At 42.5% G+C, this 72,089-nt stretch overlaps 2 protein-coding genes across 6 annotated transcripts in view; one reads left to right on the forward strand and one right to left on the reverse strand.

Annotated features, from left to right (window-relative positions):
* The first annotated feature begins 34,978 nt into the window (after window positions 1-34,978).
* On the forward strand, window positions 34,979-40,796 carry Vgll2 (vestigial like family member 2). 5 transcript variants are annotated; one of them, XM_040728306.1, is made up of 4 exons: window positions 35,231-35,296; window positions 35,720-36,038; window positions 37,664-37,973; window positions 39,787-40,796. In XM_040728306.1, exons 3-4 carry the CDS (start codon window positions 37,685-37,687, stop codon window positions 40,371-40,373), a joined length of 876 nt encoding a protein of 291 aa, XP_040584240.1. In that variant the 5' UTR covers window positions 35,231-35,296; window positions 35,720-36,038; window positions 37,664-37,684; the 3' UTR covers window positions 40,374-40,796. The 5 variants fall into 5 exon arrangements, with proteins under 5 accessions (XP_040584238.1, XP_005073346.1, XP_040584240.1 ...); XM_040728304.1 differs by lacking the exon at window positions 35,720-36,038 and having other exon boundaries at window positions 34,979-35,296; XM_005073289.4 differs by lacking the exon at window positions 35,720-36,038 and having other exon boundaries at window positions 34,985-35,296; window positions 39,790-40,796.
* Window positions 40,797-57,167: 16,371 nt separating this feature from the next.
* The window catches only part of Ros1 (ROS proto-oncogene 1, receptor tyrosine kinase), a 114,659-nt gene continuing 99,737 nt past the window's right edge, over window positions 57,168-72,089 (reverse strand). Inside the window, exons 40-44 of the mRNA XM_040728281.1 lie at window positions 71,451-71,548; window positions 70,655-70,855; window positions 69,491-69,625; window positions 62,557-62,720; window positions 57,168-57,844 (exon numbers count right to left, since the gene is read on the reverse strand). Coding sequence (XP_040584215.1) covers window positions 57,534-57,844; window positions 62,557-62,720; window positions 69,491-69,625; window positions 70,655-70,855; window positions 71,451-71,548 — 909 coding nt within the window. The 3' untranslated portion in view covers window positions 57,168-57,533. The remainder of the gene's footprint in view (window positions 57,845-62,556; window positions 62,721-69,490; window positions 69,626-70,654; window positions 70,856-71,450; window positions 71,549-72,089) is intronic.

The following is a 72,089-nucleotide window of genomic DNA, read 5'->3' on the forward strand; positions in this document are numbered from 1 at the left end:
CGCTGGGTCAGCCTCCTGGGTCAGCCTCCTTACAATGCACACCATTTCTTCCCAAGTCACAGGAAACAGAACATGATGAGTGACCTATGAAAAGCTTGAAGGGGAGAAAAGGAGCTGGGGGAGGAAGAGAGAAGAAAGGATGGAAGGGGAGGGGAAAGAGAGAAGTAGCAACGTAGGTAAGGTGACAAATATGTTATTAGTTTTAATATTTTCACAATGCATATTAATATCAAAACAAAGCACACATGTTAAGTATAAGCAGTTTTCCAATTATAGCTCAGCAAAGCTTAGGGTAAAGACTCAATGTGACACAGAGAAGGGCAGACTCTAGAAAAGGGGACACTAAGAAATTCTTCCATGTCACACCAACAAGTCCCGGTCTCGCAGTGCTCAAAACGATTCCATTAGTTCAGTTTTCTTTTCCTTTTTGCCTCCAGAGCTCCCTACCTACTCATCACCACCACTACCACCAATTGCAATGATTTAAATTTTCCCAAAAGTCCATGGGAAGCCTGTATATTTCCAGGCTGTAGAGACGTTGCCCTCATTCGGTTCAGAAATAGCCTGTTTGGGAGGCATGATTGAGAGAAGTGAAAGATAGGGATGTAAATGAGTGAGGTGATTAGCACTCAGGCAGCATCCAATAAATGTCAGCAGCCCGTCAGCCACAAGAGAAAGTCAGAGGGCTCTTCTGTTACCTTCCACGGGAAGTTGAGACTTTTTCTACCGTGCCCATCCTCCTGCTGCAGAGTTTCAGTGTTCCTTCTAAAACTCACTATGCATTCATTATTCAACAAAACATACTGAATGTCTACAACACCATCCACTCTGGTGAATATTGTGCTTGGCACAATGGTGAACATTAAAACTTGGGTCTTTCCGATTTATTTTAGCACTGAGATTTTGGAAACTGACTCTTACCTTTGATCATACATATAAAACTTTAGAAGAATGAGACTTTCTGGATTCTTCTATTAGGTCTTAGACAAGCTCTCCAATTGAGGAAGTCAGAAATTGTTTAAGGAGAGCTCCAAGTTACTGTGTTTCCCACTGTACAGATCCTTAAGATACTCCTTCAGAAACGTTAACGGCAGCCATTTTTCAGATTAAAATAAAGTCCAGCAACTGAATCCTATGTAATGGAAATTTATTGGAAGGAGAGAGTCACAGACTTACTGAGAAATGGATGAGTTTGGTCTGCACACCCAGAAGCCCCTTTACATATGTGTTCTCATTACATTCACAATAACTGCCTCACCTTCATTCCACAGAGGCAGAGCTCAAAACTTGAGAGTAAAGCAAATGAAGCCATGTCTGACACCAGTGCAAGGTAAAGCCAGAATTTGACATCTCTCTATTTGATTTCAAATAACCTCTGTATTTCAAAATTCAGAGCTTCTATAGGCATACACATTTGATTTGTGGTCACTTAATTAAATAGGACAAAACTTAATACACAAGGACACCCCTGCTCCAATCCAAACACGTGGCCATATGAAGATGGTGTCAATGCTATTTCTATTGTGACCTCTCTAACCCAGAAAACTGAATGCCTCTTCTGCAAGACAAATAAGTAAACAAATAAATAAATGACAGAATAAAGGTTTGCCTTTTCAGATTTGAGTAACATTAAAGTCACAGGGCTACCATGTTCTTAACAAGTCCTGAAGGTGTGTCAGCGTCTGCGGTAAACTGGGAAATCATTGCTTCCCCACTCATAATCCATGCAAACTGAGAAATACCAGGCATGATCTTGAGTTAGACAGTTGGCTACAGTTGTGCCCTGTATACTCTGCTTAGCAACAACTGTCTGCTCTCCTAATGATGAAAGAGCACTGGGAGCTGGGTACTGACCCCGTGGAATGTGTGGAGCGCTGGGTGTGCAGAGCTCAGGGAGGGAGGCAGGGATTAAAGGAGGGTTGGCAAGTATGTGCTGGACAGGCTCAACAGCACTGAAAGATGTGTCTGTGTCAGTGTCTGTGGAGGGAGGAGAGCTGGGCCACATGGAGGACCCTGAAGGACAAAGAGGAGGCCAAGGGTACCTGGCTGATGTTTGGAAAGACAACTAGAAGCTGTGGAAGACATTCCGTCTCTTAAACTATGCCTCTAGATGCATGCTTTTTAATTCACACACACACACCAGCTTCTCTTTTCTTACCACACCCTGTGAAACCTCTGCAGAGATGGTGTCCCGGCATTTTTGTATCCCACATCTTATTGCATCACAATCATTGCTGCCAATGTGCTGCACCTTGAAGAAGACCAGCCATAAGATCTCCCTCCTTACTCCTTTCTCCCCATCTCTCATCTGTTTCCCTCTGTTTCCCAATATGACTCTGGAAGGAATAGAGGTGCTCACAAGTGGTGAGGTGTGAGGCTTTACCTCAGCACCTGTTTTCATTCAATGAGAGCCTGAAAATGACTCCCTTCTCATATTGGGGAAAGAGCCCAGTAAATAAGACAGGGAAAAGCCACCTGTAATCTAATCACCAATAATAAGTAATTAATTAAATGATGTTGTCTCAGAGCTACTCCTTGATCACTTGGATATTTAAAAGTGGTAAATAATCTTGTTATTTTTACAATATCACACAAATACCAGTTTTAATGAACCCTGTTAGTCAGAAGTTTCACAAGTGTTTGCACAGTCCATTTATATATTATGGAACTGAGATTGTTCCTTGTCCTCCACTATGATGGGGGTGGTTCATCCTGATGATTTTCCTCTACTTGTATCGGATTCACCTTGGACCCTCTGTTCAAACTGTGCATAGCTCTTTTTGTTCGGTGTGTGGTTACATAAGCAAATACACATAGGTCTCTTTTAAGACAGACTGAGAAACTGCTTGTTCTAACGCTGCATTGTTTTCCTCTTGGAGAACTGACCTTCCTTTTAGCTACTGAATCCCAATCTGAAACCTGACTCATAGCCAGATAATGAGCAAAATACATTGATTTGTTTTTATTACAGCAGTTTCTTTGCCTTCTGTTGATTTGTTTTCTTTGCATGAACTGAGTGGTATCTTTGGTGGCTGCCCAAATATCTTGCTCTCAGGAACATTGTGTTTCATTAATTGTCTTCATACCTTTCTGCCAGGCAGCCCCACCAGAGGCCAATCTCATCTTTTCATTGAAACGAGTGAACCCTCCTTGTTTCTTGTGGCTAAGGACTCCCACCTGGGCTTTTATTACTGTAGTATCTGTGATAATTACTTTTCTCCTTCCTGGAAACATCTTGAGATGACAGACTTATATTGGCTTATGAAAACAGAAGATACAGAAATAGAGGGTACAGCCCATTGTGGTGAGGAGGCAAGCAGGTAGAGTGGTTTTCTATTTATTGCCAAGGAGCAGGGAAGGATGAAGAGACGGATCAGCAGTCGAGAGCACTGGCTGATCATCCAGAGGATCTGGGTTCAGTTTCCAGCGCCCACATGGCAGCTCACAACCATCTGGAACTCCTGTCCCAGGTGATCTGACACCCTCTCCTGACCTCTGTGAGCACCAGGAATGCCTGTAGCACATGTGCATACATGCAAGCAAAACATTTATATACATAAAATAAATAAATCTAAAATATTTCCTGCTCACATTGTGGTGGATCAGGACACAGAGACAGATAAACTAGAGCTGGGATTGAATCATCACTTTAAAAGCACACCCCAGCAACTGGTCTCTACCATCTAGGCCCTAACTCCCAATGACTCCACAAAATAGTGCCACCACCTGCGGACCAGGTGTTCAAAACATGAGCCTGAGGACCTTCCAGTTTTACACCACAACAGTATGTTGTGACATCCTGCCAATAAAGATGATCGATAAAGGAGTATAGACGATGTAGCTCATTTTCCAAACCTTCTGGAACTGTGAAGGGATATCCTCATTTCAGATCTCCTCTTGGGTTCAGTGAGGTCTTCATGACCTGCGTCATCCGTCCTTGCCTGTGCCTTCACTGTCCTCCTGCTTTCTGCACTCCTCTGAAGGCACTGAGCCTCCAAATCATACCCTAGTAACATCCTGAATACAGGGCAGAGGAATCTTGCCAGTAACTGTAAAAGCAGATATTGGAGCTGGGCTCCTAAGTGACTGAATATCAAAGATGACTCCATCATTACCCAATTCTTTTATGTTTAGACAAGGTTTGAAAAAGATCTCATCTGATAGCTATTGGCTGCAAATGTTCACAAAAGGTGAATCAATTACTGCTTCAATTCTAGAAGTAGAAATCCATGTGGTACACCAGTATGATCTCCTACATGGTTATTCTCTGATTATTCTTCCTCTATAATAGTTATTCTAGTTTTATAAATATGCTGGCTTCTCATAGGTTATTGATGAACATGTTATATATACACCCACATGCATACATATATGCATACACACACACATATATATATGTATATATACATATATATATATATATATATATATAGTTGTTCCTTAAATTGGTCGCTTTAAAGACAGTGAGTATTATATCACATGTTATTTGTGATTCGGCAGTTATATTTCTGGCTTTCTTCAACACCAAACTCCTTGGTTAAGATGAAAAGTGTGTTGATTAGTGTGGAAGTTGCCCTTCCACAGGTTTGTCTCCCCAGAGTGCTGCTCCATCAATGGACGTATTCAACCTCAAACAAGTGGTGATATTACATGGTAGATTCCACAGTGGGATAATGTAAGTGTCCATGAAAGTGGTCTACCCACTTCATTCTAAATGTCAAAACAAGGGTCAGTTTACTTTGGACCACTAATTTCCACTGAAAACACTATTTTCAAGAAGCTTTCTTTAAAGAAAAGCGTGGGGAAATCGGAAAATGGTAGAGGAGAATAATACATATTTTTAAGTTTGATACTTGCTGCTTTGTGAACTCTTCCCACTATTTTATCACACTCTTGAAGGCACAAAATACTACTGCTTGAAACTGTTTCCTGGGATTTCCAACCACTGCCCCTTTCCTTCTAGTCTTTCCTTCCAACCCATCTCCACTCCCTTGTGATTCCCACAGACCCACACAAACACTCTCTACCACAGCTGCTACACTAGTCTGGGACTCAGTTAGCCAGCCTTTTTGTTCCTCTTTGTCTTCCATTCTGGTCTTTCCAGACTTCCTCTTAGCCCTGCTACAGCCTGCCTGCAAAAACCCTTCCTCCCAACATGTCTCCATCCTCTAGGAACTGGCCACTTGGTGTAGACCTAGAGTCTCCCTAGTTTTTTCCCACTACCCCTTTTATCTTCCCTACTAACCCATCTTCATGACTCCTGCCAACCTACAGCCACTCTCTACCAGGACCCTATAGCCACCATGTTAGTTAGGACCTAGAGTGGACAACAGCAACTGAGGAACAGAACACCCACCCAACAAAGACCAGACCAGATATGGACAAGAAGAAATGCTTCAAACATCATAACTCCAGATGCCTAGATCCTAGCATAAAACACAAACATGAACAACCAAGACAATGTGCCTCCCTCTGAAGACAGCAAATCCACTATAATAGGCTCTAAGAAAAACAACTTAGCAGAAGCACAAGGCAAGAACTTCAAGCAGTAATTATGAATATGTTCAAAGACCTTAAAGACCTTAAGACACATAAATGCCTTCATGAAGACTGTGAACATATGCACAGTTGAGTAAAATAATGAAAACAACCCAAAGCATTAAAGTAAAAGTTGACAAATAAATAGAACTACTAAAGAAAATCCAAAGTGAAATAAAACTGTAAATTAAAAATTCAGGATGTCAAACAAACAAACAAAAAAACTAAAAACTCAAAGATAAGCCTCAACAATAGTTTGAAAGATATATAGAGCCAGGCCTAAGCTTGATCAGTGAAGGATACAAATGGCTCCCCCTACATGTTATGGTGGGGGGAACAGGGAGCTGAGCACAACCAACCATGAACCTGCCCAGCTCTGGGCAGTCAGGCACTATCAAACCAAGTTCGAGCCATTGTTTCTGGACCAGGACATATGAACAAAGAAGAGGGATGGCTCTGTACCATGCCTGCAGCTGGGGTGGCCAGTGAGCGAGTGCAGAGTGGGGAAACGGAGGCGAGAGAGAAGGGGCCGTTTGTGGGCTGGAGAGAGGCAGTTCTGGGGAAGTGAGGGTGGTAAAGAATGGGCTTGTGTGAATGTCCTGCTGCCCACCTGTGGTGGTTTGAAAGAAAATGACCCCAAAGAGAGTGGCACCATTAAGAAGTGTGGCCTTGTTGGAGTAAATGTGGTCTTGTTGGAGGAAATATGTCACTGTGGAGTCAGGTTTGAGGTCTCATATATGTTCAAGATACCACCCAGTATCTGAGTCCACTTCCTTTTGCCTGCAAGAGGTAGGACTCTCAGCTCCTTCTCCAGCACCATTTCTGCCTGCATGCTGCCATGTCCCATCATGATGATAATGGGTTGAACCTCTGTGTAGCTGGGTTTTTTTTCTCTTTGCTCTTTGAGGGTCTGCCACCCAGCTCCCAAATAAATATACAGAGACTTAGTCTTATTTATGAATGCCCAGCCTTAGCTTGGCTTATTTCTATCCTTCTTTTCTTAACTTAAATTATTCCATCTACCTTTTGATTCTGGACTTTTACCTTTCTCTATTAGATATACCTTTCTTTCCCTCTTACTCCATAGCTGTCTATGTGACTGGGTGTCAAGCCCCTGGCCTACTCCTCTCCATCTCCTTTTCTCACTCCTCCCTCTTCTCTTTTTCTCATTTTATTTATTCTGTCTGTCTGGAAGCCTCACCTATCCCTCTCCTGCTTCGTTATTTGCCACTCAGCCCTTTATTAGACCAATTAGGTATTTGAGGCAGGTAAAGTAACACAGCTTTACACAGCTAAACAAATGCAACATAAAAGAATTCAACACATCTTTACATTATTAAACAAATATTCCACAATATAAATGAATGTAATACATCTTCAACTAATATTCCACAACACCTCTATACTTTAAGTGAGCCACCCCAACTAAATGTTTTCCTTTACGAGAGTTGCCATGGTCATGGTGTCTCTTCACAGCAGTAGAAACACTAAGATAGAAGTTAGTACCAAGAGTGGGGTACTGCTGTGATAGGCCTCACCATGTTTTTCTTTGGAGAAATTTGGACTTAAGTTCTTTGGGTTAGGAAAGTACTACTTAATGAGCCATTCTAGTAGAAGCATAGAAGATAGTGGTGCTAAGAGTTATTTGAACTGTGGATGGCTGGCTCAAATGGTTTCAAAGGAAAATTTTAGTTTGTGCCTAGAGATAGTTCTTGTGATATTTTGGTGAAGTACATGGCCACTATTTTTCCCTTGTCCAAAGAATCTGTCTGAGGATAAATGAATAATTTTGGATTAATTCTGTTGGCAGAGGAAATCTCAACACAACCTAGTATAGATTCTGTTGTGTGGTTATTAGTAGTAAGTCTAATGGAGACTTATAATGACAAGGAGCAAGCTGGGCTAACAAAAATACAAAATGTACAGATTGAGGAAAGGGGCACCAGGAAGTTGAATATAGCTAAATCCTGGGTTTAAGGAGATAAGTAGATTAAGAAATTGAACAAAGGGAGTAGTGACCTCTGGGCAAGATTCCACCCAACTAAGTTTCCAACTTGTGAAAAGTAATTAAAGAAAAGCTTAGAGCCAGGTATGGTGGTACACGTCTTTAATCCCAGCACTCAGAAATCAGAGGCAGGTGGATCTCTGAGTTTGAGGGCAGCCTGGTCTACAGAACAAGGTCAAGGACAGCCAAACTTAAGCAATAAAGGTAACAATCAAAAACAGAAAGCTGGTGAAGATGTAATTGAACTAGGGGGCCATGTTCCAGTCACAGCAAGGAGAACTTGGCAGCTTCAGTCATGTGCTTCTGGTTTTAGAGTTAAAGATAGAAGAAATTGGTTATGGAATTTACCTCCCCACCTAAGGAAAGTCACTGAAGTCAGACATCTGTCAGGGGTGTACCTGAATGAAGGTCTAAAGAGGACATTCCATGAAACTAAAGTTGAAGCCTGGATCGCCTTGAAGACCCCAAGATTTTAGACATACAGAATTGTGGGATAGCTGCCAAGAAAAGCTGCAAATGGGGTGGAACCAGCCCAAGAGAAAGGAGTGTGTTGCAGTCAACAAAGCTGAATGGAGCTGGAGACTGAGGAGGATTTTGACATCAGACATGAAGATGCAGAGTTTGGAGTTTGCCCAGCTGGTTTTCAGTCTTGCTTTGGTCCAATATTTCCTCACTATGCTCCCTTCCCTGTGCTTGGGAATGGTAATGTATTTCCTGTGTCATTATATGTTGGAAATATATTATCTGATTTTTTTCTTTTTGTTTTACAAGTAATTATAGTTAAGAGAGTACATGAATCTCAGAAGAGACTCTGAACTTTAGACTTTTAAATATGTCAGGGACTGTTATAGACTATGGGGACTTTTGAAATTGAACTGAATGCATTTTTGCCTTATGATATGGCTACAAGCGTTTGGGGGCCAGAGAGTAGAGTGTGGTTGTTTAAAAGAAAATAGCCCTCAAAGGGAGTGGCACTGTTAGGATGTGTACCCTTGTTGGAGTAGATTTGTTCTTGTTGGAGGAAGTGTATCACTATGGAGGCAAATTTTGAGGTCTCATATAAGCTCAATATATCTACTTCCTGTTGCCTACACAAGACATAAGACTCTTAGCCACTTATCTAGCACCATATCACTGCACACTGGTCCACCATGATGATGATGGACTGAACCTCAGAACTGTAAGTGAGCCACCCCAAACTTTATAAGAGTTTGCTGTAGTCATGGCATCCATTCACCGCCATAGAAACCCTAACTAAGGCACAGCTCATCATTGTAAGTCAAAATGTTTGTAGCTTGGCTGGTAATCACCTTTCTCCACTGGTAGTGTACACAACCAGCACCACTGACTAGGAGGATTAGACAGTAGGGTTGAAAATTCTAGGTAGGCACCAGCTTGACCTCTCCATGTTCAATGAGTTGTGTAGGTGTTGTCTTCAGCACTGGGGCTTTACTGTCAGATTTTAGAGAGCAACCAATAGACTTGTCAATAACCTGGGTTGTTTGTGGCTCCAGTGGGGACCCCAATAACTTGGTTGTTGTTGGACAACTTGGTTAGATGCAACCCTTTCCCAATTTTGAAAGCTTCATTTTGTGATACTCAAATGTTTTCCTTTATAAGAGTTGCTGGGGTCATGGTGTCTCTTCACAGCCATAGAAACCCTAACTGAGATACTACCCAAATCTAAGGTGATCTCCAGGCTTGGGCTAATGCCAAAGGCCAGTTCTTGGTCTGAGACCCTGAAGCAGCCAAGTGGGCCTGTGTTGATGTCTATGGTTCCTGTCACCAGTGAGGGCTGTGCAAGGGCCTGTAGTCTGGGGCCATGTTGCTGTCTGAGGGATATGCTGTCACAGGGGACATGCCAATCCAGGTGGCCTGAACTGCCAGCTGGAACCATGGTGACATCCAGGCCAGGGCTGCTGCCTAGGGCCATGTCTGGGTCCATGGTCCTGCACCAGCCAGGATCTGGGGTGGTGTCCACAACTCCTATTACCACCAAGGGCCTTGCAGATGCAAGGGGTTTGGTCTGTCACCTGACACCATGTTGGTGTCCAAGGGTCATGGTGCCACAGGGCCACACTGATCTGGGCGATCTGTGCTGCCACCTGGGCCATTGTGGCATCTAGGCCTGAGCTGCTGCTGAGGGCCATGTCTGGATCCATGATCCTCCTGCAACTGGGATCTGTGAAGATGTCCATGGCCAGAGTTAGCACAGGGGGTCATTGGAACCTTGTTGTGCTGAGGCAGCCCCACCCTTCGCTAGCTGTGGGATAGCTGGCTCTGCCTCTCACTGGATACTGCAGCAGGAGATCTGGCCCCACCCTCAGGGGAGAGCTGACTCCCCTATGCTAGGAAAAGATGGCCCTACCCCTCACCGCAGTTGTGCACTTCACCTGGGCAGCACGTCAGAGGTGACCCTATGGTTAGGGACACAGGTGAGCCAACCCTGAGGATGTAAGAGCAGGAGAGCTGACCCGTCCCACTCATCTACCATGTGGTGGCACTGGTGAAAGGAAGATGCCCCCCCTTCACTTAGAGTCACCTGTGGCAGGTGAGAGAGCTGGCTCCAGGGTCACAAGAGTGGAAGAGCTAGCCCTGACCCTCACCAGCTGCAACACACTAGAACTGACCCTGTTGTTGGGGGCACAGGGGAGTCAACCCTGAGGGAGTGAGAGCAGGAGAGCTGACCGCCCATCCCATGTCTCCTACAGCAATCAGGAGTGAGAGCCCTGCACCTCACCAGGGCAGAGCAGCAGAGCTGGCCTTGCTGGTGTGAGTGTGAGTGTGAGAGTGAGTGTGAGTGAGCTGGATCTGAGGACCTGAGAGCAGGAAAATTGACTCCACTCCTTGCTGCAGGGTACATTGAGTGAGCTAGCCGAGGCAAGGCAGTGTTGGAGAGCTCGCCCCAATAGTGACAGTGAGGAAAAGCTGGCAGATAGACCAGCCCACAACAAGGACTATGAGTTGGACACCTCAACATCCATCCCATCTATGAACTGTTGGAGCACGTGAAGAGGATGAGACTATGGATCCAAAGCAGCAGAACTGTGCCAGCAGGCACAAGACCTGCACAGATTCAAACCAGACAAAATCCAAGCACTGAGAAGGGGAAGCTAGACAAAAAGTCCCAAAGGGAAAATCAGTTTTCCCTTCGGAGTATCACTGGGTCTATCAGCCACACTCCAAGGCAGTCCTCATGCCCAGAAATATTTAACTAACACAAAACAGAATCCATGGGAGTTTTTCGTTTGTTTCTTCCTTTTTTCTTACTGTTTTTGTTTGTTTGTTTGTTTGTCTTGATTTTGGTTTTCATTTTGGTTTTGTTTTGAGAAAGAGAAAGAAGATGAAGTTTTATGACTTAGGGCAGTGGTAAAGATCTGGAAGAAGTTGGGGGAGGGGATAGAATATGATCAAATATATTGTATGAAAATGTTTAAATAGAAATAAATTTTTGCGTGTTTGGTGAATAAAAAATGCTACATTACCATTTTATTTTGCATAAAGTGTCTAGTTTATCTACTTACAAACTGACAGTTTTATTATACTTATTTGTTGGGGGAAGTATCGTGTGGGCTTCAACATGGCATGGCCTGGGTGAGGAAGTCAGAAGACAACTACAGAGGCTGGATCTCTCCTCCAGCTATAGGGGCCGCAGGGGCTCTGTTGTCTCTGCTATTGTACACTTCGTGCTAGCTGATACATGAACTTCCAAGAGAGTCTCCTCTTGTCTCTCATCTAGTTGTAGGAGCCACAGGATTGAGTTACAGATGGACTCTACTGTGTCTGTCTTTTTTAATAGCTTCCCAGGGATGGAACTCAGGTCATCAGGACTGAGCAGCAGACATTTTTCTTCACAAAAACCTGTGCAATTTGTTCTAGTCACCTTTGCATTGCAGAGACATTGCTGTTAAAAAGAAAATGTTTTCTTGTCGTGCTACTTTAAAACATTTGCTCGGCCTCCCTAGACTCTAATAGCGGATAAGTTCATTTGTTCCAACTTTCAGCAGTCAGGGTTAGTTCAGACAATTAACGTTTCATATCTAAAATCCTCCACATTAAAGATACAGTTAGTCAGCACTCTGAGCTGTGTCAGCTCATCCAAAATAACACATTAACTGTAACCCATGCCATCATATAACAAATTAAGACATTACTATGCAGCGCCATGCTGTAAGTAAGCAAAGTATTTCTGAATCTGAAAATCATCCGATCTAACAAAAGACTGGCTTGTTCATGTGTTCCATCACGACATTGCAGTGGATTTTCTTGCACGCCTGAGTAACGATTTCCTCGTTTTCAGTTAGCAGTCAGCCCATCTCTCCCACAGGCAGATCTAACACTCTTCTCATTGGTCAGGGAAAGAATGATGGATGACAACAGCTGCTGCCTTTAGTCAGTCCCAAACTCTACCTTCTGCCTAATAAGATTTTCACTGAAATGCACCAGACACTACTCAGCTGTTCAGTAAAGAACCACATCCGGCTCTGGATTGTGCACTTACACACGAACTGGATCTGATGGTATCTGATTCACAGAAGAAACTGAAGCTGGGTCTACCCCCAGTGATGCTTGCAGGACCATGTCTTCACTTTGTGAGAGTAGCATAGTTCTCTAAGCAAACTGGTGGTTAGTAGAACAGCCTTAGTTCTTGAATCTTTCTGGACTGGAAAAAATAAACTAAATCAAAGGTTTTGTTTAACTAGACATCCTGCAGCCCTGTGACCACTGTGCTCAAACTGGCACTTACAACACTTTCCAGGCATGCACTAAGAATAGTGCAAGGGTTAAATCTATGAGACAGAGTTCAGCTGATGAGGAGAAAGTGACCAGAAAGGAGACATTGCCCCATCTCAGAAACTCCTGAGTAGGGAGATGCAGTGAGTTTTACATATCTGCGTTTCTGAGAGTGCAGGCTTTAGAGGGTATATTCAGCTTCAAGTTTCAGTGTAATAGCTAAGAGGAAATTCATATTATAGTGCAGAACTTAGGGGCAGAATGACTATATTGATCCCGGGTTCCTCTACTGAGCAGCTGACTGCCACTAATGAGTATCAATAATCTCTAGGGACTGAGCCATGGAGCCAGGCTGACAACAGCATCTGCTGCTCGTCCATCATCCCACCCAACCAATAGAAATGGGCCATGACCAATGTGGCCTGGGAAGGCCCTCACTCCTTCTCCAGTGGTGGTGCCAGATGAAGAAGTCATTACTACTTGGAGCTGAAAAAAACCACCATTGGTGTCTGGAGGGAATAAAAGAATGAGAGAACAGGATACAGTCAACCAGTTGGTCACCGAGGCACATTACATCCTCTGGGCACTGTTTCCAGATGCCTCGCATTTTTCCATGTGCAGCCACTTTCCCTACCCCTTCACTGGAGGAGTTCGGGGTTTCAGCATTCTTACACAGCACAGTCTTTGGGAAAGTGACAAGGAAGTGATGTGGCAGCCCAAGAAAAGATCTGAAGCTCATTCACTGGCTTGGGGTTAATTTTAAAGGCTTGGGGTAGCAATGGGTCTATGAGAGCCATGATATGTCACATAGGGAAACTTAAAAGTGATCAGACAAGTAGTCATCGAATGCTTCTTCAGACACTGTCAACATGAGCTCATGTCTTCCTTTGCTTAGAATGTGTGATCGTTCAGGACTGTACTTCACCATCATCCATGTCCATTATCCATATCCATTTCAAATCCCCCCTTATTCTTAAAACTTATATACTACTAATGGGCATCTCCCTTGAGAACCTTGTAAAGCACTTTATACATCTAGAGGCTTTGGACATTCACAGCTGCATCTGAAAAGTCTTAGGAAATAAGGATTAAAAAAGCATTGCAGTCTCTTTTTCAGAGAGGAAAATATGAGAAGTGAGAAAGCATGTCATCTCAAGTGTATTAGCAAAGCAGCCAACATGCCCTTGACCTGTGATGTCATGTGTCCATGTCCAGGGGCTTTTCCATACACATGATTCACATTACATATCCCTGCCCACAACTCACATATCACCAACCAGCACGATGCAGAAGTAGGGACAGGTGAAACACATAGTACCTGGGAAGTTTGTCTGGGGTGCTCCCCATGGTGTCACTTCCATGACAGAAGCCACATCCACACCACCAGTAGACTAAAATTGAAATCTTTCCACTAACCGTATCACTGTAGAATGGCTGTGACTCCATGGAGAATCTCTCTTCCTAGTTAAGAATCTGCATCAATTTTGCAAATCCTTCAGGCTGAAAATGGGCAACTCAGTGCACTGGTGCTGAGAGGTTTAGGAAGCAATGTGACTCACTTGGCTAGAACATAAAAAATTCTTGACATTTGTGCAGAGATGTGCAGAGAAGTTAGGTGTCCTGAAGTCACTGCAAACTTCAATTAGTATCTCCTTCACCTGGGATCTATACTTCTAAATATCCATCCTACCCTTCTCTTTTTACAAAATACGAAATATGAGAATAAAACATTTCTCCACACCCTCAAAAACATGCAAGAAACAAACCCGCTGTTGACATGAATCAGACACAGTCAAGAAGCTTGACCAACCAATATTGCACTATTTTGAGGACATTCTCTGTTTTGACTTTCAACTCCAATTGAGAAATTTGACACAAAAATCTAACAGACTTTCATGGACCCTCTGAGTACCTCTACCAAACTGATTCATAAACCTCAGAGTATGTGACACACTAAATAAACAACCACAAACCACTTCAGTTAAGAAAGAAGACTAATGATTATTGATCTCCTCTTTAGCTAAGTATCTGTAAGATTATGACTAGGAGACCATTAAGAGTGCATGAAAATGAGCCGGGTGATGGTGGCGCACGCCTTTAATCCCATCACTCAGGAGACAGAAACAGGTGGATCTCTATGAGTCTGAGGTCAGCCTAGTCTACAAAGCAAACTCAGGAGAGCCAGAGCTGTTGTACAGCTGTCTCAATAAAAGTGTGAAAATGAAAATGTCATTAAGATATTACTTATTCTCTTTATGCGAAGAGCAATAAACTTTGACTCTTCTAACTTGATCCCAGGACACAATTTTCCCCCAACTTCAGATCTGTTTTCTTCTCACGTTGCATAAATAGATTAAAAAAGAAAGAAAGAAAGAAGGGAGGGAGGGAGGGAAGAAAGAAAGAAGGGAGGGAGGGAAGAAAGGAAGAAGAGAAAAAGAAAGAAAGAAAGAGAGGGAGGGAGGGAGAGAGAGAAAGAAAGAAAGAAAGAAAGAAAGAAAGAAAGAAAGAAAGAAAGAAAGAGAGGAAGAAAGAGAGGAAGAAAGAGAGGAAGAAAGAAAGAGAGGAAGAGAGGAAAGAGCAGTGGGGGGAATACAAACTAGTCCTGAAAGGTAATCAACTGCTATGAGCACAAACTGCAATATTCATTGAACCATCGCTTTATCTATTCCCATAAGTAGGAGGCTGAAATCTAATTGGTTCCTGATTGCATACTCACAAGATGCTGTCATGTTTGATTTAGTCCTGGATTTGTGTATGGAGATTGAGGTGGGTGAGACAGGCAGAACTCTGTCCTTCTGCAGCTTCTGTTGTGTTGGGAGAGACACAAGCAAGTCATGTGTGCTATGAAGAAAGTAGAATAAAAGACTAGAAATAACAGCAAGGAGCTGGTAGAGATGGCATTCAGTCAGCTCCTCTGAGAGGAGCCATTTGGACAGAGGCCTGGATCACATGAGGACATGAGCTGTGCTGTAGGAGACTGAAGAAGCCCTCCAGCCTGAGCAATCACAACACTCAGTGTTGCTATTACCGTTGTGTTTCCCTTCAGCCTACAAGATCGGAATTTTCCAGCACAGCTAGTCTTGGCCTAGAAAACAGATACTCAACCGAAAGAGCCCAGAACGTTGCTGATATTTACTAAAAACCACATGGGATAATTTCTAGAACTAAAAAGATGTGGAACAAAATAAACAGCCAAACAGTGGCGATAATGAAGAAATTAGATGACTGGTGTGGCATAAAAAATGTAATTTAAAATATGTGAGCATTATTTAAGCAAATGTTGCAGCAATGGTGCTCTGCACACAAAAGACAACCCAAAGATGGATCTGGATTTAAAAGAAAGACCTTCAAAGCACAATACCAGAATGCCAACATTTAAATTAATGGGAAATAATACCAAGGCAAATGACTGCTGTCAGGTTTGGCAGTGATTATCAATTTAATGAGTAATAAAAGCTTATTATAGATAGGATTTTTAAAATAGCAAGAATTGGGGTGAGAGGTGTTGCTCAGTAGTAAAGAACTTTGTCTACTGCTTGTCAGTCCCTGGACTCAATGCCCAGTAGAACCACAAAAAGAAAAAAAAAGAATTTTTAAAAATTTCCAACTAGACTACACCAGTGATGAAAGGTATGCTGAAAATTTTGCATTGATTTCGTGTATTAAACTCCTGGAGAAGAGCTGTGTATGTGGTCCAGTAGAGTACTTGCCTAGCATACATGAAATTCTGGTTTCAGTCCTCGGCACTGAAAAAAACCTGGCATGGTGGTATATGCCTGTAATCCTTGTACTCTGGTGGTAGAGACATGAGGATTAGAAGTTCAAGGCCAAGGTAAATAGAGAAGAAAAACTGCTGTAGAAGAAAGCAAGAATATCACAGATATAATTTCTATAATTTTGACTTGTGTGTAGCATGGAAAGGTAATTCTTAACTTAGACGTTTTCCTTTAAAAAAAAAAGGGTTTCAGAAATGAGACAATAAAAATAATGTTGAAGAAAAGAGTGAGCAAGCCAGAATTTAGCTGGAAAATAGAAGCTTTCTTTCTGCCTAATACAATGTATGCTTTGAGTGTGTTACTAGGAGACACAGCCTCAACCGTGTAGAAAGTAATGGCTATAGAGAGCCAGATAACAATTGCATAAAACATTTTCTGGATTTGTTCAAAGGTAGGACATCTGATGAAATATGCCAAATGCGAGTTTAAAGAATTCTCAAACAAGTAACAGGAACTCTGGCTGAAGTGGTTAAAGCAATTAAATTTAATTCAGGCAAGAACTGATGTAAGGAAAATCAAGGCAGACCACAGAAGCCCCTGAAAAAAAAAGCATGTACATTACCAGAATAAAAAATAACACTGAACTTCTGCTAGACAGTTTATTGGTATGGCTATTGTTGTAGTACAAATACTACTGGCAAATTTTTCCAGAAAAGATATAACTTCAGTTTCCTTTTTTTTTTTTTTTAAGACTTAAAGCCAAAGGTGGGAACTCACTGGTAGAACAATTGTCTGGCATCCACAAGGTCCTAGGTTTAATTCACATCACCAAAAATATTTTTTAAGTTTTAGATGTAGAGATAATTTTTAAAATAAAAACTATAAGGACCAGAATGTTTGCTCAACAGCTAAGGATCCTTGCAGAAGAACTTCAGTTTCCAGGATTTTCACCATGCAGCTCACAACCACCTGTAACTCCAGTTCCAAGATATCCAACACACTCTTCTGGCTTCCACAGGCAACCTGAGTCCACAAGCACACACACACACACACACACACACATACACACATACACACACTCGTACACCAACACTCACACGCACACTCACACACATAAGTTTTAAAGATGCTGTATAAATGACTAACTTTCACAGTATCAGAAGGTACCATGCACATTTCCAAAGACGGGAAGTAACCCAGCTATGATCCCTATGAACCACAACAATAACCAGCACATCACCTTAACCCTAAAAGTGTCACAAATACCCTAGAAGTAACCAACAGCTCTCTAACTGAATTTAAGGCACATACGACACGAGGGAAACATGCCTAGTGATAGAAACCTGATCAACGACTCAGGGCAAATAAAGTCATGAATCTTGAAGGAGAACCTACAACCACCACTTTCCTAAACCAGCATAATCCTTAACAACACTCTAAATATCTATCCTTACACCCATAGATAAGTGTGACTCTCACTTCACATTAAGGAAACGTCTCTTTGCATGGACAAAGTTCACTGCAGAAAACTACACTGATCGAAATGGAGAGTTGTGGAGTCCAGGACCAACTAATACATGTATAACACAACTCCTGCCTAAAGCTCAGAGATCATTTCAGAATAGGTGGTAGAAATATTGAAAAAGTGTCATGGGAGTCATGCAACCTAGTCTCAGATCAGCATATGCCTACCTGTCCAATAGGGTTCCTCTGGGCAAGACACCCATGGAAACAGATTCTCACTAGGCAAGGACCAGTAGAACACGGGACAATGTAGGAATTTCAAAAATTCATGCAGCTTGCAGGTACTCTTGTCACTCATTACACTGTTGATTATTTAGGTGGCTTTTAGTTTTACTTTGTCAGTCACACATGCAACAACTGTAATTCTCCCTGGAAATCCTGTTCTTTCCTGAATACTTCCCCCTAAGATTCAGCAGGGAGCTAATGTTTCTCAGATCTCTTATCTGGAATTACTAACTATAACACCTAAGCCTGGGAACTTTTCAGATTCAATAGAGACAGGTACATATGAGAATACAACGCTTGGAACAATAACCATGTCTCACAGTTATGAAACACAGAGTAAGGCATGCATATACAGAATAGGGGGAATGCCTCAGGAATACACATAGTGACAACTGTTGCATGTAAGTTCCATGAACACCAAGCATATATCAATGACAGGATCTAGCATGACCCAATGGGAAAAATACATTGTAAAATATGGGCTGGATAGATGCATCTTTACCATCCACAGGAGCTTATATTGGTGGAAGAAGTATGGTGTAGTGGGATGGGAAAAGAGTGCCTTACCAAAGTTGCCTTCTACAAAGAGATTGAGACATGGGACCCTCTTGTAGTAAAGGGAACTGTATAAAACCAGACATGAAAGAACTGTTTGGGTTTCAATATTGTTGTCCTTACAGCATTGTAGCCTTTTCTATAACTTTTTATTTTGCAACCACAAACAGCAGCCCGCTGGCATGAGTGCTGAGAGAGCAGGGTGTGTCTGACTCAATATTTAGTTAAGCTTGCAAAAACGCTGACTTCTATGTCTAGAATAAGGTTATGCAGGGGGGAAGAAAGTGTATTTGGGGAAGCATAGAGAAGACAATGGGGGCTTTTATAATGATTATGATGTATTTCTTAAAATATGATGTATTTCTTGTAAGCCTGCTAAGTTATAAATAAAGATAGCTTGAGCTACTTGGACCACTTTAGTACACTACACCTCTTGGTGACAAATTTTCCTTGTGCCTATGCCCATTCCCCATCTCGAGACCTGATCCTGAGCTGAGGCTGGACCCAGGCATGAAAGCCAGAGGTACAGGTAACTTGCTATGATGCTTTGTCTCCTAGAAATGTCAGAAACTATACCCATAAAGTCTCACCAACGTGCAGGCTTAAACATGACCTGGACAAGGATGACACCAGTAGGCATGCTTATGTCAGGAAAGTTAACGAGGCCTCAGAGCTAACTATAGGCCACAAACAATGCTGAGAGTAGAAGAAATAGCAATCCCCCAAGAAAAGAACACAAATTGGACCCACACCTACCAGGAGAGGTGAGTACGGGCCTTCTCCTGTCCACCCCCCCTCGCTGGAATCCCCTGACCCAAGCATGTAGTCCCACCCTATCCACCAATCCCCCAGAGACCTAGAGGCAGATTAAACCATCTAGAATTTGCTGCCATCGGAGTCTTGGACCCACCTGCACCACTGGGAGGAAGACTTGGGACAGACAAAACCATCTAGAATCTGCTGCCACCAGAGTCTTGGACCCACACCCACCAGGAGAGGGAGAGACCCCACCTACACCCACTGGAAGAAGGAATGGGAAGACAGCAGTATAAGAACACATTGAACAACATAAAGACTATTATGACAACACCAGAGTCTAGTGGAGTTTTTTAAGGGAAATTAAAAACATGGGCCTGAATCCAAATACTCTTCAGCTAGTGAGTAGACAAGGAAAGAGTGAAACATTTGTTACAATGGAATATGCCTTAGAATTGAAAAGGAACAGTGTAATCTTGCAAGTTGACTGATTCTCAAACATATACCGCTAAATGAAAGAAGCCACAGAAATAAAGCTATAACAGTGTATGGTTCTCTAGAGAGGCATTCTCTTGATAGAGAGATCAAACCAGCAGGGAAGGACAGAACAGGTCTCACCAGCTGCTATTAGAGAGAGCTGATGATGGTAATGGAGTGGAAACGTTGGCTGTAAATGAGCCTGAAGAGAAGAGTTTGGGGTTTGGCTTATTTTTGGTTGGAGTCTGTGTGCAATCGAGCTGTTCTACATCCTGACTGTGATAAGTACTAGAGTCCTGACGGTAGTTGTCAAAATGTATGACTACATACTGCAAAAAGGAAGCATCGATGTATGCATATTACACCTTAATAAAAGTTGTCTTAATTTTTAAAAGGAAGGAAGAGAAAGGCATACAAAGAAATTTTTACAGTGCCATAGTTTGGTGGCAAAGTTTTCTCTGAGTTCCAGCATCTTCAAATTCTTGACAACCCACTTATGCCCTGTGATACTTAATTGGGCAGCAACTGCAAGTTAGAAATGAGTAGGTGTGAGTAAGTAGTAAATCTACAAGTTCTCCTGGAAAACTCAGCAGTTAGGCTAAAATTTTAGATGCCAGGTAGGTCACTCTGGCACTATTCAAATACATATTCTACTCCATTTAAATTCTGAATTTGACTTGAAGTCTGTCTTGTTTTTGCAGGAGTGTAATATGCGTAGCGAAATGTTTTGAAAATCCTCATTAGATGATAAGGAACGTAAATGAGAAGTTACTACAAGCAGAAACCTAATCCTCTGGCAGGTGAAAGGGGGCTGAACTTTTACAACAAACGTTTTATGGGAAAACTCCTTGGATTGGTTGGCATGATGATCCACGGGATCAAGTTGGTATGATGATCTAGTTTAACAACTCTATTTTTCAGCCATAGAAGACCTTTAAAAAGATCATGTTCTTGAATGGGATATGCTCTGTGTCCCTGGAATTTCTTATTAGGCTGTATTTTATTGCCTACTCTAAATTAGATTTCCTTAATTTTCCATCAGCTGAGGATCAAGGTATAGTCACTGTTGCTTAGCAAACCACTTTTCCAATACCTTGTAAAAAGATCCAGAAATTTAAACAAGACTTTCTCCCACAAGATGCTGAATTCTAGGATTGTAAATCAATTGAGAGATAGCAAATTAGCAATTTACTTTTTCTCTAACTCTAATTTTTATGCAATTTCCTTCACAAATATGAAGCACTCATAATAAAAGAAGGACATCACTTCCCTCCTAAAGACAAGACTAATGACAGAACCAGGAAAGGATACTGAATCAACTCTGTGTGCTCCACTGCTATAGTTTACTAAAATGCTAATCTTTCAAGATAGAAAGAATTAAATTTCATTTGAGGAGATGTATACGACGTATTTTTTAAAAGATTTCAAGAATAGGTTCATCAACTTTTGTGTCAGCCTCTGAAAGCAGTAGTGGTAAATATATTGACCACAAACAAGTATTTTTAGGAAATAAAAAAAAATCACCAGTTCTTTGAGTCTAACATAGTCTTGATAACAAAACCAACCAAAACTTTAAGAAACAAAAGTATCTCCAGATATTCTGGTGAACTAGAGAGTGTCTCTTCTGTGATTCAGAAGAGCAGAAAGCCAAAACACCATGGCTGGTACTGTAATCCAGTCAAAATGCCATGTCTGTGGAAGTTACAGGTCCTACAAGCAGGGAGGACTCACCACTATTGTTTACTTAAACTAACTAAGGATCAAACTGCCCTCTGAGTGTCTCCCTTTGTGTGCATGATAAAATTGCTTCTCAAGGTGCTGAGAATAAGTGACAATTGGAGGGTCAGCCTTAAATAAGGCACGTATACTGCCCAACCTAAAGTTAGAGGGACATTTCAGAAAGAGCTGGAGGGCACAGAGGAAGGCTGCAAAATGCCATTTTCTAGGCATAACACAGGCATTGCAATCACAAACTCCTAACACCGGCTGTCACCTTCTCTGGGCCCAGTCCTGTCAAGGATGAAGGAGGAGGAGGAAGTCAGTCATGGATGAAGGAAGAGCACACAGGGCCCTGGCCCATGAATGCTCAACTAGTGGCTGCTGACAGATTCTGGGAGAGGGAGAATCATTGTCTTCAGCTGTGTATCCACTGGTGAGCCCATCAGGCTCCAGTAGACAGTTCCAAACCCAGATTCACACAGATAGTGCTGGCCAAACTCAGTGGGTCACAAAAGAAAATCAAAACCAAGCAAACAAAAGCCTTGAGGGTGGAAAAAAGATTTGTTTAAAAGTGGGGATTAGTGGGGAAGGGAGGGAGATAAGAGGAGGTTCAGTCTAGGAGAAATCAGAACACTGTGTGGGTGAGAGAGAGAGAGAGACAGAGACAGAGACAGAGACAGAGAGACAGAGAGACAGAGAGACAGAGACAGAGACAGAGAGACAGAGACAGAGACAGAGAAAAAACTGTCAAAGAAATGTAATTAATTTTAAACATATATGTATTTTTTATTTTTAAATTTAAATTTAAATTAGAAACAACGTTGCTTCACATGTCAATCCCCCGTCCCTCTCCCTTTCCCTCCCCTCCTCTCAGGCCCTCCAACCAACCCCCCAATATCCCCTCATTTCCCAGGGAGGGTGAGGCCCTCTATGGGGGTGTCCATAGTCTGTCATTTCATCCAGGGCAGGGTCTAGACCCTCCACCAAGAGTTCAGGGTGAGAGTACACCTCTCATTGTTGGATGGCAGTCCAAAGTCCATTTGTATACCCAGGATAAATACTGATCTACTACCCAAGGCTCAATAGATTACCTAGGCCTCCTCACCGACACCCACATTCAGGGCGACTTGATCAATCCCATGCTGGATTCCCAGGCATCAGCCTGGGATTCAAGAGTTAACCCTTGTCAGGTCAGCTGTTTCTGGGGGTTAAACCAGCCCAGTCTTAACCCCTTTGCTCATGTCTTCCCTCTCTGTCACTGGGTTCCTTGAGTTCAGCTCAGTTAAACATATATTTTAAAAGTAGATGTTATCTTAACAAAAGAAACAATAAAATTTTCAGATACCCACCAAAGAAATGAAAGGATACTGGAAAAGTTCAGAAACAACGAGAAGTGAGCCAAACATAGAGAAACAGCCTCAGTGATATATATCCTTGGCAGAAAATCAGAACTCAGAACTCATTTCCAAAGGGAAACAGTCCCAGTGCAGGACATCCTATAGCCCTTACTAGCCCCTCATGCAGTTGCAGGTTAGGAGAGACAGTGTTACCTCCAGCAGATAGGTCAACAGACACACTTCCCAATTTCTCATACTATATGACTCAGAGGACAGTGACTGAGTACCACCTTGAAAACAAAGCTATTGGTAAAAACTGAGCTACCTTGTGGCCTGCAAGAACAGAATATCCCACATCACTCACACCTGAGAGCACAGAGCATCCCATGTCCTACAGTCTGTAAACACAGAACATCCCATGTCACACAGCCTGTAAACACAGAGCATCCATCCTATGTCACACAGTCTGTGAGCACAGAAGATCCCATGTCACACAGTCTGTGAACACAGAGCATCCATGTCACACAGTCTGTGAGCACAGAGCATCCATGTCACACAGTCTGTGAACACAGAGCATCCATGTCACACAGTCTGTGAGCACAGAGCATCCCGGGTCGCACGTGCCTGTCAGCACAGAACTTCCACACATCTTATCTCATGGCTTGTTTGGTCCTCTGCAGCTCTTAGGTTGGGGGAAGTCCCAGAGAAGCCTTGTGGGAGAGCAGGAGGACTACACATGAGCTGAAGGCCGGGCAGTGGAAGGCTGGCTCACACTAGGAAGTGCACAGGAGCTCCCCCTTCACCAGTGGTCTGGAAGAGGCATGTCCAACTTTCCATGACCCAGAGACGCTGTTCCAATACTTTCTCTGTCCTTCCTCATGCTTATTCTGTCACTGTTTACACGCTTGGCAGGACTTCACTTTATTCGTTTTTTATAGTTTCTGTATTTGTTAACCCTCTTCATACATTCATCCAGCTTTGTTCACATATTTTCTCACTTAGTGGGAAATATTTTCTCTTTTCCTTAGTTCCCTTTTTCCTGTTTTGCCTTAAGTAATATTTTAACTTTACCAAATTGGCTTTTATTTCTTCTTAACTGAAAATTTTTTCATATGGTATGTCCTAATCACAGCTTCCTTTCCTGGTGTCCTCCCAGGTCCTCCCCACTCCTCATCCACCCAATTCCACGCCTTCTTTCTCTCTTTCATTAGAAAATAAAGAGACCAACTAAAAATAATAATAAAAGAATGCAAATGAGAAGAAAAAAGAAAAAGAATAGATACACATGCACCCAAAATACATAGAAACATAAAATTAGAATCTATAATATATGAGTAAAAGAAAATGTTTTTAAAAAAGTCCAAAAAACTGATCCAGCCCCCCTGAATGTGGGTTTCAGTGAGGAGGCCTTGTATAGTAGATCAGTATTTATCCCTGACATGCAAATGGACTTTGGGTGCCCATTCCACAATGAGGGATCCTCTCTCAGCTTGAGGTAGGGCCTAAGCCCTGACCTGAATGAAATGACAGACCCTGGAGATCCCCCATGGAGGGCCTCACCCTCCTTGGGGAATGGAGTAGGGATTGGGTGGTGGCTGGGGGGCCTGTTGGGGACGTCAGGGGAGGAGGAGAGGGAGAGGGAGCTGGGATTGACATGTAAAGCAAGCTTATTTCTAATTTAAATTTAAAAAATTAGAAAAAAGTCCAAATAAAGCATTATGAGACAAAACATCTCCAAAAATGTCATTTTGTGTTGGCCATCTAGTGCTGGGCATGGGGTCTGCCCTTAAGTGTGGTTTCTATAACCAGTAATGCTCCATTGGAGAATGATAGGGCAATGTCCTATGTTTCTCTTATTGATTTAATAAAACAATGACTGGCCAGTAGTCAGGCAGGAAGTATAAGCATGGCTACCAGGCTAGGAAAATTCTGGGAAGAGGAAGGCAGTGAGTGAGTCTCTAGGCATATGCCATGTAGCTACCAGGAAGATAGGACTCCATGCATTCACCAGTAAGATAAGGCCATGTAGAAATACATAGACTAATAGTTATGGGTTAACAATTAAGAGAGAGCTAGCCAGTAAGAAGCCTGAGCCATGAGACAAACAATTTATGATTAATATAAGCCTTGGTGTGTTTATTTGGGACTAACTAGCTGTGGGACCAGCCGAATGACATTAGGAGTCATTTTATTGCTATGTCCCTTTAGCAGAGCAATAACATTTGGTTTTCCCCTAGGTCCATGGCCTATCTAGTCTCAAAATCTTGTCCACCCAAGCAATGTCTGGCATGGGTTCTACCTCATGAATGTATTGGCTTTTTAAAAAACACCTTTATGTCTTTTTATTCCTCTTTGTTTTCATTATTTTTAATTAATTTTTTAGGTTATCATACAAAGTAATGGACTTCACCACGGCATCCTCACACATATCTGTCCTTATACTTTCTCATTCATTCCCCTCCCCAGCTGCCCTCCCGAGGTGCCTCTTAACCACCTATACCTAGTTCCCTTTCTTCAATCAGTTAGTCTCCCCCTCCTGACTTCCTGTAACCTGTAATTCATCACCTTCTACCTCTCACCTCCTACAAGATCTCTTCCTCCCCTCTCACAATCCCTTGGTAGTTTCATGACCTACAAATACACATGTGTGTATACACACATATACAGAGAGAGGGAAGAGAGAGGAAAGACAGAGGGAGATATTTTTTTCTTCCTTTTTTATTTAAATTAGAAACAAGCTTGCTTCACATGTCAATTCCAGTTCTCTCTTCCTCCCCTTCTCCCTCGCCCCTACCCCAACAGGCCCTCCAGCTCCTCACCCAATCCCCACTCCATTCCCCAGGGAGGGTGGGGCCCTCCATAGAGGATCTCCAGAGTCTGTCATTTCATCCAGGGCAGGGCCTAGGCCCTCCCCCAAGAGTCCAGGCTGAGAGGGCATTCCTCACTGTGGGATGGGCACCCAAAGCCCATTTGTATGCCAGGGATAAATGCTGATCTACTACCCAAGGCCCCATATATTTCCCAGGCCTCCTCACTGACATCCACATTCAGGGAGTCTGGATCAGTTCCATGTTGTCCACCCAGCCATCAGTCTGTGGTCCAAGAGCTCCTCCTTGTTCAACTGTTTCTGTGGGTTAAACCAGCACTATCTTAACCCCTTTATTCATCAGTACTCCCTTCCTGTCACTGGATCCCAGGAATTAAGTTCAGTGTTTAGCTGAAGGTGTCTGCCTCTGCTTCCATCAATCGCTGGATGAAGGTTCTGTTTCCCAGACATTTTGACAGTGGGATTGTATGTTGGCACTCTCCTGATTCATGTCTGAAATCCATATATGAGTGAATACATACCATGTTTCTCTTTTTATGACTGGGTTACCTCACTCAGGATGATTTCTTCTAGTGCCAACCATTTGCCTGCAAATTTCAAGATTCCATTTTTTTCCCACATTTTCTCTATCCACTCTTCAGTTGAGGGACATCTAGGTTGCTTCCAGGTTCTGGCTATTACAAATAACGCTGCTATGAACATAGTGGAACAGATGTCCCTGTTGTATGAATGAGCATCTTTTGGGTATTTGCTTAAGAGTGGAATTGCTGGATAATGTGGTAGACTGGTTTCCATTTTCCTGAGGAATCTCCATACTGATTTCCAAAGTGGCTGTACGAGTTGGCACTTCCACCAAAGGTGGAGGAGTGTTCCCTTTTGAGGGAGAGATTTTTAAATCTATGTTCCACAGCAACAGCAACCATAGATGTGCTGACTCAGCAAGAGGAAGCGCAGGCAGGCACCCCACACTGCTTTTTCCTAGGGCCTCTTTCCATCCACGCTGCTCATCGGAAGTGGTTCAACGAGGCTGCTCATGTTGAAGACAGGCTTCATCTGCTCAGTTGATCCTCTAGAAATGCCCTCACAGTCACACCCAGAGCAGTGCTTCTTAGGAAGCTCCAAGTCCTGTCAAGTTAGCAATCAAAGCTAGCCATTGCCTGAGGTAACAGTAGGCAGAAAGGCCCACAGTTGTCTCCTATGTCGAAGTTGCAGGGCTTGAACCACATGTCCAACGGGAGAGCCAGGACACCACTGTGTCAGGACTCCACTGAGCTTTTCAGGGTGACTGTTGATGGGCTGAAGCCTTCAACTTGTCCCCGAGTGACCTGGAGAGCTCCATGCCTGTCTCTCTGTCTCTGTATCTCTCTCTCCTCTCTGTCTCTGTCTCTCTCTTCTCTGTCTCTGTCTCTCTCTCGTTCTCTCTCCCATATGTCTGTCTCTCTCTTTTCTCTCTGTCTTTGTCTCTTTATCATTCTCTCTCTCTTCCTCCCTCCCTCCCTCCAACACCACTTGCTCAGAGAGTCTCCAAACAAAGGAAAGGTGCCAAAAAGCACCTTTCTTGGTGACTACAACAGCTTCCTCTCCTGTTGCCCCCAGCAGCCCAAGTGCTCAGTTTCTTACTATCCTTGGGCACAAACCCAGCTTGTGGAGGACACATCATCACCCCTCGCCTACAACCTATAATCTCCCTGCTATAGTTCAGGGATGTGGCTTCTCCAGGCTCCATCTCTAGGACTGGAGAAATCTCTTGGGAGTTGGTTTGTTCAAATAAACCTGTTATACTTTTAAAAAAATAAACATCTAGGTTTTCACATATAGGGGGGAACCTAAGCCATTCATATTTCTGGGTCTGAATTATTTTCCTTAATGTATTGAGTCACAGTTGTACCCATTGTCCTGCAAATGTCCTGATTTCTCCTTGTGGCTGCATAAATTCTACTGTGTATATGCACCAAGGTTTCTTTATTTGTTCCTTTGTTAATAGGCATCTAGCCTTGCGCATCTCCTAGTTCATTTTGAATAGTACAGAAATAGGTTGGCAAGGATGTGCAAATATCTCTGTGGCATGCTTTATCGGATGCCTTTGGGGATGTATTTGAGAGTAATGAATCTCAGTTATATGTTACTTCTCTTCTCAGTTTCTTGAGGAACCTCCCTCCATAGTGAGATTCCAGTCTCATCAGCAGTAGTAGCCCCTTCTTACCTTTATCGAATTCTGGTTTTTGGTTTTTGTTTGTTTGTTTGTTTTTTTACTATTGGGAATTCTTTAAGAAAGTTTATTTTTTCACTTTGTCTTTTCTCCTTCACTCAATTACTTTCTTCTCTTCTCTCTTATTTTGTCATTTAGTTTATTTAACCCTGCTTCTTTATCCCACTTCCTCTGTCTCTGTCTATTTCCTTCATCTTGCTTGTCTAAATGATTTACTCTAAATCATTTTTAACTCTACAACACATTCTGCAAGAGTTTCACCATTTTCAATTCTGCAGTCTGGTCATTGGTAATGTATTCATGGGCTGTGATGTATTTAAGTTTGTAGGGTACTGTTCTTGTAAAGTTTGATCTTGTTGCTGTTGTAGAGTTTGCTCCTCAACAAATTGTACTCAGGACTGAACTGGGGCTTCCGGAATAACCTGCTCCATAAGAAAATGCACCCCAATTCAGAAAGGACATCCACACTAACAGAGGCACAAATCACAAGACTAGAAACATAACAAAGGAAAATGCCAGGTAACAGGACTCCTCCAGAAGATCATAAAACTTCAACTACTTAACTGAAAGACACTGAAACAGGTAGATTATCAGATGAAGATTTCAAAAGTTTTCAGTGACCTGAAAGAGAATACAAGCAGACTAATTCATTTCATACGCTAATGAAAAAAGTTGGCAACATGGAGGAACAGACTGTCAAAATGCATGAGGAAATCAACAATATGACTGAAAAAAGTAGCAGCATGGAGAAGATTTAAGAAAGGAAATTGAATTTTTGAAAAAAAATTTGAATGTTAGAAATAAAAACATCAATGAATAAGATAAAATATGCAATGCAGTGCATCAGCAATTGTCTCAACCTAACAGAAGGAAGAATATCAAGGATGGAGAACAGGGTTGAGCAAATACTTCAAATGTAGCTAAGGAGGAAAAAATGATATTTACTACAATGTCCAGATACTATGTAACACAACCAACCTAAGATTTCATGGACAGAAGAAGGAGCTGAGATAAACACTAAAGCCCTAAGTAACTGGATCTTCTGTTCTTGGTTTATGAGAATTCAGAAAGCTTGATGCTTTCTTTCAAAAGAAGAAGACCATTGACAACATGTTATCTGATGCTTGCAGAAAGGAAATGCAATAGCTTCCGATCACTGGTTACCAGCTATGTCAGCTTCACCCATCAGATGCTCAGAAAATCAAAGTCTTTCTTAAATTGTTCTTCCTTGGAATTCTACATGCTTTCTGGCTAGTATGGCTAAGCCTTTGAAAAAATATGCATTTCCTTGAAGAACACTGACTCACTCATTTGAAAGTTAAGTTATAATGTACTATCCTTCGAGAACGATCTTGGGACAGAAGTAATATTCACGTTGAAAATATTCATAAACACTACTTTCAAATCAAATGTGAACTTATTCCAATTTCAGACACTAATGCCATAAATGTCTTTAAACAGCAGCAGCTAGTGCAGTTTCTTCATTGTACATAAAAATAAACGGGGGACTGAAGGATCCCCATCCCATACCAAGGATGGGGTCTGGCTCCTGATCTGCAGACAATCACTCACTCCACAATACTCCCAGCCTTGTCTAAGAGTAGCTAAGCTCATTTCATCTTGTTGAGTCTGTCTTGCTTTCTCAGAGGAGGCAAAGCAACATCCCTTGAAATGAAACTAGTGGGCTCTGTTTCAAAAATATGTGACCTTTAGAGCTATGGACACCCAGGGATCAGATCTGACACTTCATGTGTTTTAAGGTGGCAACTCTCCCCCTCCCTTCCATGCCCTGGGGGTTCTGTCCAGTGTCTGGCTACTCGCCCATATAACTAGTTGACAACAAGTACTTCTACATGTCTTCTTTCTGTCACCTACTTCTGTCACCTACTATTGTGATTTTCTTTTTGCTGAGGTTAACTCCCTAGTCTTCATGATTGCCACCAAGGAAAATCAATCTCTACTTCTCTTTAACTTGTTCTGTTTGGTGCCTCAATTTAGTACTTTTTTTTATTACTTTCAATTCACAAATAAATGTTTATGTTTTGCCATAAATTCAAACATGGTGATTTGTAAAGTATATGTAACATACAAATGTTGGAGTAGGTAAATACATCTAGTTTAAAAATTATTTCATACACTTGGAATTTTGTGATAAAAACTCTTAAAATCCATTTTGTTAGAAACTTTGAAGGAGCTGGATTGCAAACCCAGAACCTTGCACATACTAAACAAGCACTCTGCCACATCCTGGTTTATCTTTTTAAGTATTGATTCCTCATTGCTAACTGTAGTCACAATGTTCCACGATAGTTCTCTGCAAATTATTCCTCCTGCTCAGCCGAAACATTGTATCCATTGACCCACATTTCACTAATCTCCCAATCCTGTGACTAGTCATTGAAGGGCACATAAACAGCCTATTTGCCCAACAGTAGTTGTTTAGGAATGGGACTATTATGTTATGTTACTGTGGGACTATTTTGCTACCTCCATTACCAAAAATAACAAAGGGCACTACCTTGCAATAGCTCTCACCCAAGGGTAAAGCCAGATACATGAATGTAGAGTAGGGCTTCAGATTCATTTTGCCACTGAGTACCTGTGGGGTAAGTGAAGGTTAAGGGCATGTAGCCCTACAGAATCACTGTCTTTAACTACTTTCAAGTGCTCACAGATCTTACCAAGGTCATGGCCATATTCAGAGTGCACATGTTTGGAAAAATAATTAGCTATGTCTAGAAGATAGACAGCAGCTATCTCAGAAGGAAAAATTGTCCTTAGTGAATGCCTACTGTGAGAGCTGTACTTTTAGTTTGATACATTACAAGGTCATGGTTAGCTAAGTTTCATTCCTAATTATATGAACAACTGGCAATTTTCTGGGTTTTGTTTGTTTTTATAGACTTCATTATTTAAAGAAACTTGCAAAAGAATAAAAGCATCACACACTAGCCAGGCAGTGGTGGTACATGCCCTTAATCCCAAAACTCTATAGGCAGAGGAAGGTGGATCCCGTTGAGTTTGAGGCCAGCCTGGTCTACAAAGTGAGTTCCAGGACAGCCAGGTCTGTTACACAGAGAAACCCTGCCTCAAAAAAAAAAGAAAGAAAGAAAGAAAGAAAGAAAGAAAGAAAGAAAGAAAGAAAGAAAGAAAAGAAAAAGAAAAAAATCACACACTAAAATAAACAGACTCTACATCTATCCAACTTAATAAATGTCTAAGTAGAATTGCCATCAAAATGGAAGTTGTGAAGCCTCACATTAAATTTTATGCTTTGGTATAAAATATATTTTATGCACTTATCCACCACCAAAACCAAAAACTGTACAAGAGAATTAGAACTAGAAAACCACCTAACTTGCCATCATCCTGATTCTTGTTGTGGAAAGACTTGCATGAGGCTTTAAAAATGGTATACTACACTCTAAAATTTACATTTAATTTGGTTAAATTCAGATAAAGTTATGGTGGAATTATTTACTCTATACTTGGTTGGCTCATGCTGCTCTTGAAAAAAATGAAAATACAGAGCCAGTGGGTGAAGTCTGGATTTCACAGTCAACAACTAACTTTCCTTTTACGATAGGATACTGAGCATTGGTAATGCATTAAGAACAAAAATGTAAGTGTAATCTGCTTTGCTGGGCCAAGACTGTACCCCAAGGATCCTGAAAAAAGCAAATTAACATTTATATATTTAAGACACAGACAAACTTGCTTTATTTATGCCACCATTAAATTTATTTTAAAACCAGTCATAATAACAAGTAACTAAAAACAGACAATACAAGTATGGTATTCATTGCTTGAAAATTCTTCCATGCACATCAAGAGAAAGTTCCTAGGAGCTCCTAAGAAGCTGTCTGGAGACCTCTTGGAACATGCAGCAGGACATCATACTCCAGGATATCCTCACTTTCTGTCTGTTGGTCCTGTGGTTTCCTTTTAATCCTTTCAGCATCCTGCTGAAGTGAAGTTTGTAAACACAAGTTTGGAAATGGATCAACACCAATACTGTCAAGCATCCAAGCCACCAGTCTGAATCCTTCAGCCAGATTCCACTTCCCAACCTTCAAATCATGCTCTGGACCCTACACCTTTAGATGAGGAGTGAAATGAATAGTCAGAAATCAAAGGTGGTTAGACTGTAAGCAAAAATGAATATAGTAACAACTTCTACCTATCAGCAAATGATTGGCACATGCTCTCTGACTTAACTCTTTGCATCCAAATAAATATTACAGAATGTAAATTTATTTCAGTTTTTCCTTTCACGAAAATATGACCATCCAAAATATTTAATATATCTACCTCAATTGTACATTTTAGTACCTGGAACTCATCATTTTTGAAGGTTTGAGTCATATATGCTAAATTTATATAATCATACCTTTTATGAAATATCTCATGAAGAGTCAATAAAAATTCATTCATAAAAGATAAATATACTTTTAACCATTCTTAATGAGTATACAAACTCAAGGGAAAATGAATTTCAGAAAATTGTAACTCTTCCATCAGATAAAATTGATTTGTAAATTATATAAAAATAATATCAAAAACATGAGGCATGCAAATTTAACACTCTTATAATAATTGTGTGTGTGCATGTGTGTGTGTGTGTGTGTGTGTTCATTCCCAAATTTCCACTTATTTATCAAGTAGTCTCAATCATTTATTTGGTCTGAACCATTAGGAACTTTTTCTGAACATTGTTAGGATGCATTCCAAATTTTAGTGAAAACAATTTTTCTTGTTTTTTCACTATAGATTTTTAATAAGGCTTCATATTTTATAAGTGTCTTTTTCCCTCATTTTATTTCTCTAAATAAAATCACCACCCAGACGTCCCACTAGTGGGCTGTCATTTGTAGGTAGCACACCACACCTGAAAACCCAGCATTGCAGAAATGTACCCACTTAATATTATTAACAGCTTGAATCCACCAAATCTAGTCAGCTGCTCTCCTAAGTCCAAACACATCTCTCTTCAGTTAAAGTGGTAAGATGGCTTTAGGGAGGGAAATCTCTGAGATTACCATTGTGTTCAACCGTCTGGTTGGCAAAATAAGGCAGCAAATGGTGCCAGCTCTTGTGATCCCAACAAACCACAGGCAACTGAGGGCCTAGCTTGACACAGTTTGCTCGTCTAGTATTATTCATATGTCCTCTTAAGAGAAAAAAATGCATCTTGGGGCTGGAGAGTTAGCTCAGCAGTTCAGAGGACATATTGCCTTTGCAGAAGGTCTGCATTTGACTCAAAGTACACACACCAGGGCTGGCAACCATTGATAACTCTAATTTCAGGACATCTGATTTTCTCTTCTGACCTCTGTGGTCAGAAGTTAGTTTACTAACTTTGGGAGGGCTGGTAGCTTCTTTTACAATTTTAGATCCAGTTAGAATTGCAGGCTATAAGTGGGGAGCATTTTCTTTGCTTAGTCTGTCTTTGGCATAGGGTCTCCTTCTGTAGCACAGGCTAGCCTTGCTTGAATCCATGGAAATTCTTCTGCATCAGCCTATCAGAGAAGTGGGATTTCAAGCATGATTCCCCATACCTTAATGAACTAGTGCTTTAAAAGAAAACCCTGGGTGTCTAGAAAGCTTTTTTCAGTGCTTTTCCAGAGGACTCAGGTTCAGTTCCCAGCACCCATACAGTTTAGGGGGTCTTGTGTCCTTTTCTGACCTCTACAGGAATAGAATACATGCATAGCGAGCGTGTGCGCGCGTGGGGTGTTCTTTCACCAGTGAACAGTGAAAAACTCCAGTGTCCACCCTCGTCCACCCCCTCACTCACCCCACCCCACCCTCCTCACCCCACCCCAGTTAAGCCACCTTGGCCTAGCCCCTACAAACTGTACTGGGAGGTTATTTGTATGGATTCATATTTATTTTGGTTTTCTGAGATGGTGACTTGTGTAGACTAGACTGTTGGAAACCTGGTGACCCTCCTTCCTCATCCTGTGAAGTGTTAGGTTATAGTTTGTACGGTCCAGCACAGTTTTGGCATTCTGATACATTACCTTGTAGTCAGTTGAGGATTCCCCCAGGATAACTTCCCATTTATAAGCTGAATTAGATCCCCTTTTCGAAAACCACAAGCCGAAAATCCAATACAGAAGCAATTTCATTTCAAATGCTCCACTTCTCGAAAAGAGGTGTGTTCAAAAGTTAACTGTTCGCAACTGAATGAGAATTTCGACTCTGGTATTTAAACTGGCGGACAAGTTTCTGTTCACTTTCATCTATCCATGATGTCCATTCCTCGGTTCTGGGTTCTCAAAAGTCACACCAGGGACCTGGGCCCTCATCTAAAGAACGTTTGCCGCTTGACCTTTCCATGAGGTAACCTTGTGTCAATTCACTCTACACTACATCCCCCTCCCCCAAGGGTTTCTGTTGGAGATTGAAGCAGACACTTGGAAACCTGCCCCCCCCCCCACAACCTGCAATAAGAGCTCACACCCCTTGGCATGGCTGGTCAAGAAAGGGAACCACTACGGGGCATGTTTCACAAGGTCTGACTTTCTTAAACGAAACAGACCTTCGCGGTTTTTAAAACCAACCAAGGAGACAACCTCTGTACCGCAGTGCCTACGTGCGACTTAGAACCAAGGAGTCCTTGCTGTAAACGTTAAGGAACTTTAAAGGACCAGGTCGAGACCAGGGATAAGAGGGCTGGGTAGGAGCTTTGGGAATCTTGGAAATTAGTTAACACAGAACCGATGCCCTAGGCGAGGATCGAGTTAGTTCATTGAGAGCAACAACGAGAATAGGATGGGATCGAACTTTAGAAGGCTTTAAAAGGAACGACCCAAGAAAAAAAGAATTAAATTTGAAGGCGGGACAGGGGCGGGGGGGGGGGGGGGTGCTGGGGACCGAAGTGACGGTTGGCGAAAGCGCACGGAAGATGGGACTGGGGAGAGGTTGCAAGTCTTAGCCACTGCCGATCACTTCCCCGCGGAGTCCCGCGACTCCTTTCTTCGCCCGTCTGTAACAACCTAGATCCTGCGAAAGTTCCAGAAAATAGCTCTGTCCCTCCCCCAAACGTCTTCTGGGAACTGCTGGCAGAGATTCTGCCAGGAGACCTGCCCGCCACTTCCCCGCTCTCGGCCCGGACCCGCACCCTAGCTTTGTCACTGTTCCTGGTCTGTCTCCGTGTTTCTGCAGTCTTTGTCCCTCGTGGAAACAAGGGAAGAGGGAAGTCGCTGCTCTGGGAGGGGAGCTTGGGGCCCCATTTTCAGGATCCACAGTCTCTGACACCGAGGCCATAAGATTCCCGCGAGGGAGTCCCGGGAAAACTCTCCTACCCCGTCGCTGTCTTTGGTCCCCGCCCCCTCGCAGCGTCAGCGCGCCAGGGGCTGCGGGGTTTAAATGCGCACAAGCGGGAGCCCGGGCGCTTCTGCCCGGGAGCGCGGCCCGGCTGGAACCGCGAAGTGGGAGGGGAGCGAGCTCGCCGCATCCCCAGCCCAGCACTGCCCCGCGACCCATGACTCTGGGGCTCCGGCACCACTGTGGCCGCTGCAGCATCCTTGAGCTCCCCCAAAACAGCGTTGATGAGAAACCACTCAGCTGCCTCCGCGGCGGGGAGCCATGAGCTGTCTGGATGTTATGTACCAGGTCTACGGTCCCCCGCAGCCTTATTTCGCAGCTGCCTACACTCCCTACCACCAGGTATGAGTCTGATCGGGTGGGGCGGGGACCCGTGGAGCACCCCAGACTGCGAAAAAACCGCTATGCCAAAGGTCGCCTGAGCCTCCTCGCGCCAGGAGCGATAGACAGGCAGGCAGCCCAAGACGCCGGGATGCCGGGACCGCAGCTAATTCTCTTTAGCTGGTCCATTTGAGAGGACACGTAAGTAGTGATAATGTGCACCCAGGCCTTCCCCAGAACAGTTAGACGAGATGGTCGCACTGAATTTTCTTCTTAGAGTCTGGTACGAGTGGACAGGGCTTCCCGCAAAGCTCACACAGGGAAATCCGAACTTTGGTCTTGACCATAAGAATAAAACCAAAACGAGAACATCAAAAGCCTGCCTCTGTCATTCTAAGATGGAGAGCCCCGAGGTCATCCCGGGAATAATCTCCTCCATTTCAGTTCTCAGGCGACTGAGTCAACTAACTCCGGAACTGGTGGATTTGTTCTTCAGGAGAAATGCGCAGAAGGCACCGGTCTTGTGATTTGTGCTTTGCCGAGTTCTAGGAAGCATTATTCCAGTGTGATTGACCCGCCCAGGGAGCTCGCCTTTCTGGCACCCAAGTGGCAGAATCCGACAACCTAAAGTCACTTTTTAGGTTATTTAACCCCGCTCCTGCAAACTGTTCAAGTTTCCTTCGATTCTGCCGATTTCTGATTTCTCTTTTCCGCGGTCTGTGTGTGTAGCCACCTACTGTTGACTTCCGTGTCCACAGCGAAGGTAACAGAACAGTATTCCAGGGACAGAGCAAAAGCACACACCTGGGGTGGTAGAATTCTAGACCAGCCTGGAAAATGAGACCTGGTCTTCTCTTTGGGGAACAGTGAAACCAACTGCAGTGTTTGAGTCAATACTTCAGTTTTGTTTTGCAAACCCCAACAATGTGTTAAGACAATGAAAATGAGTAGATTTTGCGTTAGCCCGAACACACACACACACACACACACACACACAAAATCACATACTCCCGCAAAAACTTTGCAACCTAGAATTTGTAGTCCTGATTTGTGTTAGGTTTAGGAATCACCACGGCTTCTCATTGTAAATGAAGTGGAAATGTGGCATTCAGGGTGTGGTGGTGGTGTTAAAAACTGGAATCTTTGGGCTCCGGAGATCAGGAGCCCGTTCCCAGTGTGGGACGATCTACTGCAAAAGGGATACTTAGATCTAGCTGGCCCTTTCTCCTCCTGGGCCCCAGGCCGGTCTACTACGTCAAATCTACTTTGTATGACCCTGCCCTTCCCTTCCAGGCCACCTCTGCCTTGAGAATGATTTAATTCTGCATCCAGTCGATGGTTCATTTCTAAGACAATGTTCTTAGTAGTTGCCTCTGGTCTTAAAGTTGCTCTGATACAGTGATTAACTCAGGACCCAACCTTCTTCGTGCTCCTTTTTATAACTTCTGTTTGGGGATGCTAATCAGCTGCCGACTTTTCTGTTTGGGGATGCTAGTGTGCTGTTCGCCTGCTGACTTTTCCTTACTTAAATGATGTTTTAAAACTACAAATACAGAGAATATGCCTGCTGCCCCAGCACTTGGGAGGCTGAGACAGGAAGATCTTAGTTCAAGGCCACTCTCAGCTATGTGGCAAGTTTCAGGTCAGCCTAGGCTGTATGAAACTTGCATCAAAGCCAGTCAAATGAATGCAAACAACTGACACCGACTTTGGATATTTTTGTGGGTACGCATACAAAAATCAACTTCATTTATTTTTTTTAAAAAAAGGATCCATTTATTTAAAAAAAAAAGATCCACAATTTCCCTAAGTCATGATTCTGGAACTCTTTCGTGTTTTCTGTGGCAGTTCATTCCTGATTGTGTCATGTGGAATCCTTTTTTCATTGTTGTTTTTCTATTTCTCCATGTGAATACCTAATCTCGTGGTTTGTGCTTCTGCCCTGTGTTCTCATGTAGAGAAGAGCCGCCAACTTAATTAACTTGGGTGCCCGGTATCCTTACCGTCTGATTTTAAAAATCTATTTGCCCTGAGCGCAGCTCTGAAAAAGGAACTCAGTTTACAGTCCTCACACCCTGGTTTGGTTTTTCTTATTTTGTTTGTTTTGTTTTGTTCTCTTTGATTAATCAGTTGATTTATTGTCTTCTGAGATTTCCACCCCAACATTTTAAGAGTATTTTCCTGCAGGCTAGCTGCAATTCTAGGAAGAGAGGGCATCCATCAGGGCAGTTTTTCCTTACCAAATATTGCAGACAGAGAGGCAACTCTGTGTTGTCATCTATTGCTGGGTTTTTGCAACAGGCGCAAGGCTTAGGCAGAGATGCCTGTTACCCAATTGATACCTTAGCGATGGGACTACATTGACCATCTCTTTCTCTCTCTGGACAGAAACTAGCCTACTACTCAAAAATGCAGGAAGCCCAAGAATGCAGTGCCAGCCCCAGCAGCAGCGCCAGTGGGAGCTCCTCGTTTTCCAACCAAACCCCAGCCAGTGTAAAAGAAGAGGATGACAGCCCGGAGAAAGAGCGCCCACCCGAAGCTGAGTACATCAATTCCAGATGTGTACTCTTCACCTACTTCCAGGGCGACATCAGCTCTGTGGTGGATGAACATTTCAGTAGGGCCCTGAGCCAGCCTAGCAGCTATACCCCCAGCTGTACCAGCAGCAAAGCTCACCGGAGCTCCGGGCCCTGGAGAGGTGAGTAGGACCCATCGAGAAGGCTAGGAGGTTTATCAGCCTACAGCCTACCTGCAGGGTACCAAAGTACAGCCAAAAGAGCAGCAAGCTTAAGAAGGGGGTGAAAGGCTTTGGGGGACATGAACAATTAGGAGGGAAGGGGCATGGATGTGAGCTCTTCTCTGCAGAGGAAAGCGGTGGCCTGAAGGCAGTGAAGGGAATTGGAGGTCTTAGGTGTGTGCATTGGCTCTACCAAGTCCTAGCAATATGACCTTGGGCAAGTCTTTTAACCTCTTGGAGGTCAGTATTTACTAGTCTCTAAAATTAGAATAACACTTGCCCTCCTAACCATCCCCAGAGAAGACTAAAAGAGTAAAAACTTGAAATGTCTGTTGATGTCCTATGGAAACCTGAGGTTTCCACAACCAACCTAGCAGAACCTTCACCAACAATCTACAAGGCTCCTTCTTCGACCTCCCTGAAAGCAAAGTCTGCTTGAGATTACTTCCTAACACTTGTCTGGCTTCCAATAGTCGAGAAATCTTAAAGCAGAAATTCTTGACAATTCAAGCCAGTGACAAAGCAAAGAAACAAAATACTTTTAACGGAGAAATGTTTTTCTACACTCCCTACTGAGAACCAGTCACCTGAATCATCCTTAGCTGCAATTCCCCTCTATTACCGACAAGAAGGTTAAGAAAGTCATCCATAAACACTTTCAGGCAGTTTAGTCTTTGATGTGTAACTAAGTTGAGAAGTGAAGACTATGTTGTTAAAAAAAGAAAATGAATTTTCATTTGTGCAGTAATCGCAACCGTTATTACCTGTTTCCATAGCAATATGTGGTATTTTGCACAAACCTTCAAGATTTCAAAGCATTCGTTTTAGACGCAAAACTTAGTCTTTTGTTTTTCTCCCTCTGCCTAAATTCGTTTTCAACGGGACATTTGTTCATCATTCAGAAGGTGACTTCCAAGTTGTTTTAGATTTTCTAGCGTGTGGTACCCATGCCTTCTCCAGAAGAGATGTGCCATAAAAGGGCTTTGAATCAAATGTCTTTCCTCCTCTACCCAAGGCAACAAACTTGACCTAAGCGCCCTTCTCTTACACTACCATACTCTAGGGAATCGACAGTGATACTGATGGCAGGATTATCATCATTATTACTATTATTATTATTATTATTCATTACTCCTGGCATCTTTGATCCGGAAGTTTGTTTATGAAAACTTGGCATTTTTAAAAAGCTGTCTATGCAAATAACACGGCCGCTCTTTTAATATACCTACCTCTCATTTCCTTAAATTCTCGCAAGAGGAGGAATATTTGAAAGGAGAAGTCTAGTAAATCACCACTAATAACAAACCTTGGAAGTCTGTACATGTTCTTCCAGTCTAACAGGCACTTACCTTGAAGCGGAACACTTTCTGGAGCAGGGAGGATTGAGATGAGAAAGATGGTAGAGGTAGCTAGACAACAGACAGAGGGACAAGGGTCTTCCTCTGCAGCCTGGAAAAGAGAGGTCGAGTCTGCCCTGGACCAGAAGGAAGAGGGCAAGCTCTCCTAACATCTCCAACTTCCTCCACCATCAGAAATTCTGTTGCTAGGTTTTCTAGACAGCTGGGTGATTCAGATGTCCTCTGGGGGACTTTCGGGGACCCCTCCACACACTTCTCAGTGCCCTGCAAGTCTCTTAGAAGACGCCCAGAGGTGAAGGCTGCCGGTGCCGCTCCTCTGCGGCCTTCCAGCCCTAGATCCCTCGGGCCCCGGTCGGGTTGCCTGGCATGGCCTCGGTGACACACTCCTTTCTCGCTTTCCTCCCACCCCGGGCCAGCAGAAGGCACCTTCCCGATGAGCCAGCGCAGCTTCCCCGCCTCCTTCTGGAACAGCGCGTACCAGGCGCCGGTGCCCGCGCCCCTGGGAAGTCCTCTGGCCGCCGCGCACTCGGAGCTGCCCTTCGCCGCAGACCCCTACTCTCCAGCCGCGCTGCACGGCCACCTGCACCAGGGCGCGGCCGACTGGCACCACGCACACCCGCACCACGCACACCCGCACCCGCACCATCCCTACGCGCTGGGCGGCGCCCTGGGAGCGCAAGCCTCAGCCTACCCGCGGCCAGCCGTGCATGAGGTCTACGCACCCCACTTCGATCCGCGCTACGGGCCGCTGCTCATGCCCGCAGCCTCGGGCCGCCCCAGCCGCCTGGCTCCTGCCTCAGCGCCCGCTCCCGGCAGCCCGCCCTGCGAGCTCGCCGCCAAGGGAGAGCCGGCAGGCGGCGCGTGGGCCGCGCCCGGGGGACCCTTCGTGAGTCCCACGGGGGACGTGGCCCAGAGTCTGGGCCTCAGCGTGGACTCAGGTAAGCGGAGGAGGGAGTGCAGTCTTCCCGCAGCCCCTCCAGCACTGTACCCGACTCTGGGCTGAGCCCCAGGCACCCTGACTTCCCTTGGGAGACCTCCCAGGACCATGTGGCTGAGAGATTGCATGCCATCATTTGTTTCTACGGGTAGATGTCTCTAGAAAGTAGCACCCTGCCCTCGACCTGGCTGCTCGGTGGTACAGAGGACTCTTTTTGTTCTTTGAATAAAGTTCGATGGAAAAATTCTAGCCTGTGTTGATCAGAACTGTAGCCACTAACCACACGTGACTACTAAGCCTTTGCCCTGTGGCTAGGATGGACCGTGATGTGCTGTCAGACATAAAACACACTGGATTTCCAAGACTGCAAAAGAAAAATGATGTAAAACCTCATCTCGTTAACATTTTATACTGAGTTTGCATGTTCTAATATGTCCAGCAGTTGCCTATTGGTGTTATTGGGTTAAATAAAATATACCATTAAAAGGCTCCATTGTTTCTTCTTCGGTGATGCCTGTGGTGCGAGAGCTTTGATCCAGAGTACCTGTGACTCCTGGGGTCTCTTTGTCAGCTTAACTGCTAAATTAAGTAAGACTTTTACACGAGCAAAATTCAGACTGGTTTTGATGCTAAGGCTAAGAGCCTGGCTGGCTGGCTTAGAGTTGAACTTCAAATGGGCGCTTTCATTCAGATGAGAATTGGAGAGATCTGAGGGTTTTACCCCCCCCCCCCCCCCTTTTTTAAGAGCAAATGACAAATGTTTAAAACAAGCCCAATTATTGGCTAGCCCTTTGCGCTGCCCTCCTTTCCTCAAATGAAGGTTCTATTTCTCTGTGTGTTTCACCGCCTGTAGATGAAGTGTATAACTTTCACACTCAACATTAATCACCTGTAGATGGTGTGTAGCTTTCATAAGAAAAATGGTACATTTCTCTTTTTTTCCCCTTTCAAGCATCCTGCCTCCTCCAGCCACCCCATCTTTTATTTATTTATTTTCAGGTTTGCAGACTCAGGACCAAGGCGAGGATCTGTATGGGTTTAGACAGACCACCACCTTTCCTGTAGGTCTCTGTGTGAGCTAACTCGGGGTAGGTTTGTAATGGCTTCTGGTCTTGGTTTGCAGGTCCTTGCTATTCTCAGTGAGCATCTTCTGGGCTAGCCTGCTGAGCCACAGTTTCCCCTCCCCCCTTCTGTCTTCAGACCAGCAGTGGGGACTCCGCGCCTGGCTCTCACTTGAGAGCTCAGGAAGGCAGTCGTCAAATGTCCCTGTCTGGTGGGAGAACCAAAAACCGCATTTACAGAAATATTGTCTCGGATTAATCTCTTCTAAGTTACACTTAATGACTTGGCTAAGGCACTGGAAATGTCTGTGGTGAGACTGCTGAGCGGGCTGATGTTTTATAAGCACTCTTGGAATGAAAGGAAGAAAATGAGATCTTTTGGTGTGAATATTTTTTACACTGATGTGGATTTGCAACAACAACAAAAACATGATAGAGAAGTACAAAGACTCCAGACTTCCTCGTCATGACCCAGCCTCACCCATAACCTCACCACAGTACCCACTGCAGACTGAAGACACACTCTTTCCTGTGAACTGTGAACACAGACGCCTCAGCCTGCATATGAGTGGCAAGTGGCTGGTCTGGAGCCACCTGCCCAAGTCTTACTGAAATGCAGCTGTTGTAAGACAGCTGTTTAAAACTCCAGAAATACATCAACCAAGGTGGAACTTCATAGTGTCTGGCAGGACAGTTGTAATTGCACTGGATAGATTATATATAAACATGTATATATAGCTTCACTTTTACAAGAAACGTTTTGCCACAAAAAGAAAACTTTGTTCCACCTTCTCTCCCACAACCCCCTCTCTGTGAAAATGCAAACAGGGGACACACATACACACACACACACACCTAACTGTCTCGATGGGGAGGAACTAGGAATCATAAGGAGGAGAGGTGTCCACTGAATCAGCAAAACAAACATTTTTTGCCTTAATATCTATGGTTGTATTGGGATAAAGAGAGGTTCTACCTGGGGCAGAACTGGAAATGATGAGGAAGAGGAAATGAGCATTATTGATGTCTATGTATTATGAGAATGTTGCATTGTTCTATAAAAAATAAATGTCTCAGTTTTACTAGAATATTGTAATTGATAGTATTATGATCTGATGTCCAAAATCTTGTGGTGCAGGGTGTGTGTGTGTGCTGTTTTTCTGAATGACTACTGAGTTATGAACTCTTGTTAATACCTTTCCATCTCTCAAATCACCTAGGGATAAGAAGTTAGGTATGACTCCACCGACACCCCACACATCCCTGTTTTATGGGTGAGGAAGCCATGCCTGGAAGAAGCTAAGGGCTCACCTGCTGACATTCAGGAAACTAGGAGCAGAGATGCCATACTGTAGGCCATTTAGTCAGCTACAGATTCATCCCTTTGCAAGAAAGATTGCCTGTTAGTTCTTAAATTCTAGACTCTAGACAACACAGCCTTTGGTTGAAGGTGGTGTTTGTGATTTTTTTTATTTGTTTTTGTTTTTTGAGACAGGGTTTAGCTGTGTAGCCCTGGAACTTACTCTGTAGACCAGGCTGGCCTCAAACTCAGAGATCTGCCTGCCTCTGCTGGGATTAAAAGCATGCACCACCACTGCCTGGCCTTAAGGTGGTTTTTGAGATATTGGTTATTTTATATCTTAAGAAGATAGGCTATGGAACCAACCGAAAAGAAAGAAAGAGATCTTTTAATTGATAGCACTTTTTTTATTATTGTCGGTGCCAGAACTATTTGCACTCTTGCATTAAAATGCCTGGGACAGACGTTCTGTATTATGCTCAAATTGCCCTTTGTACCTGAATAAAGCATAAATTAAATATTTTAGCATGTATCTTGGCTTTCATTGTAATGTGAGAGGCAAATACGATGCATCTTGGATAATAGTCTGAGGAACAGTAAAAGGACCCTACTCACAGTGCAAGCCTGTCAATCACCCATCCACTTTCTCTGTCTTTTGGAAAACCGTGAAGTAGACTTGATCAACACAAAAATGATACCTTTGTTTTTGTGCAAACAGAAAGTCCTGTGTGTTCATTCTGTTGTGATAACAAATGAGTGATGTTCATTATCATCTACCAGGAACTGATCTAGATGCTTGTGGATGGATTACCTCAGTTAAGAGCCCAGCATCTCATATACCATTTCTTACTGTGATCTCCTTCTCTCTGTGAGGAAGCTGTGGCACACAGAAGGGAAGCCCGTTACTCGGTCACAAAGTGTCTAAGTGGCAGATTCAGGATAAGACTCAGATGGGCAAGCACGGAGGTTAAGCTGCCACATGCTGCAGTCGCTGCTTCTCGGAACTCTTATTCTCTCTGCTGTTCAGCAGTGAGCTGACTTCATCCTCTGCAGCAGAGAGTGAAGGAAGGGAAAGAGGTAGAGAAGTTAAGGCAGAAACTGTGAAGAACACACAGGCTCCTGGGGCTCAGAGGAGCTAGCTGTCCCTGGATATGGTCTGAACTCCATCAAATCACACTGCCTGTAGGTCTATTCTTCTCCAGAAAAGAGCAGGTGCTTATTAACTCATTTCAGTATCTAACAGCATTTGTTGCTCTCAAGTTCTTCACACCCGACCTAACTAAGACATGCAAGAGGGTTGGACCCTGAAGCAATCACTAAAATTAACTTTGGACTTCTCTGTGGATTTTTTAATCCATGTTCCACTGGCATGGGTCACTGGTATATGCAAGCATAAATATGATGCATGAAGTCCCAGTGTGCTTCTCAGAAGCCGCCATTCACTGTGCCATAGGAGAAGAAGGTGTCACAGTCTGTTCCTGGCCAGGCACCCCCTCTCTGTGTACACCCCACCGAAAGGAGCTATGCTGCACCTGCAATGGCACTCCTAAGGGCTGTGACCACAACCTACAGGAGCATTTCCCCAGCCACAAGGTTCTGATTGCTGAACCTGCCTAAGCCGCATCTGACCCGAATATCAGGTTCCTTGTGGGAAGACTCATTCACTGGAACTGGCCTTTGAGACAGTCTTGAACAGCCCGTCCAGACTGCTGAGCCAGCCCAGGCTCCAGCGACCTGGCAGGGACGGTGTTTCATTCTGCTTTATAAACTTCCCAAAGTAGAAGTGTGAGATGATCTACAACTACTGTGTAATGAGAGCGTCGACAAGAACTTTGGAATTAATGAGCCTAGTAGGCACGCTGTAAGGTCACCGTGTCTCAATGTAAAATAACGTCCATGCTTGACTCATTAATATTTATAAAGGCCCCAAAAGTTCCAGTAGTTGGAGGAAGAAGTATAAGAAAATGAAGGATGGCACGGTAAAAGGCAAGTACAGTATTTTTATGTCTTATCATGCCTGGTGGAGGGTCTGAGAAAGTTTAGATTCCCCAGCAGTCACGTCTTTGGCGCTGTGTCCAGCTCACCCACAGCCTCCCGTCTACACTTGGCCTAAGCAGAGGAAGAGGTGATGAAAAGGGGAGAGACTCCTGTCCACCACTAAGTAACCCTCCTGCCCATCGCTCTCTGGCTGAGAACAGACTCAGCCAGCAGGAGGAACTCTATCTGCTCTGTCCCTTTAGTTGAAGGTTGCTATCCTATCTCATTTCCCCTTTGAAGTTCTATTTCAATGTGTGGCAAACCCTTAACATGATTGATTCCCGGCCTGGATAGGAGGGAGGCTAGAACTGGTGAGTGAAAGGACTCGTGCTCCCTGAATACAGGCTGCTCTAGCCACTCTCTCTGGGTGGATACTGTATTTTCTGTACCATTTTTGCATTAGAGGAAGGGACTCAATGTTATTTTAGTTTCCATTTTGCTTAGATTTGGAAATTGTGTTTTTGTAAATTCTATCATAGTAAACAATCTGTCTTTATTAAACACTCAGTGATTTAGAAGAAGACAAATGACTTTCAATATCATTTCCATAGAACCCATTTTCAATGCACTTCATAGAATTAAACAAAACCGGAAATGAGATTAATTTATAAAATCATTTCAGTAAGTTTGCTATTACATGCAAGTAGTTCATATTTGAGTCTCATACTCTTTGCCCCCATATACCATTTCTCCTTACTAGAGTTTTATAAAATATTATATATGTTAGTATTCAGGCATCTGTACTGGACTGTCCTTAGGGTTCTGACAGGATAGGCCCTCAGCTGCAGCCACTCAGAGCACCACCTGTGCACATTCACTATGTTCCCTTTCAAAAGAGCCCTGTCCACTTCCCATCCTTCTCTCCCTCTCCCTCTCTCCCTCTCCCCTCTCCCTCTCCCCTCTCCCTCTCCCCTCTCCCTCTCTCTCCCTCTTTTTCTCTGCCCCTCTTTCCTCTCTCCTGCTGCTCCTGTCTCTAGAAGCCAGTCTCCTCTCTCCCCTTTCCCATTTTCTCTTTTTATGATTCCTTTCCCTAATTAAAAAAAAACCCTCTGCTTGAACCCTGTCATATGGCATCTTTCTCTCAAGAGTTGCTTTTCACTGAGCATTGGTGGCTCACGCCTTTAATCCCAGCACTCGGGAGGCAGAGGCAGGCGGATCTCTGTGAGTTCGAGGCCAGCCTGGTCTACAAGAGCCGATTCCAGGACAGCCTCCAAAGCCACAGAGAAACCCTGCCTCGAAAAAACAAAAAAAAAAGAGTTGCTTTTCTTTTACAACAATATGGTCCTAAAATCTGGAATTATAACGAGTTTCATTACCACAGTTGCCACTTATGTGTAATAGAAGTTATGAAACTAACAAGGGTAAGAGGGTTGAGCAAGCTATTTTCATATTTTCTGAAACTGGCTCTTCCTCAACATACATTAATAAAGTCTGGTAATACAAAAACTGTATCCTTAAATCTTTACAGAAGAACCTATTTATCCACAAATCACATGCATGAGAACACACACACATACACACACACACACACACACACACACACACACACGCCTCAAGAGAAGCTAGAGACCTCTTGCCCTCAGCTCAGACAGGCACAGACACAAATGATTATTCCCACTTGACAGACCAACTGTACCGTTATTTCCTTGTATTTCACTCCAGCCCAAGGGCTGGATAGGGAAACAGACACTTGATAGCTGCTGTTTCCATGGTTGAAATATTTGTGAAGTTAGCACATAATCTGAAAGCAGAAGCTAATAAATTATAGAGTGCTAACTGGAGCTGGAGCGGAGCTGTCAATCATCTAACCGTAAGCATAGAGAGACCCTCACAACCTAAAAAGGCAAGGCAGCCTTCCACAAGGACTCGGTTGTTTCCAGCGGTGACCTCCAAGCCGTGCATTCATGCAGAGACAGCACAGGCAACTCTTGAGTCAAGTTCACTTTCCCATTGACACACTTCCCATTCTGAAAATAGTCAAATGCTTTTGCTGGGAAATTTGTATTTCATCTTTAGAGTTACTTACACACATGTGCACACATACATCATTGACTAGACTATCCATTACTTTGGTAAAGCATTATTAGTATGCGTTTGAAATTTTTCACTTAGGAAAACTAACTCAAAACAAACAAAAACTAACATTTTCATAAGAGCATCGATTTTTCCTCAGATCATAGCATTTCCACAAAGTTTTCCATATACGTGTTAAAAACTAGTTTCCGTCAGCTAAGATGTCCAAGCAAATATCCTGACTTTGCTAGAATCCTGTCTTTACCCTGAACAGTAGCTGCCTGTTTCCTACTTTGTTTTGCTTTCATGATATCTTAGGAAACACTCAATAGATTTGTCTCAATCCATTCTCTCGTCTTACAATTCGTTCATTTTACTTCACATGTGGATGTTTTGCATTGCTTGCATGCAGGGTCACCATGTGTGTGTTTGGTGCCCATGGAGGTCAAAGTTCTCGTGGAACTAGAATCACGGATGCTTGGGAGCCAGGGAACCACCATGCATTTCCTAGGATTCAAACCTGGGCCCTCTGTTAAGAGCAATAAGTGCTCTTAACTACTGAGTCATTTTTCTAGCCCGTTCTTTTCATGATTGTTTTTACCTCCTGTCAAAAATACATAAATGAATATATATGCAATTAGCCTTACACAAAATCAATTGATGTTAAAGGTACATTGAATTCAAAAAACAAAACTACTATTTGATTTCTTATAAATAATTGTGTGGCTGGATAATCTAGTTACTAATTAGCAAATTTTATCAACATTTATGTTGGAGTTTACATTTCATACACTATGTATTTACTAACAGGAAATGTTTCCATTGACTATAATTTGAAAGCTTTATTAGAATATTCCAAGAGAGGAAAAAATCAAGGTTCTTAAACTTCTAAGCTACACTTTGTAGAAATAACACTTATGACAAAAGTGTTACAAACTCAGTTCTCACACAACGGTCTTTTGACCTCCTCTTTAGAACCGCCCTATTGGCCCAGTGCCAAAAATGGTATTACTAAGAAGTAGGACAAAAACTAAACCAAAGGCTTTGTCTTGTTACTCTTTATTTTGCTAGGTGTAGTCTCATTTCTTTTTATTTCTGCATTTTTCTCACTATATAATCATCTCAAGAAAGCAACGGGATATTTTTACTGCAGTGTCACATGGCTTATTTCCCCCACTGTGCCAGCTATTTTGTGGAATTCCTTGGTGTCTTTGTAAACACTACCCAAGAGGTGCTCTGTTGTTAGGCTGAGTCTCCCTGGTTTTCTTGTTGAAATCCTGCTTTACCTCAGGCATTTTCTTCCCCACACTCAGAATGATATTGATAGACAAATTTGGGTAAGAAACATAGGGGACAGAGAGTACGATTTGTTCTTCCTTGTTCAAGGGTATCTTTTAAAACCACATTCTTCACTCAGCCTTTTTTTTAATGTAGTCAAGATCAGGAAAATGGGTCCACACCCTGGGGTGGGGGTGGAAGTAGCTGTAAGCTATCTTCTAGTTTTCAGGAGGATATAAACTCACCATCCAATAATTAAAATTATATTCAATTTGAATTAGTCAGAAAAATCATTCCCAATTTTATACTTAACAATATCAATCTATGTAGATAAGCAAAAGTGATAACGCTTTATTTTCAATGCATTGAAAATGTGGGGCTGATCATTTAATATTTAAGGAATCATTATAGAAGTTTAAAAAAAGAATCATGAAAAAATGTTTAAATATCACCAGGGAAGGTTGACATCTCTCTTATTTTTCATGAGTGTAATAAAAGCAAAAGGGGAAAAAATGAGTGACATTCACAGTGGTGACGTACCCCTGTGCCACCAGTACTGTAGATGTTTGGTCTTAGGAGACTGATGCAGAACACACTAGTGCCACCAACCCTGCTGTTCTGAAGGACAGCAGTACAAGGAGGACAGGACATGCTTTTTAATCACCAACTTCACAGTATTTACATTTTCAGGTCATGATGCCTCCAAATACATTTTTGTGGCTTTTGGAGGGCCATGTAATTTTTGTCACCCCCTCAATCAGAAGGATTTCTAACTCAAGCGCAACTACATGCAAATTATTCCTATTCTAACTAGAATAAACTCTGAAGGTAATGGTGGGAAACCCAGACAGGGCTGAAGATGTGGCTGGGTCAGTAGAGTGCTTGCCTAACATAGACATAGCTCTGGTTCCATTCCCAGCACTATGTGAGGGCATGGTGATGTACATACCTGTGATTTCAGAGCTGGGAAGATGGAGACAAGAGGATCAGAAGTAAGCTCAAGAAAATGGAACATGCTTTGCACATGATCTTCCGGTTTTCTGGTGTTGTCTATAGGAACCCCACAGAAGCTCTGAGATGTTTCCATCTCCTTGTATTTGGCAGGAAATAAATTCACCATCAGATGTTATCACAGACCATAATCCATAGCCCAAAAATGACCATACTGCCAGAACATAGTTGTTACAGCTGGCTGCTGCCCCGGATGAGAGGAGTCTTCCCTAAAATCCCTCAGAAGGGTTCCCACCTCCCACTGTATTAAGGAGACTCATAGCTCACTTATCCAAAGACTGTTCCAAAGGTTTAAAGTTTTTCCTTCCCCGCAAAGCTCGTCTCCATCCTAGCCCACAGTGAGCAACCACACCTTTGCAGGAATTCCCTTTGTGGGAATTCCTGTCAATCATCTGTCTGTTTGGCACTTAAATAATGACACCATCTCTAATTCAGTGTTGAGGAGGCTGTCACAGTGCTACAGTCTTCTCATTCACTCTTGACTCCTGACTTTTTTAACCCTAAACTTGATGTTACCATCTTGAGAAGTTACCATCAACTACTGCAGAAAATGGTTGCATTAAAGTATTTCATTTAATCACGTATGAGCAAATTTTAAAATCTTGATTGACCTGAGATTTGGAGGACAAGTTTTAAAAAGGAAAATCTGGAAGTCTGCTTCGGGAAAGAAAACCCCCTTATTAAAAGGAGCTGGGAAAGCCTGTCATACTCAGGAGGAGCCAAGCAGTGTCAAATGTCATTTTGTCACACATGTACGCAGACCCTCCGTCTGTGTCTCCTGCTCAAAGATGTCGCTTGGGCAGTACGTCCCCTTCTTGCATCTTTGTTCTTCCTTCTCTCAGGGACCACTCCCGTTTATACAACACAGGCTACAATATTTCCTGTCTTTAAAAAGCCAAAATAACACACACAAGAAAACTTTATTATCTCTCACCCTGTACCAAAATCATTTCCAAATGGATCAAAGCCCCCTAATAGAAGACTCGAAACTGCCAGAGGAAACATAGGGAAACCACTTCTGAAAAGGACTCTAATGGTTCCGGAAATAATACGGAGGATTGACAGAGGAGAGTGCAGGAGATTAAAAGGCTCCTGCCCAGCTAGAGAAACCATCACCGGAGGGAGAAGAGAGGCTGCAGAAAGAGAAAAAAAATCTCCCTGTCTACCATCTGACAGGGATGAATATCTAGAATTTATATAGACTGCCAAATGTTAAGCAATAAAAACCAAATTGTCTAATCAATAAATAGGCAAACAAATTGGACATCGAGTCCTCAGAAAAAGAAATATCTAATGAATAATTGAAAAACTGTTCACTCTTATCCATCAGGGAAATGTACATTAAAACAGTTTCACGGTAAGCATGGAAATACACACCTATAATCCCCAGAAGTTGGGAGGTGGAGGAAAGAGGGTGAGGAAATGAAGGCCAGTCTTCAGCTTTGTGAGACCCTGCCTTTTTAAAAAAAAGTTTATTTTATTTTATGTGTGTATTCTGCCTGCATGCCTGTTGTGCGGGGAGGTCAGAGGAGACGATCAGATCCCCAGGAACCAGAGTTACAGGTGGTTGTGAGGAACCAATCCAGGTCCTCTTAAGTATTCCTAAACTCTGAGTTAAGACCAGCCTTCTCTCTGAACCCAAACCCCACCTTAACAATAACAACCAAACGAAAAACCAACTACATAGCAATTCCATCTCACCAGAGTCTCCAAGAACAACAAATGGTAGCTGGGATATGGGGAAAAAAAACCATTACACACTGAGAAAGTAAACTTACAAACTTACGTAACCTGTATGGAAATCAGTATGGAGGACGTACAGAAACTTACAAGTGGATCAAGCAAATGTTGCAGTTGTAATTTTCAGGGGCACCTGAATCCAGTTGAGCACCACACGCCAGAGACACATTCATACCCCACTACTCCAGACAGCCAACGTGTGGAACCAGCCTCGATGCTCACTAGCAGAAAAAGCAAATATGGCATATATACTCATTAGAGTTTCACTAAGTTGTAAGGATATGAAATAATGCTGTTTGCAGAAAAGTGAATGGAGCTGGATGGAAATCATCCTGTTAAATGAAAGATGCAGAAAGATGTATTCTCTTGCCTCTCACATATGAACTGCCCCCTCACAATAAATAAATAGATAATATGTAATAAAAATATTGCAGATATGAAATTGGCAAATAATAAAAATATAGAAATAAATCCTCTCATTTCTAGAGACCGAGAAATCAAAGTAGAGACGAAGCTACAAGGCGTAGGACTCGCTGGGTAGTCCAGCAGTGGCTGTCTGCATGCTGGAGGGGTTGAGAACCTCACTGGCGCCCACTCTGCAAGGACAGATGCCTCAGCAGCCTCATCCTGGTACTGCAGGCCTGGGGGTTCCTGGAGACCTGCTAGTTTTCAGGCCACATTGGAAAGCCAGAGAAGCTGGATTCTGGTGCCGGAGAAGAACAGCAGGAGCAGAGGGATAGATACACTTGCCAGCAGGGAGCAACGGCGGGTAGTCAAAAGCAGCCCTGCTTTTCCCTCAGAGACTTTTTATCTGGGCCCCCACCAGAAGGTGCTCACTACAGGAGGGGTCCTCCCCGTAAAGTTAGTCTCTCCAAGAAATACTGTCATAGGCCTGCCCAGAGGCATGTCTCCTAGTTGATCTTTGATCTAAAGAAGCCGACAACCAAGATTAACCATCATGGTGTCTAAGGGGAGATAGGTGAGGAGACAAGAAATTATCACAGTATAGACTTGGGATTATGCTTGAAAGAAGAAGGGGTCCAGAAAGAGTGGGAGGGAGTATGCTGGAGGATGGGGTGGGTGTGACCAAAACACACTATAGGGCAGATGACATAGCTTAGCAGGTAAAAGCCCTTGATGCTGAGCCTGACAGCCCGAGACTGATTCCTGGACCCACATAGTAAGAGAGGAGAGAACCAACTCCTACAAGTCGGTCTCTGACCTCCACACATGGCTATGTGGTGTGTGCCTGTTCACACATGTACACATGCAGATAGATAGATAGATAGATAGATAGATAGATAGATAGATAGACAGACAGACAGACAGATATATGATAGGCAGACACTCAGACATGCAGAAGAATGATAGATAAATGACAGATAGATGATGGAGGAGGATGGATGGATGGATGGATGATAGATAGATATAGACAGATATAGATGATGGAGGAGGATGGATGGATGGATGGATGATAGATAGATATATATAGACAGATATAGATAATTTAATAAGAACACTACACATGAAATTATCAAATAATAAAATCATTTTAGAAATAAATCCTCTCACATCTATTTACCAATCTGTATATCCTGTTAAGTTGTATTTCTCAGGCTGGAGAGATGGCTCTGTGCTTAAGAGTACTTGGCTGCTCTTCCAAAGGACTGAAGTTTAATTCCCAGCACCCACATGGTAATTCACAACCACCTGTAACTCTAGTTCCAGGAGATCCAATGCCCTTTTCAGACTCCCAAGGGCACCAGTGGCACATACATGTACACATGCATACATGTAAGCGAATACTCATGTACACAAAATGAAAATAAAATCTTTTTAAAAACATATTTCTCTGAAGAACCCTGTTCAACAGACTTTCACTAGTTAGAGATGCTAAATACTGACAGCCCTATTATGCCATGGGACCAATGTATTTTTTAAACCATTTAATAGCCTTTTATGAACACGTCACTTTGCTTCTCTCAAAGCATGCTCATATGGATCCTGTGGCTCCTAATGGTCAAGTAGAGCCATCTGGTTGCCCTCACTACAAGCCTGCATCACACCCATGGGTATTAGCAGCCCCAACTCTGGGACCTTGCTCCTGCCATCCGCTGAGGTCTGCAGATGTGGCTGACTACTGAGCTTCTTGGTGATCTTGGGGAGGTACCTGTCTTACCAGCACTTCTTGGAGACTGGTAAATTAGTAGACTCAGGGATCTTCTGACTTCACACAGCGTGCCCATTCCAGCATCCCCACTTCCCTCAACCTTTTTGTTCCTTCTTCTTCCTTCCTACAGGGCATGGCGTTGACTTTCATTGGCTCCAGACTTCCAAGGCCAGACATGTGGCTCATCTCCATGAATCTTTATCCAGGTCATGAAATTCGTGTTCAGTTCGTGAAAACTCTCACCCAATGAATGAAGTTTTGCTTGTACAATCTTACCTCCACTGGGTAGCTTTAGAACATAATTCTAACACTATTCCCTACCAAATCCCTACCAAATCCTTGCATGACTTGGGTCCTGGAACCCTGACTAGGGGCAACAAAAGAATGAAAAATGATAGATGCACAGACACATGGATCAAAACGCTGGGATTGGGTAGTCTGCGCTCTCTGATGGAAAAGCCACAGCACCCAGGAGGCTCAGCACGTTTCTTATGTGCAGGTGAACAGGGGGTCACATTACTGCATAAAGCTGACCAAAAAAGCACAGCTTACAAGTAAACAAGGGTGCAGGGTTTATTATATAGAGCTAAACAAGGAGGCAGGGCTATTATACACAGCCAAACAAGGAGGCGTTTAGCAACTCTCAGTAGGAGCAATCACTGTAGCAAAGAAGTCTTCAGGCAGCAAACATCTGGAAGAGAGGACTATGGTGGACATTTTCAGCCCACAAGGTCAACACCCACACACAGACCAGGAAGGCTCTGCCTTCCTTCTAAGCCTCACCTCCCACCACCAGGGGAGGACTTTGCAAGGGTCTGAGGCACTGGGACCTTTGGCATGGCTGTATCTGTGTTAACAGGAGGCATTCACTCAGGACTTCACAAGCTCCCTACAAGCCCCCAGCTCCCACCAGCACATGTTGGTTAACCCTTAGAGTGCCCTTCTTCAGATGCGGAATACTCTGCACCAAATTCTACTGGCATTTAACTGTAGCCCTGAATAGAGTATTTTTTTTTTTGGTTTTTACGAGACAGGGTTTCTTTGTATTGTTTTGGAGGCTGTCGGTCCAGCCTGGCCTGGAACTCACAGCGATCCTCCTGCCTCTGCCTCCCGAGTGCTGGGATTAATACATACATATTACACACACACACACATATATATATATATGTATATATATATATATATATATATATATATATATAGAGAGAGAGAGAGAGAGAGAGAGAGAGAGAGAGTTTAGGTAAACCTTTGTTCAGTTGACAAAGCTAAACTGCACGTGTGAGGTGTGTGTGTGTGTGTGTGTGTGTGTGTTGGATGTGCATATGCTCACACACACAGGTATTTAACAAGCCACCCCAGTGTCTTCCTCAGTTGCTCCCTGATCTCTTTTGGCTGTTTTTAGTTTCCCGTTTCTTTGTTTTGAGACACAGTCTCCCACTGAACCTGGAACTCACTGCGTCAGTTTGGCTGGCTAGCTACAAAGCTGAGTGTCCTCCTGTCTTCACCTTCAGTGCTTGGGTCACTGGGGCACAGTGCCATGCTAAGCTTTTACATGAATGCTGGGGATCCGCACAGATCCTCATGATTGCTTAGCAAGCCTTTCTCCCAGGGAGTCATCACTCCAGCCCTATAAATTATGCTTCTCGTTTTCAACATACTTAGGTTTTTCTTAAAGATTATTTCTTTCCCTTAAATGTTTGTTTTTGTTTTTGTTTTGTTTTGTTAATTGAGATAGGGTTTCTCTGTGTAACAGCCCTAGCTGTACTAGAACTATCAATGTTAGACCAGGCTGGCCTCGAACTCACAGAGGTTCTCCTGCCTTTGTTTCCCTAGTGCTGGGATTAAAGGTATGTACCACTTCCGCGCCCAGCTCCCTTGAACAATGTTAAGTGAAAATTAAATTTACCAAGCCAGCTATTTCATATAAAACTTTACCACTCGTAGCTTTTGCATTTGCAAGCATTGTTTTCCCCATCTCTAACATTCCCAGGTCAGACCTTGAAAATGAAAAATTTTAAAAGGGTTTATTATCTGTTAACAATTAATAAATAGTACATTTTAACACATGTAATTTTTATCCATTGCCTGTTTTTCTCTCATTTTTTCCAGAATTGATTTCCACTTATAGAATTACAATTATGTAATCAACAAATCAGTTACATTTCAACAATTATTTTTCTCTATAGCACAGTTTACATACAAGATTTTCAGCCACTATTCTATTTTTTATTGACTGTTCCTGGTAGTGTTTTCCATTATGAATTGTTTTAAGACTGCTAACGTACTCTTGGCTGGGACATGAGACTTACACAGCCTGTTACCCTTCAGATATCTGTGGATTCTCCAATGTCTACATTGTAGCAAAAAAAAAAAACCTGCAAATCTGCTTCTTTTTAGCATCTAAGATCCATTTGCATTTTCCAAAACAGAGGTCTGTGGAGCTGGCAGAATGAAACCAAGTTACAGGTAACAGAAATAACTGTGATTTAGAAGCATTTGCTGAAAGGGTTTGGAGGTGGCAGGGACAATTCCAGGAATAAAGGGAGGCCATGGAGCATTGAGGGGAAACCGTCAGAACCCGTCCAGTCTGGCTATCCTGACTGCCAAGGCAGACTCCCTCTGCTGCACCCTCAGGTGCATGAACTCTGAGTGAGCAGCCTGGGTGCATGGGTTTGTATGATGAAGGGAGGTTGCATGTTTTCCTTCTTGTGACAGAAGATTCCAAGGGAGCAACTATGAACCAGCCCTACTCTGAGAGTAGTGTAGGATTCTTTAATATAGAGAAGGAAGGGTCTCATGACCTGGACTAATTAAAGGGATGACAGTTGTCCACTAGAGGTTTCCATGTGCAGAGAGGAAACATCCTGCCTCAGTCACAGGAGAATTGGGTGTGTGGCAAAATGAACGTGAATTCTGTACCTGAACTCAAAGGCTGTCCACCCCAAACTAGGACATTCACTTCTCTGTGTTCACCTTCTGCCAGTCACCTATGAAGGTGCTCAGGCACCAGGAAAAATCAAAGACTGTCAAACATAGAGGCAGATTTATGATCTTCCACAGTGGATTTTAGCAAATGTTACAATTAATAGTCTCTAAACATACAGACCAGCAACACCAATGTAGCTATGGGAGTGTTCAAGGCGTAAGATGTAAATGTATAACTTCAAAAACAAAGTGTCTTTCTGAACATCATTTCCACTGTTCTCATGTAGATGTTTATCATTACATGTGGCTGTTACAAATTACAATGCTGGAACTAAAAGTGTATAATCACATTTATTTAGGGTTATATCCTAGATTTTGTATGTAAACCATGTCTGTCAAACAATAATGGTGTGTGTGTGTGTGTTTATCTGTATGTGTCTTTATGTGTGTGTCTGTGTGTGCCTGTGTGTGTATATGTGTCTGTATTGTGTGTCTGTGTGTATTTATGTGTGTGTCTGTGTATATGTGTCTGTGTGTGTCTGTGTGTATTTATGTGTGTGTCTGTGTATATGTGTCTGTGTGTGTCTGTGTGTATTTATGTGTGTGTCTGTGTATATGTGTCTGTGTGTGTAGTGTGTGTGTGTGTGTCTGTGTGTGATACTGGGAATAGAACCAAGAGCATCATTCATGCTAGTCAAATGCTCTCCACTGAGCTATATCTGTCACTTTCCCCAAACAATCTTTTCATTTACATTAGTTTTCATTGTAGCATAAAAATCATGAGACAAGAGCTAGAGAGGACGGTCAGCAATCAGAGCTGACTGCTCTTCCAGAGGACCCAGGTTCGTTCCCATCACCCACTGTGGCAGCTCACAGTCAGCCCTCTACAACTCCAGTTCCAGGAGATCTTACACTCCCTCTGGCCTCTGTGGGCACCAAACACACATGTGGTCCACATACTTACACTCAGGAAAACACTCATGCACACAAAATAAAAACTATATATGAATTATTTTTTAATCACAATATAATTTTTATGCCACCCAAGACCCACAGAATGTTCATATTTGAGATTCGGAGGTTTCCAAGGTACTGTTTTCACTATGCCTAAAGGTGTTCATCCGAGTTTCCAAAAATACAGACTATTTTACAGTGGTAATTAAAGAGAATATTTTAGTGGGATAATAGCATGCCCAATGATTTCTCATGGCACGGGGCAGCCCCCTCCTGTATGTGTTTCTAATTGTTTCCTGCATCCCTTTAAAGGTAATCTGTAGGACAGGAGGTCATTAGCAGACTCCCACCCACCCCATCCATTCCCCCACCCCCATTCAGGTCCTTGAATGGACCTATCCCTGTCGCTAACCATTTGGCAAAGATGTTTTTGCTGCATCCCAGACAGCAAGCCAGGCAGTGCTCTAAAGTAAACAGTTGTTTCCTTCCCAGACTTAGGAATTGTCCTGGGATTTCCAAACTCAGGAATGTTTCTCTCATAATCCACTGAAGGTTGGGTAACGGGTAAAGAGAATGCTGTGACTGAACACAAATGGCTCTTGGAACCCAGATCAGAGCTCAGGGAACTTCACTGTGTCAGTTCAGAGCTGTAGACAACCACCACCACACCTTTGTTCTCTTCTGCAAGTAACTTAACATGGTGTTTAGCTCAGGATTGTGTTTCCTATGAGATGCTGTCAATCAGACTCATCTCCACGTCCACTGTGCGTGAGACAGGCATAATTCAAGCCTTCAGACCTGCCGGGAGAGCTGGAAGCCACCTGTGGTTCTTGGCAGAAATCTTCGTCTGCATGTGACCACTTCTCGTCTTTCTTCAGACCACAGGACAAAGATTCGGTAGGGCCTAAAGGACCCTCCAGATTTTCCTCACCTTGGCTACATTTTGTGGCAAGTACCATATAGCTTAATCCTTCTTGGTTCTTGGTTTCCATCAATGCAACTGGCATCCCATCATCTGAATTCAAAGCAACCATTTTATCATCTTCACCTGTGAATGAATATGGAAGTTAGTGTAGTATCCATCTCACCTTTTGTTTGTAATTAATACACAGGCTGAATAAGAACTTGGACAACTTCAACTTTCTATTGTTGCTTAGCAGACGTCGATGAGGACAGCTAAATGCTAGGAATTCAAAAGTAAATGGGGTTTGCTGCCTATCCCCTGGCCTACGACATTCTAGAAAAGTAGACATGTCACTGTAGGTAGTAATGTGCGATTACATAAAGGACTGTGTAAAATACCATGATACCCCAGAAGTGAAAGACTCTACTTAAACATGTAGAACAGGTCATTGCCTTTATGATAAAGGTTATGAACCCCAGGAAGCTCTCCTTGTCTAGAATGGCCTTTGACCTTTCATGATACTTTATCATACAGTTTACTACCTACCTTTAAAAGTTCATTCCATTATATTGAGTAATTTAACTACTTGTTTTCAAAAATATATTTTTCTTTTCTCTTTTTTTAAGATGTGGTCCTGCTTTGTAGACCATGTTAGCCATGAACTGGAAGTGATCCTCCTGCAGCAGCCTCACAAGTGCTGGGATTCCCAGGTGTATACCACCATGCCGGGTTACTAGTTGCTTGTTGAGATAAAAGATATACAGTCTACCAGAAGTGAGATACGTACTGCTTATCTATAATGCGGTCATTGCTCTTCAGAGTTTACATTCTGATGGAAAGAGGTGGCAGTAAACTGACAGATCGTACCTCAGGTGACAATAGTTACTGTGGAGAGGAATGGGCAGAGTAAAGATCTAGGCCCGTGGTTCTCAACCTTTCTAATGCTGAGGCCCTTTAATACAATTCCTCATGCTGTGGTGACCCCAACCATAAAATTATTTTATTGCTACTTCATAAGTGTAATTTTGCTACTGTTATGAATTATAATGTAAATATGGTATGCAGATGGTCTTAAGTGATCCCTGTGAATGGATTTTAGACCCACAAAGGAATCACAACCCACAGGTTGAGAACAACTGGCCTAGAGAATAGCAGTATGCAATGGAGTTGGTAGTTTAAGTAGCAGTCACAGTCACAAAGTATCCCATAAAGAGATAAAATGCTAGCAGAAACGCAGATTAAATAAGGGAACTTTCCATGTAGCTCTTTCATGTTTCCTTCTTGTTCAACACTGTGCAGGAGGTTGAACCTAGCTAGGGTCAATCATGGTACCCAAGTCATCTTCCACCTAACTGCATCCCTGGCCTTCTGTAAGTTTTTGGGACAAGGTTACCCTGAGTTTCCCAGGCAAGACTTGAACTCACAGCCCTTCTACCTTGACCACCCAAGTGTGGGGGTAACAGGACTGTGCCACTAGGCCTGCCTCCTCCTTTAGCCCTGTGTAGGCTCAGCTGTGTGGCAACTCTAAGAGCAGTAAAAGAAGAGAGAAGAACAAGGCTTCCAGACAGGAGTATGCTAGATGAAGTAACAGCAGGAGGCCAGAGCAGCTGGTCGTGTTCAGCAGGACACACAAGGGGAAGGAGGGTGACATGAAGTATTTTAGTGATTACTGTGATTATTGTTCAAGTTAACTCTTATAGAGTCCTTATCGTGCACCGAGAAGTGCACTAACCAATAGTCATGCATTAACTCATTTTCCCCATTAATTAGGTACTGCTACTGTCTGCACTAAACAGGCCAGGAAGATGAGGCATGGAGGAGCTTAGTAATGTGCTCAATGGCACACAATGAGAATGAGTTTGTATCCTGATTTCTCTCTAAGGAATGGGTTGAATTCCCATGCTGTGTGAGAAGTAGTGAGGATAATGTGCCCTTAGTGAGATGTCAAGTTTGGCTAGTACCTAAGTTCTGAATACCAAGACACAACCCAATTTGTACTAACTGTGGCTCTAGTCAATATGTACTACAGACATATAAACAAATAGAGGAAATAATGTATCTAGCATGAAGTCGTTCAGTGGCTCCAATGGAATGAAGAGCAATTGCTCTTCACTAAGATGGTTTCAGGAAGCTTGGCAAAATAACACAACTACATCTACAGTTCACACCTTCCCACCCCGTAAGCTGCTTCACTGACATCCATGCATTTAATTCATTCAGTAGTATATTGGACCACTCCCACCAAGCATAAGTTTAATAATTTTTACTTTGTCGGATGTGAGGGGAAAAATAATCATTTATATGAAAGAGATAAATTTCCCTTTTCAAATTATGCTTCTGTGTGCCTAATAAAACTCATTAACCAACTAACTTCATTGGTTCAGAGTGCTGGCAGCAATATTTAGTAACTTGACCCTGGCAAGCTTTCAGCAATTAATACATCGTGTTGCATAAAGAGAGCTCAGGAGAAATAGTGGTGATGGGAGAGCTTGTTTTGATACTTTTGTTTAAAAGGTACTCTCTATAAATCCTACAGAGCCAAGGTGGCAGGCACTCAGCAAGCTCTTTAAAGGGGAAACATTAAAAGGAAGACTGCCGAGTAAGGCAGGGCATTTAGAGGCAAGACATAACGGCTGACTGGCTATGTTTAGAACCGCACAAGAGCATTGAGATTTCTTTCCTGTAGAACTCTCTGGGCTGGTGAGGTGATGTTTACACAAATGTTAGGATGAAGTCACTGGGATATTTTTACTAGGTGCCCAGATATGTTACTAATCTCTCTCTCTCTCTCTCTCTCTCTCTCTCTCTCTCTCTCTCTCTCTCTCTCTCTCTCTCTCTCTCTCTCTCTCTCTTCCTTTCCCCCTCTCTCTCTCTCCCCTCTCTCCCTCCATGCCTCCCTCCTCCCCTTCTACCAGCTTCCCCTTCTGATCTCCTTCTCCCCCATTAGGTCAGTAGGGCCAGAGGATAGGCATAACATTATTGTTATTGTTGCTATAATCCTGCATTGCCTCATTTAAAAATGGAAGAAATCCCTTGGATTCTTATATATCTTATCTCCCACATTGACAACAAAGATGGACACATCAACGCTGTTTTAAATATGCTCATCAGTCTGCAAAACAGAAAACTATCATTCAATACATTCCTCTTGTGTTAAAAATTTGCATTCAGGTTTGCCTTACAGAAACTGCTCCAAGGTTTACATTTTTGCAAATATGCAAACCCGACTCCTACTCTGTTTCTTCTCTCTTCCCTGCCTTTTCTTCTCTCTTTCCTGCCTTTCTTCTTCAACCATAATATTGGGTGTCAAAGTTTTAGTGCTTCCCCTATTTCATTCCATTTCTTCAAAAAGCAGAGTAATGATTTCTCTTTTACTGCAGTTAGACTTCTCTCAGTCCAGATTAATCTCTAAATCATCATAGTTTAATTCTTTCCCATTAAAGTATTCTGAATGATTATGTCCACTTCTCTGATTTTGTTAATGATATTTATTTGTTTCTTTTTGAGGTTTTATTTTTTTTTGAGACAAAATCTCACTGTGTATCCCTGGCTTTCCTGGAACTCCCTATGTAGACGCAGCTGGGATGGTAGGCATGTGTCACTACTTTAGACTTTATTGCTAATATTTAGAACTTCAATTCTCTCTGTCAGCACTTAGCATCCAAATCTGTTTGGTATGACCAGACCAAAATGATGCATGGTGCATCATTTCTAGCAAGCAGCCAAGGATAAGTTCTTTGTTCTGCCTGGTTTTACAGCCCATTATTGCACCACAATCCAAAGAGCATATGAAGATGCCTTGATGACAACGTCATTTGCTACCTCTCACAGTGAACCATTCATAGGTCTATGGAAACCTCTGGTAGAGCCTCAGGAAGAACTAACCTCTCTGGTTCATTGGGGCAGCCTCTGTGACTTTTATAAAATACTTTTAATACACTGGGAAGGAAAGAGTCCATGAGAAAAAACTCAATTTTTCAAATATCATGTAAGCAGAGCTCAATAAGATTACTACTAAATTATGCTAGTAATCTTAGCACTCTCAAGATAAGGCAAGAGGATCATGGGTAATTCAAAGTCATCCTCGGCTGCACGGTGAATGTGAGGCCAGCTTGGCCTACATAAGACCCTGTCTAGAATAAAAACTAAAAGAGAATAATTAAATAAATAATAAAATGCAGGTCAACCATAAGATGCATGTGTCCCCCTGGAAGTCTGGCTAATTCTGCAGCATTCACCCACTCCTTCCTTCACTAGTGGCACACTGTACTTTGGGTTTCCATGACAACACTCCTTTGGGGGTTTTCTTCTTCCTCTGCTGTCTTCTCCTATTCATACACACCAACTTGTTGTGCCAGTCTCTCATATTCATGCATACCAAACTACATATTTTCAGGAAAACATACAAATAGAAAGATATTCATCAGAGTAATTAGAATGCTTAGTAATTGGCAGGAAAGAGGAAGTAGAACCAGAGAGGCACATGGAGACAAACGGACTAAACAAACGAAATAACGGAGAAGCCCTGCAGAGGCCAATGATGATAATGTGCCATAAACAGAGAGTCTCTAATTATCTAAGCTAAATTCTGCACTTGAAATACAACTGATGAAAGGTAGGAGGCCATGAACAGACAGAAGGGAAACAGCATAGCATGCAGACTCCTTTTACTACCTTAGATAAGGATGATCTTTTTAACATTTTAATATACAGTGCAAGGCATTTTTCAAAGAGGTATACAACAAACAGGATAATGATGGTACCAGTGTATTATTATCCTTACCTACCCTAATGTACATTCCACTGTAACCTTGCTCTGTCCCACTGGGGAGGAAATACTGAAGAATCAAGCTTACCTTCAAAGCCTTTATTGATGACTCCACTGGCATGTGCTTCTTCTCCACACTGAGAAACATTATTTAAGGAAACATTTCTGAATAGCTGAAGCTGGTCTTGGATGTTATGGAAAGTGGGTCTCTGGTCCGGTTCTTGAGCCCAGCATTGGGACATTAAATTCCACCTGGACATGTGGGTGAAGATGGGAAAGTACATGATGCCAGGGTGTCGTGACTAACAATCTAGAGAAGGGCATGGTAGCGAGCCCAACTTGTTCCCATTTCCCCATGTTTAACACAAATGAACAGAGTGAAGATTTCTTTTTAAGACTATCTACAATATTAGTGCCTATATAACACATAGGACAACCCTTTTGAAATTGTGACATTATCTCAGTAGTAATCGATCCAAGTTGACAGATGAGTAAATGGATGTTTGGAAGGTCTACTTAGCGCATCAAGGAACTAACACCTTGAAAAATGATTGAAGAAGTAGAGATTACGTTTTAAACTTCACAGATAGACATAACAAAATCTAAGGTTTACTACAGTCTACAGAGATGTCCAGAGGCAGAATGACAGGTGGAAACCAGATTTGAGTTCGGAGCTGTTCCTTATACACTGCCAGGATTAATTCAGCTCCCCAGACATTCAGAACAGGTTGACTGACTTTCTCTGGATGACTGCCTAAAAATGTCTATACAGCACTCACAGCAGCATATGTAAATATATAGATAAACATACACTCATCATGGATCTATTAGACACTTGTTTTACACCAACATTGCTCATGTGTACATGTGTTTAGGGTAGGAGCTAAGGTTTCCAGCAGTGTGGCTTCGGTCTTCATAGGTGACATGTATAGTAAATGAAAAAGAGTAACATTTTATCACCCTGCAACTCAAATGAACAGGGAAGGAAAAGGTACCTCTCTAAATACTGTCAACAATTGGATCTTTTTCAGAGTTCCCACCTAAAAGAAGACAATTACTTCATTTAAGACAGTGTGTAGTATATGATCTGGTTCAATCCACCATCTTAAACCATGTTCTTAGGTAATGGTCACATTTCTCTATAGTAAATTCCATTTGTCTTATTTCTGGGCTATTTCCACACCTTTGTTCTTCTTTCCTAACAATATTAGCATATCTGCCAGAAAAGAAAGAGGCATAATGCTGTGTAGTGGCACCATGAGGGATCCTCACTAATTTTCAGAGCCGATCTGCAATTCAATCCAGAGTGACAGATCCCATTCAGCCTGTATACAGCTGTAACTAATAAGGAGCCAAAGGACTCTAGATGCCTCTATTACTTCCATCACTGGTTTTCGAAGCTACAAACTTTCTGATGTTGTTGAGACTTTCATATATGAGAACCATATATACACTATTTCCATCCTTTCCCCCAGTGCCTTCCATGCTTCACACTCCCTGTCAACACCTTTATAGCCTTTTCTTTTTAAAATTATTGTTGAGACAGGTGTAGTGGGGCATTCCAGCACTTGGGAGGCAGAGGCAGGCAGATCTCTGTGAGTTCCAGGACAGGAAGGGCTACATAGAGACCCTGTCTCCAAAAAAAAACCAAAAAACAAAAACAAAAAAATTATTATTGACACACACACTCCTACTGAGTTATTTAGCATTGCTCATATGTACATGTGTTTAGGTCTGACCACTTGAGACTGAAGAACTCATCTCTGGCAAAAAAAAAATTTCCCCTAGCTAGGCAGTGATGGTGCACAACTTTAATCCCGGCACTCAGGAGGCAGAGGCAGATGGATCTATGTGAATTTGAGATCAGTCTGGTCTACAATAGCTAGTTCCAGGACAGGCTCCAAAGCTACACAGAGAAACCCTGACTCAAAAAACAAAACAAACAAACAAACAGAAGATTCTCTGACTTTCAGTAGCCATTGATTGCCTGTAGCTCTTTATCTAGGGGTAGGACCTTAGTCATTTTTCCAGTCCGTGTTCACAAATCAACTGGCATTGCATTATGCAGGGCCTGCTTAGGCAACTACCCTGTTAAGATTCCATGGGTACAGCTTCCCTGCCATGTCTAGAAGACTCTACCCATGATCAACCACTTGCTTTTCTTTCCCCAGAGCTAATGAAGCCGATTAGGGATTAAGAAAGGAATGAATAAATAAACATAAACTGAGAAGTATTTAAAAGTGTTAGCCGTGATGCCACTAAGCCCATGGACATGGAGGAGTGCACTAGAGGAGGGGGAAGCATGTGCAATGTCCTGAATTTGGAAAGAGCTTGGCACAGTTTAAAATCTGAAAAAAGGCCAGAATGGCTGACGTGCAGTCACGGAGGAGGAAGGATGAAATGGCATCAGAAGAGGAAGCAGGATCACTCAGGTCTCACAAACCAGGTAAGGAGCTATTGGAGGACCTCCAGTGGTACCCAAGTACCTAAGCTTAGTGTGCACACTTGAAATTGCAAAGGAACATTCTAGCTGATAGATGGACATTGGGCTGTACAGGAGCCAAGTGAAAGCTATAGACTAAAGACTAAGAGACATTGTGGTTTGAACTAAGATGGCGACAATGGAACTAGAATAAGACTGCATGCAATCACTAGGTGACAATTACCCACAAGTCACCACAGGTTCTTAAGTATCTATCTTAGGAACTATAATGCAGTCTTGAATTCATTATAATAAAACTCCGCTTGTATTTATTTCATTTCTAGATGTATAACTCAAGTCCTCGTTAGTACTGAATACCAGGATATTGTGAGAAGCAGCAATGGATGTTTTCTATGGGTTGTTCTGATGCCTTCAAGGGATGTACAGTCTGGTTAAAGAATGTCAGACAGCTTTGTTTTTATTGTATTAGAGTCATATCTGAGAAAGAACTGAATGATAACAAATCTATAACCTTTTCTTATAATCTGTGCTTTGTAGGAGCAAAGCTGACCCACATATTTCACTGATGGACCATTAGAGATAAGATTATAATTGACATCAGATTGTGGCTCTTGAGGCAGCAATTAAAACATAATCTGGATGGATGATGTAGAGGTTTTCTTAAGAATCAAAATGAGAAAATAAAATAATTCTTCAAGGCAGCATTTCTGAAAATAGAGATAATTGCCTAGATACTGACAAAAGTATGTCAAGACCTCGAGTTTCAGATGCAAAGTGCTAACTTATCTGTAACCTACTTAATAGACACGACTTGGGGGAACAGAAGGGAGAGGAGAACGTGAAGGCAGGCAGAGAGCTCACCCCTACAACTGACACTTAGCCCAGCACCCACACACCTGCTCTCCTCGGAAAGTGCAGCCTCATGTTTTAGCTGTGTAATTCGTTTACTCAGATATGCTTAATAGTTTTACCTAGGGGGAGGGGCTTTAACTTTACAATGAATCCGGTCATCACTCTTGACCTTCTAGACAGCCAAACACCACTCAAAGACCGTTTGTCCCAGTTCGCAGAGACAGAGGCGGACTAAGGAGAGAGGAACTGCAGCAGCTACAAGACTCAAATAGCAATAAACTGGCAATGGCATGAAGTGAAGAGGCTTTTAAGAATTTAATAACCCTAAGAAAGCTTTACTTGGGTCTCTTTCAAGTAAATTAACAATTACAGCTGCGGCTCAGGGGTGGCTTCTCACCAACACACGTCAGTGTTCAGGACTGTACTTTACACACCTCTACAGCCACAGTAACAGATACCCAAGTCTAGATGCATCTTCTATTTCTTGGTTTCATTTAAATTTGTGGGGATGCTTGTTTTAATTCTAGAAAAGCATTCGCTATGCTTGGAGTAATTCATTTGGCTAAGAATTGGGCTTCAAATCCCTCTACTCACTATGTGACCCTTTGATCTTCTTTACATCTTTGGTTTTGTTTTGGTTTTTTTTTCCTTCATTCCAAAATAGCATGAGACTCATTAACTGTGTTCAGTATTACTCTTCATGCATATTAAAGTCCCTGGATTCACGAAGCCATTGATGTTTGACAAAGGAAAATGTATGTCATAGCATCTTTTACTTTTAAGGGGGCAAGTGCCTGTAACTATTTAAATAAGACACATAAAACACAAACTTTAAGAATCCCGCTCTTCATTGGGTCCAATTCCAGAGAGACTTGCTGAGAATCGAGCTGAACATTTTTTCAGAGTCAGAATGATAGGGTATGACTGTTAGGCCTGCCATTGTTGCCTCCTACATCTGAGGGTCCCTCCAGGAAGTCTGTCAATTGCAGGGCCCCAGAAAGCTCTTGGCATGGAGCAGGTTTCCCTTTGATCCTGTTTCTTCACAGGAGTGGTGTGCTGGTCGTTCATAGTAAAAGCTGAGGAGAACACACTGACTGTGCTTTCCACCCTCCCACCCCCCTCTCCTCCCCGCCCCCACCCCGTACACCTGAGTCTTCGAACGGAATCCAGGAATGCTCTGAACTCCACATTCCAGCAATAGCTAAGGAGAGCAGGGCACCCGGAGCTCACCCGCCCCAGAGAGCACACAGGTGCCCAGAATTTAGCTGGTGGGCGGAGGTGCAACCTGGCTCAGTGCAGACTTTCAGCCTCTAAGCTGGGCCTGTGATCTCAGAGGAGCGCTTCAAATAAAACTTAGTTCCCTGTAGACTCCAAGAAGAGTAGTTAATCTTTATCATGACAACTTAAGGCCATGGCCAGATTGAATGGCATGAGAGCTTCGCTTCCCCGTACACGTCGTTTCCATGGTGGCTCCACTCAGGGCTCTGCAGAGTCATGCAGCTAGAAGTACTGCTTGCTTTTTTATGAGGTTCAAATGAATTTCAAAACTATCAATGGGCAGTCTTGGTTTCAAGGAAGTATATTTTTACAAAAAGTGGTCAATACTCAGTGACACTTTTGGAGGGTTTTTTATTTGTTAATGTTGTTATTTTGCTTGGTTTGTTTCTTTTGCTTATATATTATGGTCTCCCACTTGGCATTTAATGGGAACTCTGTGTTTACAGTGTGTGTCTTTGCATCTGAATGTGTTTCTTGTGCCTTCCTTTGGATCTTTATTTTTCTGCTCATTTGCTTGCTTTGTCCTATTGGGTTTTATTTGTTTCTGTCTTATTTTGTTATTTTTTAGACACCTGTTTGTTTCTAATGAGACAAACCAAGAAATGAAGTAAATCTGCATGGGTGAGGGGGTGGGGATGAACCAGGAGGAGTTAGGGGAGGAGGAACCGTAACCAGAATATATCATATGAAAAAAATCTACTTTCAATTACAAAAAAGGAAATCAACTAGGTCAAAAATGTATTCAACTGAGAAGTTAATTTAAAAGTACACAAAATGTTATCCCCAACTACTAATAAGAACATGCTAGTACTTCTTCCTCATTGAGTTTTTAATACCTTTGAATGAAGCAAAATCTTAAACACTTATGTTTTCTATTTCACAGATTATTGGTTTATACTCATCTCCATCATCCCAAAACAAAATGCCTGAACACAGTACAGCTGTGTAATTCAGTCATCTATTCCTTAAAAGCCTATCCAAAAATATTGCATGATTCTGATGGCATGTGTTGCCTACCCCTGGTGGGAGGGAATAACATGAAAGACAAAATTATAAGAGCGTAAGGAAATTTTGGTGTACTTAAGATTCTAGAAGTAACTTATGAATTTGAGAGATAAGTAGGAGGCAGAAAATAGTGATGAGTTTTCCAACTATGGGAGCAAAATTTATTTCCTGTTTGTGCATACTAGTTTTTTTCCCCTCTAGCACTAAATTGGATGTTTCATATACTTTCTTTAAGTTAAAGACTTTTCCTGTCTCTCCTCAAGAGACTCAAGAATCAGTTGAAGGTGCTGCTGTCAAATGTAGCCAAGTGTGTACACACCTGAATGCTTTAAAGGCTGAATCAGAAACGTGTGGTCATTTATATCTTCTAGCCAGAAGACGGAAATAATGCAGAAACATTCACCAGTACAACGTCCAACCAAGGTGTCCAGTTCTTAATCGTTCTTTGGCTCAAGTCTAAATAGTCCTCGAAATAACACGGCATCACCAAGGCAGTGCAACCATGGTGTGCGTCCGCATACTGCTAATTCCTTCTGCATTTGTCTGTACCACACAGTTTAGCACTTTATTACGTGCTGGCCGGCCATCTGACTGCCACCTCTACTGTCTCATTCAGAGCACATTCCAAGATGCACAAGAGCCGTGTCCCTGGAGTAAAGACATCTGTACACACCATGTTTGTCTTGGCAGTGTAAGCAATGTTTATACTTGCTTGTTATTTGTTTGTTTTTTTACAACCTGTTTTAAGTTCCAAGACAATATTTCTGTTGACAGTGTCCACAGGAAGTGAATTTGTGTTCACCATAGCTTAATTTTTTTCTTTGAATTATAATTGAGTTCAAATCACTCACACTTGGGGTAACTATTAGAACTCAATAGTAACCAGAATTAATATGACCAAGTCACTCACAGTAATTTTGTGTTAAGTGTACAAACAAATCAATCTGTACAATTCTTAGTAATACTATATCACATCAATCTGTATAAGCTAAATCAAAAAGACAATGCAAGTTTTAACTAATATAGTCGTACCTAATAGAATATTTTAAGGCACAGATAATATCCAAATAAAGACTCTCAAAGTAAAATGAAGTGCTCACACATGCACATACACACACACGCATACACATACACACAGAGACATGCGCACCATGCATATACACACAGAGATCTTATATTTATTTTCTTGAATTTACTTATGATGACTACAAATATATTATACTCTCCCAAATTTTGTATTGAAGCAAAATACTACATGCGTATGTAAGAACAAAGCCATACTGTATTAGGTAAATGAAATCCCATCCTCAGTTTATATTTTATGCAGGATGTACCAATATATAAATCCCGGGTTTTCTTTTAACAGGCCATGCCAGTGATCCCTAAGACTGCATGTGCACATGTTTCTGCTTTGGGGGTGCTTATGTTAGCATAATTAACTTACAGATCATCAGGACAATTTCTCGGTGGCTCCAGCCTCCCTCCTTCTTGCACAAAGTTTAAAACATCAAGGTTGGAATGCGCTGGATAAGGTTGATGACCAAGAGTTAAAATCTCCCAAACCAGAATTCCAAAGGACCTAGGATGTTAAAGGGTTCTCTTTAATTATATTTATTACAAACATCAGGTTTACAGTAGCTTCTCCAGCATCGTTGTTCCTGGGGCTACAGGGCCTACTTTGTGATTGGCATTACTGGCCTTATAAAAAGCAAATAGGAGACTTAAAAGGAGGTTGATATTAAGAAAAAGTAGAACAAGACACTGTGAATGAGCTACATTTCAAAGATGATAGAAGGGCTTAGTGGAGGCACACACAAGACCCAGACACGGGGCACACATGTACACAGAGACACAGTCATACCAGAGCACACGCAGACATACATGGAGGTAAGAGAGCTTGTCACTACTTCCTCCTCCTACCCAGAATGTGAAGAGGATAAAAATGATAATAAACATGGAGAAAAAAGTCATAAATAAAAATGGATTGCTGAGGGCAAAGTTTCTTCTCCTACACAATTTTTCTATGGCTTAAGCAACTTAAAATTCACTGGACAAATCTATAAACTTTTAGCAGCTCTAATCAAAACTTGGGGAAAAATTAGCAAAGCTTTAATAGTCAAAATACCAAGCTTCCCCAATGTCTACATTTTTTAATGACTTCAAGTCTATCTATAAACCACTCATGAAGCATCCCTTGTAGTCCATATTAGGGCACTTTCATGAACATTACTGATACGTATGTATTGCAAACATATACACCTTTGGAGTATAGCAAAATGTTTGAAATAAATGAGTCTATTTCATGAAAAAATTAAGATAAATGATAAACAATTAATGAGAGAGGTGTAAAGAACTTGAGACACATAGTAGTTCTCCTCAACTATCAGCCATAGGTGAATCATTAACCTACCTGTACACACGTATCATACACACACAGGGGGAGGGAGAAAATAAATAATTTTCAAAAAGAGCAGAATCATACATCCTGATATTAGAGAGTTTGGCCCCGTTTTTCTGTGTCCTGCTTAGCTCACCATACGTCAGACTGAGAAGTGAAGATGCTTAGCTCACCATACGTCAGACTGAGAAGTGAAGATGCTTAGCTCACCATACGTCAGACTGAGAAGTGAAGATTCCGTCCATCAAGTTTTCTGGGGCCATCCACCGGACCGGAAGCAGGCCTTCCCCTCTCTTTCTGTAATAATCATTCTTATAGATTTCCCTTGCCAGTCCAAAGTCACCGATCTTGACTACCCGAGGACTGGTATAGTCTTTCACAGACACGAGGCAATTCCGGGCTGCCAGGTCCCTACAGTAGAAGTTACATTTGACAAAGATGAACAGCAGTCCAGAGATCATACAAGTAATGCTAGTAGGTCTGGAAAGGAGGGAGGCACCTGGTTGACTAACACTGACTGACAATTTGACAGGATCCAGAATCACTTAGAAAACAGATCTCTGGGCATGTCTGTAAGGGAGTTTCCATTGGTCAGTTGAGGTGGGAGAAACCTACCCTAATTGTGGACAGCTATGGGGTAGGGCCCCAGATTAAATAAAAAGGAGAAACACAACTTAGCACGCTCATCTCCCTTTGCTTCCGAGTACAAATGTGAGTACAAAGGTCAGCTGCCTTACACTCCTACTGCCATGGCATTGCCCCCATGATGGACTGTTCCCTCAAACTATAAGCAAAATAAACTCTTCCTATCTCCCTTAAGTTACATTTGTTGGGCATTTTGTCACAGCAGTGAGAAAAGTGACTAATACTAACACAGAGGCTGTTTACAGTACATACTGGTCCTTTGAAGGAATGAAAATGTGTAACTCTCTAGTGTGGGCTACTCAAACTACACATGGTGGTCATGTGACCATCCAATAACCTGGTATCCAGATTATCATAGTACCTGTGAATGAAGTGCATCTGTTCCAAGTAGACACAGCCTTTTGAAATATCCACACACACCTCTACAAGGTCAACCAAGGTCAGTAAAGGGCCATGAAACTGTAAGAGATGAAGGAATTATGTTTTTTTGGTTTTTATGAGACAGGGTTTCTCTGTATTGCTTTGGAGGCTGTCAGTCCAGCCCGGCCTGGAACTCACAGAGATCCCCCTGCCTCTGCCTCCCGAGTGCTGGGATTAAAGGCGTGCGCCACCACCGCCCTGCCAAAGGAATTACTATAAGTACTTTCGCACCTGGCAGAACATATATACACATACGCATGAATATATATGACTACATAATGTATATATGAGTATATACCCTTATATATGATGTTCTAAAGCAATTTTTATAGTCACAAGAACTCAAGAGGAAAACACACAATTATACATGGTAGCAAACTATATTTTTAAATTTGAAATCTAGTTCTGCTATCCATTATGCAAACCTGTTCATTAATTAAGCAATTTTCTTGCATGTAAAATGGGCATTTTATGATAGGCTTTTTAAGATTCAAAATAAGATACACAGTATTGCCAACATGCAATAGGCACTTAATAAATAAATGCCATCTGATCACATAATAGTAGTAATAATCTAAAA

This window comes from Mesocricetus auratus, unplaced genomic scaffold, assembly GCF_017639785.1.
Source record: "Mesocricetus auratus isolate SY011 unplaced genomic scaffold, BCM_Maur_2.0 Super-Scaffold_100018, whole genome shotgun sequence".
NCBI lineage: Eukaryota > Metazoa > Chordata > Mammalia > Rodentia > Cricetidae > Mesocricetus > Mesocricetus auratus.

Excerpts from the sequence above, each read along its gene's own strand:
- Vgll2 (XM_040728304.1), top strand. The coding sequence starts at position 35,216 with ATGAGCTGTCTGGATGTTATGTACCAGGTCTACGGTCCCCCGCAGCCT. Across the intron at positions 35,297-37,663 it reads CCTACACTCCCTACCACCAG|AAACTAGCCTACTACTCAAA; the intron begins GTATGAGTCTGA and ends CTCTCTGGACAG. Across the intron at positions 37,974-39,786 it reads GAGCTCCGGGCCCTGGAGAG|CAGAAGGCACCTTCCCGATG; the intron begins GTGAGTAGGACC and ends ACCCCGGGCCAG.